We start from the raw sequence: 72089 nt of genomic DNA on the forward strand, positions 1-72089 counted from the left end.
ACGTTATTTTTCACTTGGGCCACCGAGTTGCGCAATTCTGGGCTCCAATTTTCGTCGTTGCCAGCCCGGACGGTGACTAACGTTCCGTCCTCAGCACCGCCCAAAACCACTACGCGAAAGGTGTTTGGCAGAGTTTTGTTGGAGCGCCAGTGTTTTGGCAATGGCGAAACGAGAACACAAGGACTTCCAGTGGCGACAAGCTCTCCTAACTCTATGCTGTTGGATAGCCCAAATCCGGAAAGATTGTAGTACGATTCCAAGGAGGAGTCGGGTGCTGGCAAACTGATGGACGAATGTTGAGATGAGATGCACGGAGCACGATTAGGTGACTTTTCGGGTGAGAGAGAACACTTATTAACAATCGGTGGGTTCTGAATGTTGAGAAGGGGCGACGGACGTTTGGGGAGTAGCTCCATTCCTTTTTCTTTTCTTTTCTTTTTTCTTTTTCAAATCGAAAATTCTTAAGTTTCAAGAATGGATATAGCTGGAAAAAGAACAAATATCTTTTTTTTTTTTTCGGAAGACTAACTGAAAAAACCGATCGATCAGGTGCCAAAGTTAAACAGCCAAGCGAGCGGACAGCTGAGTTGAACTGAGACAAGTGTCCTTCGGAATACTTGCCTTTTAAAGGCCCTCATCTCGAACGAAAGTTCTATTCCATTCGACCCTTAGTTACAAGCTGACCAATCATTTTGCGTAGACAGGGCCAACGTCTTTGAACCCACCAAAAAAAAGGAGGTTGGTCGGCGTGCTCCCTAACCTCTGTTGGACACTGAAGAGGATTCCAACCCTCCCAATTGTTTATCAGCCCATCCTTAGAGTCGTATCTTGTTAGAGGGGATATTGATATTTGGTTCTGTCCTGCTGGTGTCGCCGTCACCGACTCATAAACGAAAAAGACGGTTTGGTCTGTAATCAGTCAGCAGTATCGGTCGTTTACGCGCCCCAGCCATCCATTTTTATGACAGAGCGCAAGGTATATCTCCTTCTTCTTTGGAGACACTTTAATGGCTCGCTTTCCGCTTGTAAAAATCGGCCATCTAGTTCACAAAAAAAAACCTGCAGAATGGTAACCTTAGGGTTTCGTTTTTTTCGAATTTTGGGGACAGCACAATATAAGGATCAGAAAAAGGAAGACCGCCGCTTTCAAACCTAAGAAGAACAACTGGCAAAACTATAAATATCACAACTGCGCGTAGCCTACTGCAAGTGTCTATCATAAAAACCCGGAGCAGTATGAAATTTGAGAATTATGCTATAAAAGTGATGGTCAACTTTAATAGACAAAGAAATATTCCAAGAGTATGAATACAATAAAAATAACCTCATGCCTCAAAGTTCGGGTTATACGGACGTTTAAAATAACAAAACTAAGTGCGGGCCCAACCCGCCCAACCCCAATTTATATATATACAGAGAGTGCAGGATTTATACCTATATTCCAACTTCAATCCTCATTTGGAAATATGGGCTATTATCATCAATCCATAGAGATCCATGTCAGAGTCAGACCGAAATATATACAACAGCAAGCAATAGAAAATATAAACTGAACAGATGGACTGCGATATATTTTGTTAGTGGTATGGCCGGGTATGGCCCTTTTAAAAAAGACAGAAAAATTGAAAAAAGAAGGGAAAGGCAACTAAATTTTTTCTTGTGGTTTTATGCTTTTGATATAGTGAGACTTAAAAGAAATCGCGTAGTTTACAAAAAGGAGAACCGCGCTATAGCACCTCTTAGTTAGGGAAAATCAAACCATTGCAAAGAACATAGGCCCTACTGATCGAATATGAAAAGACACGACAGAAATAGAGATGCGGGACAAATATATAATATTTCCGCTGCGCGCTTCAAGCCTTCGACATTTCTACATACTTATATAAGTTACGTTATATTATTTGACGGCCAAAAGAATAAAACTAACCACCAGTGAAAATAAATGCAAATAGGAAAAGGGGGGAAAAAAATAAGTCAACAGGAAAAGACAGCCACAGATATGGTTATACTACTGTGGTCGTCACTAAAACCGTAAAAATATGTTACAAGCATCCAGATTATGCAGCACGTATTTTGATAGTCCAAGTATTATTAGAGGGTATAGCCCTCGGTAACTTTACAGTGTATAGCGAAGTAAATACTCTTCTTTTTTTTTTTTTTTTTTTTCCTAGCACATATCTCCTGAGCCTGCTGTTGGAATGGGAACAGAAAAAGTAATATTAGTTGGGAGCTTCAAAAAGACAGCCAGACTGATTTTTAAAAAGAGACGACAACAATAGAGGAAAAGTACGATCGTCAATTTGTGGTTCAACCCAGCCGGCGTTGGTCTTGGAAACTGGTCATCAAGAGAATAGTTATAACTGTGCGGACGGGCGACTTTGGCATGCAAGGTGGCCATAAGAAGTGTACAGTGGCGGCTAAGTATAGACCGCAGTGGGATTTCTCTCTCTTCCTAACGTGTCATTCCGCGTGTGTGTTTTGCAGTGACGACAAGGGCTGTCATTAGGGTAGCGGCTTTCGGCTCTCAACCCTTACATTAGGATTCAACACGCAAGACCCTGTAATGGTACACAGTAACAATAGCACCAAAGGCAGACACAATGAGTATGCACACAGACACAGACAGCTAAATCCAAAAATTGAAATATAATATGAAGATAAGTAGACAGCAGCAGCCTAGAAAAAGACGAGAATTTCCCACCAACAAAAACTCGGTCTATAACGCGAGGAAGTTGAAAATGTTTGTTTTATGACACGGCCCTTTTTGGGAGTTGTTTTCTTTTCAGAAAAAGTAGCCTAAGCCAAATACACGGAAAATCGACTAATTTGAACTATAGGCTATAATAAATTGTGACGTAACATTTTTTTAATCGATTCTGTTTATTCGTTATTTCATTCAGTAATTCAATCTGTTTTTTTAGAAATTAAATTCCCCCTTTTTATTCGTTGTGATTTATAAACAACTGTCGTTTTTATCTGATTTTGAGAACGAAAATTTCATATTAGTTTGCTCTTATATTTCCCATTCAAGCTTTTTTGAAAGGTTGAAAAAAAAACTACATAAATAAACGATTTTTCGAAAATAAGATTGTGTTGAGTTCACTGTGAAATTGTGAATGCTACTCTACGCCACAAAAGATCAAAATGACCCGAAAGTATTGTTATTACGCCAATAGCAGAAACACAGTTTACGTCTACCTCATTTTAGTCGTCGTCGTCGTCGTCGCGCTGTTTCCGTTCTTCCTCCTTCGTGCTGCTCTCGTTCGCTGTCTGTCTGCTGGTTACGCAGCTATTGGAGGACGTGAACTCCTGAGCGAGCAACGGAAGGTTGGTATATAACTAGTGTGCAGCTCGCGTATTATTACATATAGTATATAAGAGGCGCCAAGAGGCTACCGCAAAAAGATTCAATTAGCAGCCCGGCAAGTCTGCTCGAGACCATAACCCAGAACATAGGGGGGAGTGGTGGGGTGTTAGTCAAAGTTGAGGTTAAAACAAGTCTAAGTGTCTAACCGTCGTTGAGTGTCATAATGCCGTCGACAACATGCACCTCCGTCGCGCCAGCCCCAGCCAGAACCAACTTTTCTTCGCCGTCACGGCGACGGCTCTATTCAAGGGCGTTTCTTCGGTCGCCTGCGTCTGCTGAGCCCGGTGTTTTATTGTGGTTCATGAAGAGGAAACATCTCAATAGCGCAGACTATGGCGCAGCCGCTTTTCTTTCTCATGGCGATTATAGGAGACCCCGGCCGCGCGCACATTTAGAAAAGTTAACATGCACCGTCGCTCTGCATGCTTCTTCTTCTATCGGATGTAGTATGTCTAATGAGATTCTTTTCTTCGTAAAAATAAAATAAATTTTGGGGGGAATATTTGGAAAAAGTGGGGGAAATAAAGACCAAATTACTCGTACTTTGAACACGCACAAACACGCAGTTTTTCCCGAAAATATTTGCAGCTTATTTCTATAACGCGTGAATATCCTGGTCTATACAGGTACTGTATAGATGATCCATCTGGTTAGAATCTGCATTGTACACTCTTTAGGAATTTAAAAAAAAAAAAACTAAAAACTAAAACATCAATTTTCAAATTATATATTCAAGTAGTCATAAATGAAGAACTGAATGATTTTGGAATTTAATATTTGGGTGATGTGAATTTTCTACCAATTTTATTAGTATATTAGAATGTTCCGTAAAAAAGGACTTGATAAATTTTTAAATAAAAAGGAGAGGAATTTGGAATGCTTGAGAATTTGCTACCGCCCGCCGGTGATACAGGCTACTATAGCGGTGTGAAATGCGTTGCAATGACTTTTGGATCCGCAGATTTAAAGTTCAGGGTGACTTTTATCACGTTGCTAGCAAGGCACCTTGCCAGTCGAGAGATCTACCATAGCTAGATATATTGAAGATGGGCTAGAATCATTGAGCAGCATATAGACGAAGCAGACGAGCATTCAAGTTATATTTAGCACAGTAGATAAAACAAATGGGAAAAACAATGATTCGAACACGGGTCTTCTTGATGAGATGCGAAGGATGATGAACTGATGACCGTTGGACGGCAAGTGCTTTGTCTCGATGTGAATCTGATCGAGTCAGTATAATTCCCTTACTATTCCCGTTAAAAGAGCAGCGTGCTATCCCCAGAACAAATCATGGAGTAGATCCGCTGCAGCATCCCGTATTCCGCAACATATAACTAGGGCCTCAACGTCGGACACCCTTATAAATCATTGGGTGAATGAATATAACGCGCATCGAAATATTTACCTGATAAGTCAATTTTATTATAAGCGAATATATTTTAGAAATTTGAAGTTAACGCAGGAATGGCATGCTACAAGGTTTTAACATTATTGGTCGTTTTTCGTCCTTATATATGGTATTTATTAACTACACTCGCAAAACTTGCGCTGCTGAAAAGAATAAGGAGCCTAGAGAGGGGTTCTCTGAACCTCCAAAAAGCTGAAAAGAGGTAGGCGAAGCAAGGGGGACTCATTCAATGACAATAATAATAAAAAATCGGCTCAGTCTCGCCAGTTTGAACCAGGAGGACCTGTACGAGGACGATAACGGAAAGTGGGTCGTCACAAACAGGGCAGTTTACATTGACAATAGTAAATAAAGTCAACTTATTCCTTTTTTTTAATCAGCCAATTCTCGAAAAGACTCAATATTCTATACCCTTTCAAGCCCACGACAAAATTAATCTTCTTAGGGCGACATATTTAATAATATACGGTATCGTATTAATCAATATACAGGCCTACTTGAGAAGACAAATCCAGCAACAAATACTCAGTACTCCGAAACCTCTTGGTTTTGTTACGTACATCCAATTTTTTTTCTTTTTTTTAATAATAGATTGTATGCATATTTCCAAGAGCATTAAAATATTCAAAAATATATCCAACTGACTTAATATTGACCCTTGGGTGTAACGGACATTGGCTTTTAAAATTACTGTAAAGGGAACAGACAAAAGCTGAAAAGAACTCATCGCGCTTCGAAATGTCTTGCTTCCGCTGGGAACGAAGAAATGGGCATACAAGGCGCATACAGGGCTTAGAAATAAGTATGCAGCTAAGTTGACTGTTAAAAAAAAGCTGACGATGCAACGGAAACTAAAAATACAATAGTCTATTTTGTTGAACAAATAAAATTTTGGTCTACTGAAACACGGCGAGAGGAGTGAAAACACATTCTTGATTTTACAAACAGAATTGAATTAAATCTCTCAACACAAAATTTTCAATTCTTAATAATCTTATACCCACAAAATAGCGAAATTCATCGCACACCAAATGTTAGAAAATCCACTAATCAACTCATTGATATGGTCCTTTAATGCTGATCAGATGTCAACGAAATTTTAAATTTTAAATAAGACAAGAAATTAAAAATTAAATTCCGGCCTAACATTGATTTCTATAAACTATGTGAGCTCATTCTTTGGCGATATAGGACTGGACCTCGTAAATCGCCGCTATCTTCACTCAAATCAGGGTTGGATCTACGGTCGTTATACTTTTGAAATATGCCGCCTGTTCAGCATTTAACCGGTATTTTCTTTTGAAAACGCAAGTATTTAAGAATATACGTATGTGGAAAATATACAACTATAACATTTTTCTCGACAACATTCACCCAAATGTGTATAGAATGTTTGGACATGGGAACGATTCGTTTTTTTTAAATTATTATTCATTCATTTCGTGTTCAAGAAAAAGACGACCTGTTTTCTTTCAATTCGTCGTATATAGTTTAAAGAACAAGAAACCATTCAGTGGCCATCTTTAGTCATCGAAGCAGTAAAAAACCTATCACTGCTCCGGGGGGTTCCAAAACTTGTACTTTGCTGGACCAAAAACTAAACAAAAAAATCTCTTAATCTCAACGGCCCACACACAAACCGAGCGTCTTTAATTGTTCATGGGAATAAGCTGACTATATAGCCTATATTGTACTTACTAAGTACCCACTAAATCCTTCCATCTGTCCCCCTGTAAATGGGTTATTGCCAATTTGAGCATGGAAAATGGGAGACAACGGTGATCGACGATCGCTAGCAAATGGCTGTTTCATCTTTGCTGGTTTTATGTTTGTCAACAGTAAAACATCTGCATCCTTTCATCGCGAGAAACTAGGAGCGACCAAAATGCGTTTTCAATTACTTGCTGCCGTCTAGAATTTTCTGTATGGAATAGCCAATAATGTGCAAGCTTCCGCTTCCTTCCTTAATGGTTTTATTAGTTTCATTGGTTATTTCTCAGTTGGCCAAAATAGAAAATGTGGTGTCATTAACTCATTATTGCAGCTATAGTGTGCAGAGTTAAACCATTAAAAAATTATTAATCAGCAAAATAAAATACTAAAAAGTTTATGGGCTTTACGTTTTAAAAAAGATCCCCAACATTATAAGTGGAGAAAACAATAGGAAGTATCGAAAGGGTGGGAAGCGGCCGGGAAGAGATGAAAGGGGGTTAAAATCGGAAGGTAAAATGGAAATTTTTTTCCACTAGTGAAATTCGCTTTACCACCAACCCTATTGCCACTCCAGTGCCTCACACATTTTCACTACCGGCGCTTCTAACCCTTTACCACTCGCCGCGACTTTAGTTTTAAGTAGTTCACAGCAATTTAGCTACCGAAAAGCTTTCAATTTCCCAGAAAAGGTTTCGGTTGAACGAGCCTTTCACCAATCGTCCGTTTTCAATTTGTGGTGATTTGCATATGAATGCTGCAGCCAACAGACATGAATGAAGCAGCACAGGTGTGGTTACGGACCATTTCATCTGGTGCGCGGGTTTTAGGCAGGTGATGAAGGAGACGACTCAAATTTCCAATGAGAAGCGGAAGGCTTTCGAAAGGAAAAGAAGGGCTTCTTTTAATTAGAAATTTCCTAATTTCTAGTCAAACAAGAGGTGAACTTGTATCGATATTTGTCGATGTACTTATACAGTATAGATTTCTAACGAACAGCTGAACTTCTTTTTTGTGGGCCGACATTTAGGGGACAGTTGGGATATGTTCGCACTGTGGCATATGGACGCACCTTATTTTTTGGCAGGTTGCAATAATTAGTGAAAAATTTGAAAACATTTGGAGTTACTGGCGGTAAATTCGCGCATCTTTGAAAAAATTCGTAGAACTAGATCAAATGCTGTATAGCAATCTCGACAACAATTCAAATAAATCGTTTTCGGGTCTAGAATAAATTCTTTTGTCATTCGCACCCTGTCAGATTTTTAATACCACGACTTAGAATTGAACTTCAAATTTTAGTATTTTACAAAAAATGAAATTCTAAAAGAAAATTCTTTTCTTTTTTGTAAAAGATATTTTTATTTACTTTTATTTACCACACAAGTAATTGAACATAATTATATCAACGACACCTTTGGTCGGGGTCAGGGCAAGTTGGCGTGCACCGTGCGGGGGCAATTTAAAGGGGCTAGAAATACGTAGTACATGATGCTCTCACCAGGCGTATTGCTACATTGCCTACATAATAAGAGGCCTATCTAATATCCCCCCATAGCGTGAGTACCGTAACAGCATACCCCTACCACCGGGGCAAACTTGCTCTTAATTTTCAAAACGTTTTTTACTATCGACTAACGGAGATTTTATACAAAAAGGCGCAACACAGTAGAGCTGCCAAGTTTTTATCAGCTCTGATTTTTCCAGACTAGCGGGAGAGTCTATAAAATATTTTTAAATAAAGAAATATAGTATACCGGCAGCTAGAGTCTAGAAAACGAAAAGTGCGCCAACTAACACAATGTATAATAACTCCCCCTAGTTAAAACTGACTATATCCAATGTATAGTACGACTATATCCACGCAAGTAGCCTCTTGCGTGTATCTGCCCGCCCCCAATATTTGAGTAGAATGGCGGCTGCTGTGTGATACGGGTTAATTGGACCCCTGAGTCTATACAGAATGATGATAGCCTATGCATTATAGGGTAAATGGAACCCGCTGGATTTTGTGAAAGTTTCCGCGAAGAAGGTGATGCAATAAAATGACCAGCTCCAGCTACAATAATGAAAGCTTATTGCAAAAGGGATGACTAAAAGGTTTTATGAGACGCTACATCCTAAAAGTCAAATGTGTCATCACGATGAGCCGGAATTACTATACGAATAATTCAATTTAAGAGTACTTAACAAGCGAGTAGTTTTGAAAGCAATTCCGGCAAAACTAATTATACTTGATACTATTTTGGTATCCGAGATATTAACAGATTTTTTTAAATTTCAACTGCACTGAAATTTTTTATCACTTAAATCTTAGCAGTTTTTCTGGAAAGAGAAATTGTTATTAAAAATGATAATTGTGAAAAAGATTTAATCACAATTTTGATCACTTTCTGTTCAAATCGAAAATGATTTTGAAAATATACTGCGGTAATAAATCCTACGAGGCATAATGTTACTAAGTGAATTTCTATAACCTTTTCTCTTTTGGGGTGTGCGAACGTATCACCTTTGTTGGTGAAATGAGCAAGTATGGCAAAGGAATAGAAAAAGGGAAACAAGTAAAATGGGTAGTAAAACGGGTGGCTAAAAGGGTGGTGGTGGGATATAGAATCAAAGCTCCACCGAAAACCGTACATGGGTAAAATGATTGTAATCCAATGCAAGGAAAAAAAAGATCAATCAATCCCTTGCACAGGCAGAAAATATCATTTATCATGTGTCTCATCATCTGATAAGAAATTTTTTCCCAACTTGTCAGTTGTCCCTAAATTTATTTAACTTTGATTTGACTACTTTAACTGGCCTCCGGATTTCTTGCGGAATATTGTCCATAGCCTATATAGCCTATATAGACACGAGTAGTATATCCTTTTAGATTGTCTTATATCTCTCGACTAACTCGAACAACGGAGCAGGCAATATCTGTAGCCTAGTGGGAAAGGAGGGGTGGGAGTAATCGAATTGGGTCTACCAAAATTGGTTGAAAGCATCACAGCCGAGTCTAAGGGAGTTTTCATACACAAGGAGATGTGTGTAAGGAAGGAGCTTTAGGTCTCGACGGCTCTCAGCAGTGTGACTCGATCAAATGTCTTTTTTGGCCCTTTACGATGGTCTTTTTTAGAGCTCCTTTCAATTTCCAAGTGATAACAGCCCAGATAATACATTGCTCGCAGGGAGAGCAGTCGACATCCCTACTGGGAGTGTAAACGGTAAATATTACAAGGAATCGCGGCTGGATCCTGCTGATGTAGAGCCATCCGAAAAACATCACTTTTTAGTATAGCCATTAAATCATTCATGTCTTATTTTAAAATGCATATATATAGGCTTAGGATGCATGTTTTTATTAGTGATCATAATATCCCAATAAACGAACCTATCAAAATATTAACCTACGAAACCGCATAAATTTATTTTCAAATGAGCAAACATGTTGAAGGGATTTGTAACGTCCGCGTAATAAGCCACTGAATTTGTTTTATTAAAAAGTGAACATTTCCCAATACTATACAGCAAATCTAGTAAGGTGGATTTTTCGAATCGAATTTTCTGGTCGTGACCAAACCGCTCATGGCCATCGATGATTTGTTGTATGCGACGGAAAAAGACTGCGGAGAAACAAAAAAAAATAAGAAAAATTTTCTCGGGTTGTTAGGGGGGTTTGTAACGGCGTCCTGTTTTTATTTGAGCTTCTTCTTATTCTCTTCTTCCTAAAATGAGAAACAGGCACTGTAATAAATGGCCTTTCAGACTGGAGGAAAAAAATTTCGTTTATGACGTGGAGGAGAGATGGGACCCGCGATCAGACACGGGCCAAAACAACTTTTGAAAAAAAAAAATCTTATGTTTATCAAAGAAAAACCCCGAAAAACAGTCGAATAGATTTTATGGGCATCAACATATAGAAGACGAGAGAAGAGAAAGAATATATATATTTTTAAGATTTACAGAGTTGTATATACCGTAGAGGACACACGGATGTGTATATAGACGCTACAAATCAGAGTATGGTATTTCAGATAGACGGGAAACAACAACAAACCTTCGTCTATTAAAACGAATGATGACCAAAAAACCAAAACTTTGACGGTCATTAAATCTATACGAGTTCTGGTCAGAAAATGATATATCCACTATTCGATTGCCGTTATTAAAAAAAATCATTTGCAAATATTCTTAAAGAAGAAGAAGAAAACATTTAATAGAAATCAAATAGTTTCCTTGAACGAAAAACTAGACACAAGGCTATCTATATTTTGCTTATATTCTCTTTGATTCCTTCGCCGGTGTCACACCGACGAATTCTTGAATATTTTTTGTATTTTTCTAAATATGCTTTCCCAAAGGGTTTTATGGTTAAGCATTCTGAAAATTCCAGGTCTTTTCTTGTGTGCATAAAAGTAAAAAAAAAAAAACTTGAGGAATTACAGCGACCCCCGAATTTTTTCCTTCGGAAAAAAAAGAAAGAAAAAGAGGCAGGTGAATCTGCCCCCTCGACATAAAACAGTTATGCCAGTTGTATCGGCAGCGCGATCATATTCTCCAAGTGATAGGTTTACACAGCACCTCCAGCAGTTAAAAATATATATGTATATAGTATAACCAGCAGGTAGTGGTAGCCGCTGGTAGGTAGCCTCCGCCTACTGCTGTATATGTGGTGCCACGGGGTTTAGACCTTTGGTTCAAGTCTCCAGCAGAGAAGCCCCCCAAAAAAGTCTGTGCTTCTCTTTTTCTTTTCTTTCTATTAGTACAACTCGAACACGTGCCATAAAAAAAAAGAAAGAAAAATCAACAATGGAGCTGGAAATTCTTTCCAAGATGCGTATATATACAAGAGAGGCAGCCTGATGGAAAACGTAACCATAGTTATAAAAGCATCCGGTCAGCTTATTTCTTGCCAACCGCTGGATAGATGTATATTATACAGTTGTCGACCCTTATTTAGACTCACTCCTCCCTCTTCTGCTGCTGCATTCGATACGACTCTAATGTCTAGTTTAGTATATTCATTTGCTTTGATTACTTTTCTATTAAATCTTATATTATTCCTATATTATTATTCTTATGTTGCCTGATAAGGAACCTTATCAATTTCTCGCTGTCAGCACATGGCCAACGCTTACGGATTGATATACGTCTTGATAGGACCAGCGTGCGAGAGACGGAAAGGCTAGACGGAATCGGCAGCCATCTTCCAACTCTTATATATTTTATCCAAAACTATTAGATGCCAGCCCACATCTATCTAGCACCCGGTTAATAGGCCAACATATAAAAACAACGGCAATAATTTCCGGCTCAATTACATATATCTTTAGCAGAGTCCGGCAAGGTCTATAGCCAGTTTTTCTGTGTTAGGCCTAATAGGTCTAAATTATTATTATACGAATAAATAAATAAATAGAAAAATAAAGGTTATTACTCGCTGTCTAAACTACACCAATCCGACTAGACACTTTTCCAAAACCGTGACATTTGGGCAGTAGATATAATATATAGCGAGTTGGGTTCGGCGTGAAACGAACACCGTGCTGACAAATGATCTGCAAGGAATTTGGCGCAACCCTTACCGAGATAGAAGTTTGACCATCCTCTGTGTCATTCTCGTTCAGACATCAAACGAAGTGGCGAAAGCAACAAAAAAAAATGTTCTTTTTAGTCTGCATGTCCCTCAGATATATACGAAGATGAAGAGCTTTTCTTTTTCTTTTCTTTTCCCGCGGATTGAGTTGAATCATCGTCGTCCGCGGAATGCGCGCGTTCACGGAAACGCGATGGAATTCGGTTCCTATTTGCTGGTTGCTGTATACATATACGTCCTCTATCTTTTCTTGTGTATCTATAGCAGTTTTTTTTTTCCCTTGAGCTCGGCCTGGCCGCTTTGTAGTCGATGGGCAAATAAACCAACCGTGAAACGCGATAGAAGAGACGAACCCGAGAGAGAGAAAAAAAAATCTCTCCGTACAGGCAAAAGAGTCTAAGAGGTCAGCATCAGTGACACAAAAGAAAACTAGGGAGCTTTGAAGAAGAAGAAGAAGAGCTAGTCTGTGTGATGGGCTTTGACGGAAATGAGAAGTAACCACCACCGCGCCCGAGTGCTATAGCTGCCCAGCAGTGCTGGCTATATCAAAGATCTCAAGAGAAATGTCGATAAGAAAGGAAATAGTTTGGTTGTGTTAGATTCGGTGTGCTGTGTGTGTTATGGGGTCAATGTGTGTAGATGTATAGCCACTGGAAATCAGAAGAAGAAGAATGAAAAAAAGGCCCGGTGCGTGTGCGCTAGCTACCACTATACCTATTGAAAGCGAAAAAAGCTTGGCCATCAGTTGAGAGGAACCCAAAGACCCAATACAAGCCACACGTGACAATGGCCTATATGCCCAGCCGCGTCTCCCCTGTATAAGTATAAATCTATCGAGCCAAAATAGCATCTTTTATTAGAGAAAAAAAATTGGTAGCTATATAGGGTCATTTTTTCTATTCGGCATATTTCGAACAAGCCTCGATTTTGTTGTATTTGATAGTCGATGGGGTTTTTGGTTTCCTTTTTTTGGGTGGGTAGGGGGGTTTGCTCTTATAGGCTCCTGAATAGTCACGTTCAACCACGCGGCAAGTTTATCGATGAAAAGCGGGGGGCGATGATGGGATGGCAGCAGCAGCAACGGCGGATGGGGGGATCTGTACGGAATTGTGTTGTTAGACTCTCGTCGGCGGGCTGCTGAATAGAGTCGCGCGGATGTGTGTGTGTTGGCTTGTGACTGTTGTGTGCGCCCCCCCTAAAAAGATATAGGGCCGCTCATCTAGAAGGTCCGGACCCCATGTACACATATAAGAGAGAGAGAGGATCTCACAATGGTCGTCGTCCAATGTCGCCGCATCCCCTCATAGCTCTCTCGTCTCCCTCCTTATAGTACGTTTATGTAGAATTATAGATATCTAACAAATAAGGGAGGCATCAGGAGGAGAGAGTGGGAGTGCGCGGATGAACACAAGAGGCGCGGGCTTGCTGGGGAGGAAAAGACGGGCAGGGTGGGGTGGGGGATATAGCATGTGTATATATACTACACTATACTATGTGTCTGAAAAAACAGCCCCCCCCCCTCCTCCTCTCACCACCCATCTCCCCCATCCGGCACTCCAGCTGTCAAGACCTTAGCCGTCACAGCCTTTTGGTCTATATGGATGTATAACAAAACCCAGCAGCCAGCAGCCAACGCTGGGTTCTTCTTCTGCTCTCTCTCTACTGCTCTAGAATCTCGTTTCTCGATGGTTCGCCCAGCACACCACTTGGAATCTCACTCCTCTATTTCTCGCTATATATATATATATATCTATCCAGCAGCTATACTGCTGTATGTATTTACTCGATTGTGTGTGTGTAGAGAGTATCTCTCTCTGCTGTGCGCTTATAGGCTATATAGTATACTCGCCCTCGGCCTGCCCTCGGCCGATGATTTATCGACATCTAAATTGGCTTTGGCGAGATGTGAGCTGAGCGCTGCGCCCTCCTTCTAATCCACTGGCGCTGTAGCTGCTCTGATTTATGTACGAACGATAGGGAAACAGCTGAGCTGACCTATGGGCTTTTATAGAAAAGAGGGTCACTGTTATTGTTTCTTCTCTCGTCTAGGCCTATACACAGATCATCTTTCAATTAGGACTCGGATGAAACGTATCTCCGATTGATATCCTCAATAAAGAGACTCTCTCGATTAACGCCAATTTGGTTCTACAGACATGTCGTCAATTGTTTTTGTCGGCCGAACTTTGGTAACGTTCATCATTTGGGTATTTTTGTTGTTTCGCCTTGTACAAAGAAAACGAGACGAAAGATCAAAAGAGCTAGGAGAGAACTAGCCCCCCAAAAAAGTGGATGGGGGGAATGATGGAATAAGCGGAGCGGTTGGACGTCACGATGAAAAGACCTCGATGAAAGATGATGATGTCACGACTTGCCGCTGGCTCCTCCCTCTCGATGGCCAGCGCCGACCAATCACTTGAGACTTGTAAGGATGGTGTTGAGAGCCCCAGCAGCAGCAGCAGCCGACGGAGCCGAAGCCGAAAAAGAAAAAAAGACTCAAACTGGCGCTCTGCTAAAGAAGAAGAACTCTCCTCTCTACGTATGTGTGCACGCAGCAGCTGCGGCAGTTGGCATGGCGAGGGGGAAATAAGAGAGAGAGAGAGAGAGCTTCTTTAATCTCCCTGTCATGAGTCTCTCTATTCCATCCTCCCACAGCACCCCACCCAGTTGTTGTATGCGCCCAGCCCTTTTCCCATCATCGCGCCCCCTCTCTTCTCCCTCCCTCCCTGCGTGCTGTGTGTACGACCGCGATTTCTGGGGTCGTCCACTGTGGTTGGTATGGTTGACTTTCTCGCTGCTCTCTCTACCACCACCACACCAGCGCTTCTGCTGCTGCTGCTGCTGCTCTTAGCGCCCCTCCTCCCCCACCCGCGAAACTGCCACTGGTAAACGCCGCCAACGCCCTTCTCTTCCTCCTCCTCCTTCTTCTTCTTCTTCTTCTTCTGCTGGGTAGAAAGAGAGAGAAACCCCGGCCCCCTCAGCCAACCGCCATCCAACCCAGTCCAGTCCTCCGGCTCTCGTTCGTACCTCCCTGTGTGCTGTGTCAACCACTTTGGCTTGTCGCTTGTGTGCTGTCAGCAGCTCGGCTGCAAGGACGCGTCGCAACAGCAGCAGCAAAAATCTGTTTTTTCTCATCATCGTTCAACTTTATTAACGGCGTTCGGATTAAATAAACAAAACGACCCCTATAAATAGTGCCCATCTTATTCGACCATCAGTGAAACAGTTGACCCACCAACATTTTCCCTATTTTATTACCAGAAGGTTTTATTTGGACAGTTGACACAAGTGACCGAGTCTATTTATCTCATTAGTGCCGGGCCTACAAAAATACAAAATAAAATTCGTCGGCCCGTCCCATTTTGATATTGCGCTGGACACCAGCATCCCCTCACCGTTATTTGTTCTTCTTTTCTTGTGGAGTTGAAGAGAGTGAAGTGAACTAGAGAGCACGACGGACCTTGATATCTTTTTTTGGTCAGTTGCGTCTGCCCAGCCAGCCTCTTTTCAGAAAGAAGAAGAAGAAAAAAAGAGAACTTGCTACCCAGTTGTGATTTCCTCATCGATCTGTGTGCTGCGTCGGAGTTTTTTACGACTAGACATTTCGGGTGGGGAGAAGAAGAAGAAGAAGAAGAGGGGAAGGGGGTTATATACTTCCTCCGTTTCGGTTCGATAGAAAAGGAGTATCTTCCGTCGAACAAGTCGAGTGGGCGACCACCACTACATCTGGACCAGTGCCAACAACTTACCAAAAAAAAAGAAAAGAAAAAAGAAGAAGAACTAGCAAATATAATAGCCTGAAAACAAAAAATTCAACCAACTAATAAAGAAAAAAGAAGAAGTGAGAAACGACTTAAAAGCTCTACCAGGAAATAGACGGAAGAAAGAAAAAAATAATACATAACACGAGTGAAAAAAAATATCCGCAGCGGCGACGATAGAGTGTCACCGGAGAGAGCAGAGTTGCCCTGCTGCTGTGGCTATTCGCATTTGGATTGGTCAAACTGTTATTTTTTCCTCTCTTCTCTCTCTAGTGTGTTTGCACTGCTGCATCCATTCTCATCCATCTCCCCCCCCCCTCCTTGAACTCGCCTCTATCCCTCATCTTCTCCCACCTCCTAACCCCCCTCCCTTTCCTCCATCTCCTCCTCCTTCACTCCTTTTCTTATATATTCGGTTAGCCATTTGGTCGGGGCCCATTCCGATCGATTCGGTCGCCGGATGTCAACTAAAGTTCTGATGCCGGAACGCTCGCAGCACCCGTCGTCGTCGTCGTCGTCGTCGGCATTCGACACGATGGTCGACCACCAAGGCGAGCTCATCCAGACGGGCAGCCCTTACTTCCTCTGCACGGCCCTGCCGACGCACTGGCGCTCCAACAAATCGCTGCCCGTCGCCTTCCGCGTCGTGGCCCTGGGCGAGATCGCCGACGGAACGGTCGTCGTCATCCGGGCCGGCAACGACGAGAACTACTGCTGCGAGCTGCGCAACCACACGGCCGTCATGAAGAACCAAGTGGCCAAATTCAGCGACCTCCGCTTTGTTGGCAGATCGGGAAGAGGTACAATGCATAATGATCTAATAGATTTAGGCCGTCATCAGCCTGAAAATAAAATAAATAAAAAATGATCCATTCCAAGTGGATGGCAATATTGGACATTCCGGAATAGGATTAGATTCCAACCAACTTTTTGGCCAATTGAATGACAATTATGTTATAGTTTCGACCAGGGCATTCTCGAGAGTTTCTCGTTGCCGATTTGCGCTGTTTCCATATGCAAATTTCGATGACCATAGTATAGTCAACGGAATATAGACAATAGGCAACTATTCAAACTATTTGAGCGTTGCCATTTGGGACATTACTACTATACGGGCGGATATATAGTTATACGGTTGCCGATATGTGAATAGGCCTTAACATTATTTTCAATTTTTTCTTGGCATAGGTAAAAGTTTCACGCTGTCAATCATCGTGAGCTCGTCGCCAGTTCAAGTGACCACTTACAACAAAGCCATCAAAGTGACGGTGGACGGGCCACGAGAACCGCGCACCAAATCACGTAAGTTTATCCGTTTGGCTATTTTTTTTTTCTTTCTACCCCTGCGCATTCTCGCTAAAATCAACCACGTTTGACCACACCGAACCATTCTGCAACCCCGGGGTCTGCATCAAAGCTTTCATCCGAATTGCCTAGTGGCGAAAGAACCAAATATAAACGCCAACATCCACAGCACACACACAAAGGGGCCGAAGGAAATGATGAGCGTCAAGAAAAACAAATGCCCAATCAGCAAGCGAGACAACCAATAGGAAAACCCAGGGCTGGCTGGTATATAGTCTCCCAGCCAAAATAAATAAAGACAAAATTTCGCCACCGCCACTGTAACCCGAATGGCGAGCGCTCCGACATGCGATTGGTTTTGTTTGGTGTACCGCCGGAAATACGACGCAGCTGTCGGAAACTGCCCAAAACATATCGCCGTTTATATGTAAAACCCGGCCAGCAGTATAGCCATCCAACTCAACGACTCTACACACTATAGCCCATAATAGATATATAGATTTCTTCTCCATCCAAGCGCTTATATATGTAGTACGTCTAAATATTCTTTCTTCAAGACCCGAAACTTCCTTTTTATTTTTTTTTACTTTTTTACTTTCCTGGCGGGGCTTTCCGTCCTACATTCAACACGTTTTAACTCGTCGGCCGTCCCTTTTAATCTCTTTCGCCTCTTTTTTAACGAGCTCTCGGTTTTTGGGCTGTTGTAAATCGACAGCCTGGCTCATGTACACGTCACGAATAGACTTTAGCTTCGTTTTGGGTTGTTGATGCTGCTTGCCCCTCTGCTGCGTCTTTTCTCTCTGGTCGGGGCCGAAGACAAAAAAAAGATTGGCCGTCGTCTGCGATCGCGGGCAGAGTTTATTTATCCAACAAGGAGGGTTGGGGGGTTGGGGGGACGTAGGTTAAGCCTCAAAGGGAAGCCGAAGCCGACAACAAAGATGCAGCTTCATTCCACCACCACCCCAACAACTAACATACAACCACCCTAAACTATCCTCCTCCTCCCCCTTTCTTGATCTTGGCGGACATGTACCTCCGCGGCCTCCCCCCCTCCGACCGACACACACCCAACCACACCGACACACACCCGCACACGCAACAAAAAAATCACGCTGGAAAAAACAACAACACACAAAAAATAAAAAATCGAGTGAAGAAGAACAGGAGGACCGGCTTCTAACGAGAATATGTACATACACACAACCCGGCGTCCTCTTTTATATTTTTTGTCTATTGAGCTCCGACTTTGTAGACGATTATTTGCTTTAGGATGAGAGAGATGAACATGGAAACTCTCATCTCTTTGGTCAAAACAAACACGTTTCTTTTCATATACATAAGGAGCCTATACTGTAATACACAGGGCAGCTGCTTTTGAGTCGAATGATTTCATCCATTCAGACCAACAGCTGAGCCTACCCGCACATTTGTCAGCTGTTCGTCAACAACAAATTGAAAGCCAAACGGCATGTGCTGAGATTCAGGCTTTGATTTTTTCGGCAATTTATGCAGCAGTTGAGCGCTCTCATTATTTAATCAGCGTCAACTTTTTACCAAATGGCACACACGTCTGTTCAAAACGAACTGGAAAAAAAGCTTGGCTCATCAAAGACAAGCCCAGAAATAAAATTTAAATGAAAAGCTATACACAATTGTGAATATTATATTTTATAACAATTTTTAAATGTGTGGGAAATATGCATAGAAATGTTCACTAATTTTTCCGTTTCTTTCTTATAAAAATGGCATTTCCAGCTGGTCATCCGTCACCATTTGGACCCTTTTCTTTGCTTCAAGCGCCTTGGCTCGACCCGGCCTACTTCAACCTTTCCAACTTGACCCAGTTCGGTCAATTTGGCACCAGCATGGGCAACTTTGCCAATCTACCCTGTCCGCCACCTTGGGATCACCACCACATGAGGAGAGTGACAGACCCTCTCGCACTCATTAAAGGTATTTTTTCGTTTTATTTTATTTTTATTTTATTTTAAATTTTCAAGTGTCATTGGATTTTTCTTTGGGGGGCTGCGTTTCTCAATTTCCCTCTTTTGGTTGGGGAAATATTTCACTTCAGACAAAACAAGGTTGATCGACATTTTAGCGGTCGTCATTTATGACCTTTGTAGTTTTATTTCCTCTCGAGAACTACGGGTTACGGGTTTGGTCAGAATTCTAATTCAACATTGTAAAAACAAATCGATCTGACTTTTAACGCATCTCTGTCATCATTTTATTATTTTACCAACTTGGTCGAATAAGATCAAATTTGATTAGACATTTTTTTTTCTTATGTGGTTAATATTTTTCCTAGAAGATGGCATTTAATTCCCACCTATCAAAATCTCTACTTTTTCTGATAAAATTCTATCCCATTCCTAATTGAATTGCTGGTAAAATATTATTCTTTGCTTCAATTGACGTTTTGTTTATTTTCGATAAAGGAGTGAGCAACCCGTCGTCGGTAGGCGAGAGACCCGAGCTGAGCTGGCCTTCCAACGCGCCATCGATTCCCAACGCGTCACATCCGCCGCACGGTTTAGTGACTTCCTTGGCCGGCTATCCGCCTCCAGGTTCCGGTCTGCCGACCCCTCCGCCAAATCTCCTGCCCTCCCTCCCAGTTTCGGCGGGTGTCAACGGTCTCAACCCCAATTTCAATTTGAGTTTGAACATCAATCCGCGGCTGCTGGGCCAGGCCCACATGGCCCATCCGCTGACGTCTCTCATCAACTCACTCCACGGCATCAACAGCAAATGCTCGCCGACAGCCCTGAGTGTGGCACCCGTGACAGCCCAGCAGCCACAGCCGCAGCAGCAGCAGCAGCAGACGCCGCAGACTCAGCAACAGCAGCAGCAGCAGCAGCAGCACGAAAGCATCAGCAGCAGCAACGGCAACCATAAGAATAACAAGCATCAGCAACCGGATTTGGATCGGAAACCGGTGCTGCTGGTGGGCGCCGGACTGAAAGAGAAACTCGTCGAGCCGATTTGTGTGGCCAAATCGGCATTCCACCAGGTGACTCCGGCATTGACGTTAGAGGAAACCAGTAAAAGTGACTCGAGTTGCTCGCCGTCGTTGACGAATAATAGCCTCTCTCCATCTATTAACCCCGCCCAAACCAACACGGACAAAATCTCCAGCACAACAACACCAGTCTCAATCACCACGGCCATTGTCAATCAGACCAAAACGGTTTGGAGACCTTACTAAAAACAAAACAAACAAGAACATTTTCGAGAGAACAAAAAAAGAACAAAAATAATGAAAAGACTAATTATTAGTAACAATAATATGAACTGTAAATTTGGTTTCAAAGTGAATCTCAGTAAGATGAATCTCCAATTCGAAATTTTATATTGGCAAATCATAGCGCAAAACACCTTTTTCTTCACTTTCGTGCGTATCAGATGACGTAAATCTAATTTGAAATTTTTTTTTAATCACCCCCATTGCTAATAATTTCGACCACCAGCCCTTGTAAAAACAAAATGTCTAACGTCAGCAGTACACAAATATATTAGTAATTTCTGCTTTTTTACATCATGTTCAATGCATTCAATGTTCGGTTTAGAATTAGTGAATAACTAATGTTTTTTTTTCCTATTTTAAAGTATCCTGCTAAAATATCGCGGAAGCCAGTTAAATGTGAAATAAATAGAGGCACATAACTTTATGAATTGATTAATTTCGCGCAATTTCATTTATTTCATCTTCATTTGCGTTTCATCAAATCTGTGACGTATAGGCCTATAATATCTGCTGACCCATTTCTTTCTTTGGCAATTTAAAAGTTTAATTAGGTAATAAGCCTAATAAGAATAATAGGTAATAACAATTTAATACTTGTTGTATTTTATCGCTATCGGAGAAATATCGGAGAAATATTGAGTAGATTGACAAGGTATAATTATTTTTACTCCCCATATTTTCGAAAGAGAAGTAACTGCCGCAGGCTATTATTATATGTTATGCTGTGTTGAACATTTTATGTCCCCCAAATTCAATAAGAGTTTCAAATGAAGGAATAACGCTCAAGGCTTCAATTCAATGGCGGGGTATTTTTATTTTTTGAATCCCAGCCAACCTAACTTCTCATTATGCGAATCCTTCTCGCAGACAGGCAGACAGGGGTGTGTCAATATTGGATGCAATAAAGGGTAATGTAGTGGGGGTAATATAGTGGGGAAAAGTGTGACTCATTATTAAAAATCGGTTAAAAATACAACAGGCGTTACTTCTCCAAGCTACTTAATTACTTGAACGTTTGTTCTTGAACAGGAATCTAACCCAGTCTGCGCATCCAACGCGGCCAATAATATTTAGCAGCATGCGTGAACCCGTGAACAAAGCATGATTTATTTATGTCCCGAATGAATAGCCAGACCAATTAATGTTTTATGTCACATACCGATTAATTTTTAAAATTATTTTCTACTTTTATCAACGTATTATTTACAGTATGTTATCAGTGGTATCGTCTGTGATTGTGGCGAAGTCTCTTACTCGCCGATTATTCCCTGGGGCAAGTGTTTGTGTTAAATCAAACGACTAATCATTTTATTAAGTGCGGTAGGCCTTTGGCTGGTGACTAGTCTCTGTCTCATTATAAGCCAAACTTCTAAAAGAACCTTTTCTGCTTCGAATAGAGATGGGGGCGGCGAACACATAGCGAACTTCCACCTTGTGGGTGAAATGAGGAAGTCTGGCAACTCAAGAAAACCGACCGACGTGCAGGAGATATCAACAAGAACCAATCAATCGACTTGACTGAAACCGAAAGGGATTTCAGTTCCAAAGATAAAAACAAAAACAAAAAACAAAAGAAAGCTTACTGTATATATATATAGCCATCCGGCAGTTTCGCAGATTTATGGCTCGGGTGCGGGTTTGTCGCAACATACCAGCCCAAAAATAACAATAAAAGGAAATTATATACACTGACCTTCAATGTATTGTTTAAATAGCATATATTGTATCGTCCTTTATTTAGATAAAGAAATGGATTAGTTTATCCTGCTTTTGAATCTAAAGAAAATGCAGTGAAACTGCGAAGTTGGAAGTTGGCCATTCGGACTTGGGTTTCACGAGTTCCACATGCAACGGATGATCCAACTGACAACATACACCGCCGCACTTCTCCTTTCTCCGCGGATATACCCGACACTGGCCGGCGTGTAGTTCACATTCAGCAACCGAAGAATGCGTTTAGTTTCTATATCAGATCTATATACAGCGCGGATGCCATTCCTCGTTTCAATCGTTGCTGTGCATCTCAGTCATTTAAAGAATTTATGAATAAGAACCGTCGGCTACATATACGTGACAGTATACAGCCAACGGTAGCCATTCCGCGGGTCTCTCATCCAACTCCTTTCTAACGAACCCCGCAGCAGACACAAACGGAAATTTCAGTTCAAAACAACACAACTACACTAACGACGAATGCACCTGATGCATATCATTTATTTTTTTTAAAAAAAGAAAAATACCCGAACACAAGTTTTTCTAATGTTTTTTTTTTTTTTTTCTGGAGCAAAGTGTATGATGGTAAGACAGACAAGAGACACACGTACTCAATAACACTCTCGGACAAAGTCAACGACTTAATTAAAAATCATAATTGAAAGTGAACTTGTGAAATTGACCAATTAATTCCAATTTAAAAAAATGGAGAAGAAAAACAGTTGTGTTTATCGTGCTATCAATTTCGTTTTGACGACATGTAACTTAAGCCATTCATAATACATAACAATTTTGACCTTAGATTCGATTCTACACAATATCTGCTTTCCATTGAATGTTGGCCTGATGTAAATCATAGGCCTATCTTTGAAAACCGTCTTGACTTTAAACCAAACGAACATTTCTTTGCCTAACAACGAATCGCATTCTTTGAGAATGGATTGTTTCTTAACAGTTATACGAGATGATGCGCTGACACTAGAAAGACCGAGCAGAACATTACAACGGCAGCTCTCACGCCGCCAGCCCAAAGTAAGGTAATAAGTAAGTCAACAGCAGTCGCTTACTACATCAAACACGAAACTTTTGTTTGAAACGTGTATAGGCGGCGCCTCTTGATTGCGCAACGAGTCGGCGCTCAAACGGCTCCCCAGCGAACAACAGCGGAGATCCGCAGCAACAGCACAAATTCACAGCGAAATCCAATGATCAGGAAAAAGTTTCTTTTTTTTTCGGGATAAAACCCCAAAAAGTTTAACAATCTGGCGGTCATCACGAATAAAAAAGAAAAGCAACATTTTTCTGTCAGCTTTTTGTATTATATGAGCGCGAACCTATTGTGAAAATACGGCAGTCCTCTTAAAAGTCTACCTAGCTTTAATGTTACGATAAGTCTGTGACAGCTTTTTAAACACCAGAAAATCTAGAGTGAGCTGGATGTGTAGTAGTACAACATTAGTAGTTGTCATTGGTGTACAAGGAACGACCAGGGTAGTATGTATAGTAGCCAAGACACACAACCGGACAGTTCAAAATAAAAAGCCAATGCCGTTTGACATTTTTTTTCTTCTCTTTTCATTCCAAGAGAGAGAGAGAAAACCAAAAGGACGGGCAAGGATCTATAGCTGAGGAGCCGCCAGTCAAACACTGTCAAGCGATGACATGATGAAAAATGGAGCGAGCCATTGGCGGGAGCAACAAATCTGTGACTATTCCCTTTTTTCTTCTTTTCTTTTCTTTTTTTTTTCTTTTTGGCTTGATCCTTTTAGCTGTCTCATTCTTTCCTTCTTTCTTAACTAAATGCATGTGCCGTGTGTGTGTGTACAGGCGTGCTTGCGTGCGTGTGTGTGTGCCCTCTGCGTCTTGGCACAGCCATCGGACGTGACTCGACTGACCAAAGCTGATTTTTTTGAAAGACTATTCCCCCCTGCTCAAAAACCCTTCGATCCTAGACGCAAGTTCAAACGCCATGCCAGCCGGAGAGACCATTGGTTATGCGGTGAAAACGACGCAGGGGCCAAAGAAAAAGAAAAAAAAGAAAAAAAGAGAGAGAGAGACGAGGGATACATATATATATATGTATAAGATGGTTATCGTTAAATATATTCCGATATGTATTATTCTTTGTGTGCTGTGATCGAATTTTCGGTCAACTTTGATCGCTATTTCTTTATTTGGTTTGGGTTGATTTGTTATAACTGTGAATGGTGATGATGTGATGTTAAATCAAAAATAAATAAATTGATCATTTGGCTTTGATATTACAACATTTAAATATGAATTGAATCACCAGAGCACTTATTTTTTTCCCTCTAAAAATATCATTAATCGGAATACACGCGGGATGACCAAAATGCGTTGGCTGATGATCTCCCCCCACGATGGGAATATAAAGAAGAAAAAAAAATCAGAGTAGCTGAGGTTGCGTATATATACGTAATAGGGCGCTGCAAAGTTGGAACTGTATATATGTACAGGCCTATATACCCTGTGTGTGTGTTTTTTTACCCAGTCTAAATGTCGGAAAGAGCGAGAGAGAGAGAGAGAGAAAAAAGTAGTAAGGAATACGATACTCTGTCACTGTATGTTCGTTTAAATGCTGGATGCGTCTATAAAGGCCGTAGAGAGAAGAAGAAGAAGAATAAGGGGACGAGATTGAGCGACTGATACAGTTCTATAAGGAATCCGGAGGGGGACGACCGACGGTTTGGGGCTTGGGGTTTTGTGGAGCTCCGCGCTTCGATCGTTATTTTCTTTTTTCTTTTTTTTCTTTTTCCAAAGAAAATAATAGTAAAAAAAAAAGGAGACCTCGAAAAGAAACATAAAAATCGAGTGGGGGCAGTTCTGTATAGCTCTATAGGCGAGAGGGATGGAACGAGACAGCTAGGAGAGAAAGGAAAAGCTAAGGGGAAGTGGGATATAGTAAACTATATGCTACACGGTTGCGAGGAGGGGGGTTTCAATAGCCCAGGCCAGCAGAGAAGGGGGGGGGGAGAAATCGGGGGTCGAAAGAGGAGATGGAAGAGGAGAGGAGAGAGCGACAAAGATGAAGAGGAACTCAGGAACATGGTGAATATATAACAGGGGGGATTGCGGAGCAACACGGGTCTCTGGATTTTTCCTTTTTTTCCCCCTCTCTTTAATTCCATCTCTCGAATTCCCTATACTTCCCTCAGCTATTATTATAGTATATATAGACGACGCGCATATATGTGGATGGATTTGCTATACGTTGCTGCCCTCGTTGAATTGATTCTCCCAGCCCGCCCAACCCCTCCCGCGAGTCCTATATGGTCTTTCATAATCCATGACTCAGAGTGTAGGGAGAAGATTGTCAAACCTAAGCCGGCATGGCTAATGCCCGATCATAAGAGCGGCGTCGGCGTCGTCAGTCGTCAGTCGTCCTCTGAGCAGAGTGGCGTACGATAATGAAAACGAATTAGCCCAGCGCAGAGTTGATTACCCCACACCAGCAGAAGTAGCTCAGTAGCTCAGTAGCAGTAGCAAATGTATTAGCCACTTGACACAGGAGGAGTGCTGATTGCTATAGCTGAACGCTCTACAACTCTAAACGCTGGAGACGCTGTGGAGACGGCCCGATCTATATAGGTGACGTAATGCCAGAGAGATCAAGTCGAGAGAGAGAAGCCAGTTTAACCCGCGTGTCGGTTTTGTATATATAAACAAAAGGGACTGGCGGAACAAAAGTCCGCCAAATCTATTCAAATGCTTCAAAAGGATTTGCGTCTCTTTCAAATCTAGAAAGCGGCGACAGCAGCTCTACTGGCCAGCAGCTCATTCCTGTTTTAATGGATCTTTTAATGTCGACCATCGCGAGAATGTTACATTCATGGCGATTTCATTATGTAATAGTCACCACCCCATATACTATATGGTTTGGCGAAATGTGACTCTCAGCTAGACATTATTTCGGCACATTCGTCACAACAGTCGGTCCATTTGGTTATTGAGAGCTGTCTCCTAATTGGTTCCTTGGCGCTCAATTAGCTACTAAAAGCCTTGGTTAACATAAATTAGAGGGGAAATTCGAGAGGGGCTATGTAGCTCGAACGAGTGACGTGTGTTGCACTGCGAAAATTCAAGCGCTCAATTGCTATTAATTTATTCCAATCACCACACTCAACAGAAAAGAGAGACCTCTATCTGAACACATTCAAATTTCCCGCTAAACAATGTTTTGCTTCCAAGAATTGTAGTTAAAGAAAAGCCATTTCGCAAGCCCAATTCGCCTCTTTTTGGGTTGTTCAAATTGTCAAGCTCAAATTACAGCTAACTGCTACTGTTTTTTTTTCATTAATTTTTTCTTTCGGTCATTTCCTTAAACGACTCAAATCTTTTAACGATGCCTCTCCTCTCCATCTGTATTTGAAAATAGCACGTAGACGCTAATGAAAAAGCTAAGAAATGAAATGTAAGATATAGATTCGTGTTACTAATAATGCTGAAGCACACAATTAGTACATCACATTCAATTATCTGTGTTAAATTCAGAAGTCTCGAAAAAAAAATTGCTCATTTAAAAACTTCAAGTCAAAGTTTCTGGTTACCGGTACGACTACGGATCCAGCATCCCGAAATTCCCAATGAATTAGCTAGCCATTGTTCCGTTTCTATCGTGATGAAAATGAGCCTATCAGAGGGAGATCGTGATGAAGAATGCCGAAAAGGGAAAAACTTTGAAATTTTCCCATCTTTTTAAACCAATAGCAGTCCGAGACCTAGAAATTCTTAGCGGAACAAAAAATCACTCGTCAAGTTTCTCGAGCAAGGATTAAATCAAAACTAAAACTTGTTTCAGTGTCTATTTTGACGGATTATATAATAATAACAAAGTGCCCCGCCTCTTTTTCGCGAATAAATAAGAAGAATTCGAGAAAAATAACAACAATTCGAGAATGAACATTATTATATTACTTTTTTTTGCGAGTTTTTATTTATTCATTAATTTTATTCCACTATAGTCTCTCTCCGAGCTGATTCGGAAGACGGGAGAGAAAAGTGGACGTGGACTAATGAGGGAACCCGAACAACCGAGAACAAAAAGAGAAGCCAGTTGGTTTTCGTCCAATCAGATATATCTCTCTCTCCTCAGTTTCATCGCCGTCTATACCCCATTGTCATGCATCATTGTATCTGATATGGGAAGCAGAAAGTGGGAGTCAGCCGACCACGGGTCATTAGTTCCAGTTTCGTCCATGAGGAGAAGCACAAGGTGATAGAATGTACACGAGTCGTTTTATTTTGTTTTGTTTTTTTCCCTTGAAAGCGGTTTGTGAAACTTTCCTCAGAGTTTTTGTTTTATCAACTCCCAACTTTGCATTTACCAAAAAAAAAAAAAAAAAAACATTACGACAAAGCTTTGAACAACATTCACGAAAAATCCTCCCGTTCATTTGGGAACATAGAAAATAATATTCAAACGAAAGAAGTGAAAACCTTTTTGTTCCGTTCGTTTCTTTCATATCGAAATTATTTGTACTTGCTTGCATAAGCATTCCCATCGTTCCAGTCTCTGTAGTAGGACTGTAGGAGGTAGGATATAGAAGGTAGAATGGGTCGACTTCTTCTGTCGCAGCTAAGAGGGATTGAGCTGTCCGTCACAAGAAAAATAAATGAGCGTTTCGTTTAATAATTTACCGACGGCTTTTGGGGGGCGAAAGAGGTCAATAAGAAAATTTCCGTCGGGTTTTTGTAACATTTGTGACTTGAGTCATGGGAGATGGTTACAATTTTAGATTATTTTTATATGGAAGTACTTGTTTAAATATTTCTTAATCACAATTGTTAGCGCACGTGTGAATAGTAGAACTGGTGTTGTAAAATAATAAAACTATTCTTCTTATTCTCTTATCTTATTTCGTTTTTTTTTAATTACATCAAAAAATAATTGTAAATAAATAAAATTGATGTAGTCGAATCTAGTTTCTCATACGTAAATAAGCTGCTGGGTTTATCATGGACGGAAAGGTTATAGAGTCCATTTACTCAACCCTCTATTTGTTGAAATTAATTTACACTCACGAACAAGACAACAATCAAGGAAGAAGGAAAGCAAAATTGGCAGAAAGTCCGAGATGCCTCAATCCGACTTGAATTAAAAAAAAACAAAACAAAAAAACTTGTAGTTAATTCCCTGAATTCAGATTTCGATTATTTGGTATGTGCGAGGAGAGGACGAATTTGGTTAGTCTTTCTGTCGAAGAATCAACACGTGAGATGGGGTTCTCTAAAAACCACTAAAATAAAAAAGAAAACAAAAGAATGAGGAGCACAGTAGAGGAGTCGAATGAATAAATATAAATAAATTTACTTATTGTATTATTATTATAACGTATAAAGGAGAGAGTAGAAAGAAAAATGGGATGTGGATAGACGGCATTGATGTTGACGATTAGTAATTAGTATTCAAGGTATGACTCTTCCCTTTTCAGCTAACCAAGGTTATCCATCCCCGATGCCATAGCAGCAACAACAGTTTGATGTTTATCTTTCTATTTATTTATTTATTTTTCCATTTTATGACCAAAATGTTTTACAAGTGGAAAAATAATATCAAATGATTATTAAAAAAAAAACTATCGGTGAAACAGAGAAGAAGAAAAGATGCATATTATAAAGGGTAGCACTGTGCTTAGCACATGCTATCGCCTTCGTACCTCAGTGAACGGAAACGAATCCGTTCCTCACCACTTGGGGGGTTCCGTTTTTCAGAACGCAGGAAAAGTTTTCATGCGTTTCCGTTCACTGGTCACTGGTGAAGATTGCAACGCCACAAAGCATCTAGCGTTAGAATTTTGAAACATTTCAAGCAAAAGATTGGACCAAAAATAAGGGCGTCTGCCAAGTTTGTTGAGTTTGACTTTTCAGTGCATTGTTGTTGATGACATCCGTTTCTGGGTAATAACACAAGCGTTGGTTGATTGCCATTAAAGTAAACAACGTCTGCTTATTACTTAATTTCAAAATCTATTCAATCAGTGACTTGGGTTATGCTACAACATGGCTACCGAGAAAGTTACACTCGCCGATGCGTTATCTAACGTTGAAGTGCTAGATGAATTGCCACTTCCAGATCAACAACCATGTATCGAAGCTCAGGCTTGTTCAGTTATTTATCAAGCAAACTTTGATACCAATTTTGAAGATCGAACTGCCTTTGTAACAGGAGTTGCGAAATACATAGAAGAGGCAACTGTTCACGCAAGCCTGGTAAGCAATAGCTACAATGAGAATGACTAAACTTTGTGTTTCAAATATTAATTTTGTAATACTTTGTTTTAGAATGATATGCTTCAAGAAGGTCAAGAGCATGCTGTAATGCTGTACACTTGGAGATGCTGTTCAAGAGCAATTCCGCAGCCTAAGTCAAATGAACAACCCAACAGAGTTGAGATATACGAAAAAACAGTTCAGGTCCTGGCTCCAGAAGTCAACAAGCTGTTAAATTTCATGTATTTTCAAGTAAGTATAATATACTCAATGAATTTAAATTGTTTGTATGTTTTTTCAGTTAACTGACAAAGGTTGAATTACTTAATTTCAGAGAAAAGCAATCGAGCGCTTCAGTGCAGAAGTGAAACGACTTTCCCATACGGAAAAGCGTAAAGATTTTGTTTCTGAAGCTTATCTTCTCACTCTGGGAAAATTCATTAATATGTTTGCTGTTCTGGATGAATTGAAAAACATGAAGTCTAGTGTAAAAAACGATTACTCTGCATACCGCAGGTAAGTCAAATATTATTCTCTCCACCATTAAAAAATAAATAAAGATACCTATTGATGTATTCTATTAGAGCTGCCCAGTTCCTTAAGGTGATGACAGATCAGCAAGCGTTACAAGAATCCCAAAATCTGTCGATGTTTCTAGCTACCCAAAACAAAATTCGCGATTCACTTAAAGAAGCTCTCGAAAAAATTCCATCGTAATGCGGCTTTATTTTTATGAAACTGATAACGACTAATTAATAACATTTTTAAAAATGCTTCATTTAGTTATGAGGAGTTGCTTGCCGATGTAATCAACTTGGCCGTTCATATGCTGGAAACTCGCATGTACCTTCTTCCGGAAGAAAAACATATGCTGGTCAAAGTTCTCGGTTTTGGATTGTTTCTCATGGATTCTGAAATATGTCAGATAAACATTTCCAAACTAGATCACAAAAAGCGAATTAGACTCGACAAAATCGACAAAATTTTTAAAGTTTGTTGGCTCTTTTGATTTTATTTCATAGACTATTATTAAACCTTTTGTTTATTTTTACAGAATCTGGAGGTTGTCCCTCTGTTTGGTGACATGCAAATTGCTCCATTTAATTATATCAAGCGGTCAAAAACCTACGATGCTTCACGATGGCCCTTGTGTGGTGCAACTCTACCTTCACCTCAGGCTGATTTAATGGTTCATTTGCCACAAATCCGTGAAGATCACGTTAAATTTACGAGCGAACTGGCACGCTATAGCAACGAAGTAAACTAATGTCATAGAGGAAATAATGCGTAATGGTCTTAAAAATAATTTTTGTAAAACAGGTCACAACTACTTATAAAGAAACGCGCTCCCCGGAGGAGATGAAAGAAATGATGGAGCTTGCTCTTCGTGGGCTACAGCTGCTGTCTGAATGGACCAGCATAGTTACTGAACTTTATTCTGTAAGACTTGTAGTTATTTTTTTTTTTTTTAATTAATTTCAACTAAGAAATTCATTTGTGTAATTAGTGGAAACTCCTGCATCCTACAGACCATCACCAGAATAAAGACTGCCCCGCAGAAGCAGAAGAATATGAACGCGTAAGGCTTGTTAACATGTTATTTAAAATTGAATTTGTTTTTAAATAAGCCCATTTACGGATAGGCTACCCGATACAATTACACCGAAGAGGAGAAATTTGCTCTCATTGAAATCATTGCCATGATAAAGGGATTACAAGTTCTCATGGCCAGAATGGAAACGGTATTTGCGGACGCTATACGTCGACATGTCTACGCTGAATTACAAGATTTTGTTCAGCTTAGTTTGCGTGAGCCCCTAAGAAAGGCAATCAAAAATAAGAAAGACTTAATTCGCAGGTAAGAGACAGAGAGTTGAAAGATCTGCAGTGTAAACTGGGACTGTTAGTAACTGAGGTTGTTTTAGCATTATCGTCTCAGTCCGAGAAACCTGTGCGGATTGGATTAGAGGCACTGAGCCACAGGACGACCCAGCTACTAAAGGGAAAAAAGATCCTGATAATGGGTTTGATATTCAAGTTCCACGACGAAATGTTGGTATGTCAAAAAATCAAACAAAAGACGCTTCTTCTTTACGGACATTCTGCCTTTATTTTACAGGACCTTCTTCGACCCAACTTTACATGGTTCGCACTATGCTAGAGTCGTTAATAGCTGACAAATCTGGTGGAAAGCGAACGCTACGTAAAGACATTGATGGATCATACCTTATGGCAATCGACCAATTTCATAAAAATTCTTTTTTCTGGAACTATTTGCTCAATTTCAACGGTATTTTATATTCAACCTTCGATTTTTACTGAACATACTTTTTCCTAACATTTGTTTTTCTTTTCTCGCAGAAACACTGCAACAATCGTGCGACCTTTCACAACTTTGGTATCGAGAATTTTATCTTGAGATGACAATGGGCAAAAGGATTCAGGTAAGAATATGAAGCTGTTTCTGATCTGGATTTCTGTCAGTGCGAAATTCGGTGGCTGGGAAAGGCTTGGCTCTTTGGTTTATGGAAAAATGGCAATGCAAGCACTTGCCAGTCTACTTTACTTTACCTGAAAGAGGTTGTAAGTAGTATGGCGTGTGCTAAATTTTATTATTCTTTTTCTCTGTCGCGTCTTTCTTTCCTTCGCTTTAAATATCGGTCATTGTCATGTCGAAAATTCAGAAATGTTGCGTGAAACATCAACACAACGAGGAGTGCAAAGACGTGGTCACACTGGAGAAAAGGATTCAGGTATAAGCTGTCACCTTGTTGAGAAACTTCCTCAGCATGATGTCGTATGCTTCTGACTTGAGTAGATATATGCTTGAATTAAACTAAGGTCCCAGCATGGCCTGCATGTACGCAAAATCGCTTGTTATTTAACAGTTAAATTTGTAGTCTTGTAGTTAAATTAAAAAAAATTTCAACATGATTTTACTACATGTTTTTTCGTCTCTTTCTTTTTAGTTTCCTATCGACATGTCGATGCCCTGGATCCTGACTGATCATATTTTGCGTACGAAGGAGCCTTCTATGATGGAGTGAGTTCAAACTCTAAATGCGATTTTTCTGTTAAATTTAAAGTTTGATGTTTGATTTGTGTTTACCAGGTGCGTACTTTTCCCCCTTGATCTCTATAACGATTCGGCTCATTATGCGCTGACCGTTTTCCGCAAACAGTTTTTGTACGACGAAGTTGAAGCTGAAGTCAATCTGTGTTTCGATCAGTTCGTCTATAAGCTGAGCGAACAAATTTTCGCCTACTACAAACACCTTGCTGGCAGGTAAGCATTGCACATTGATTGCTAAACATTGCTAACTTTTCGTTAATAACGTGCGTCCTAACATCCTTAGCATCATGCTGGACAAACGATTTCGTGCTGAGTGTGCCGCATTAGGTACGCGCTTTACCTACCCTCCTGCCAATCGTTACGAAACTCTGATGAAACAACGCCACGTTCAGTTGTTGGGACGTTCAATTGATTTAAATCGATTAATATCTCAAAGAGTTAACGCTGCACTTCTTAAGGCACTCGAGCTATCGGTTGCACGTTTTGAAGGTGGAGATATCACCGGTGTAGTAGTAAGTAATTAAAATGAGCAACTTTGTCCAATTGGATGTAACACAGTCTCAATGACAGGAATTAAGCGGTCTCCTAGACGTGAACCGATTAACTCACAAATTGTTGAGCAGTAACCTTGCGATGGATGATTTCGACGCTATGTGGAGAGAAGCCAATCATAACGTTCTGGCACCCTATGGCCGAGTGACGCTACACGTCTTCTGGGAACTCAACTACGATTTCTTACCCACTTATTGCTATAATGCCGCAACAGGGCGCTTCATCAAGTGCCGAGACCTACTTTTCAGTCAGCCTGTTCACCGAGATAAACCACCTCAAACGCCTTACCATTATCTTTGGGGCAGTAAGGCGCTCAACATCGCGAATGGAAACATCTTCAATCAATATTCCGGATTTGTGGGTGCACCACATTTTAAGGCTATTTCAAATCTTCTGGGTTACCAGGGCATCGCCGTAGTCATGGAAGAGATCCTCAAGATAATCAAATCGTTAGTACAGGGAAACATTTTACAATTCACCAAAACCCTAATGCAGGCGATGCCAAAACAGTGCAAAATGCCTCGTTACGATTACGGATCAACTGGTGTCTTAGGATATTATCAGGTAGAATTTAAATAGCTTCTCCTAACCGAGAAACAATTATTAATTATGTATTTTTTCTTATCTTTACAGGCCCAACTGAATGACATTGTTCAATACCCTGATGCGAGGACGGAATTATTTCATAATTTCCGAGAATTCGGGAACGCGCTGATATTTTGTCTTCTGATTGAACAAGCAATGTCACAGGAGGAAGTTTGCGATCTACTTCAGGCAGCGCCTTTTCAAAATATTCTTCCAAGGTATGTATTATTTTTCCTTTCCATCATTTATAGTAGCTTTAGCTCCCCCTAACGATTCCTTTCGTTTAATGGTTTTGATTGAAACGTACAGACCGTTCGTTAAAGAGGGCGAAAAATTGGAAGCCAAGCAGAAAAAACTGGAGAACAAGTATGCGGCATTGCAAATTGTCGCCAACATAGAAAAGCTGGGCACCGCCAAGCAAACCTTGATTGCACGGGAGGGAGATCTTTTAACCAGAGAACGTCTTTGCTGTGGTCTTTCTGTCTTCGAAATGGTGCTCAATCGCATCCGCACCTTTTTAGACGATCCAATTTGGACGGGTCCTGTTCCTGTCAATGGCGTCCTAACGGTCGACGAGTGTACAGAATTTCACCGACTATGGTCAGCTTTGCAGTTTGTGTATTGCATTCCTGTTGGCGAAAACGAATTTACCGTTGAACAGCTTTTCGGCGAAGGACTTCACTGGGCTGGATGCACTATGATTGCCTTGCTTGGACAACAACGAAGGTTTTGATCTTACTTTTTCAAAAATAATTTTTAAAACAGGGCTGCCTAATTGATTTTCCGTTCTGTCGTTAGATTCGAGGCACTGGATTTCTGTTATCATATTTTGCGCGTACAACGCGTCGATAACAAAGACGAAACTGTGAAGGGTATTCAACTAAAGCGATTGGTTGATCGAATTCGCCGCTTTCAAGTCTTGAATTCACAAGTCTTCGCTACGCTAAACAAATATTTAAAAACGAGCTCGGGTGATGTAGATTCTCAACCGGTGGAGCATGTGCGTTGTTTTCAGCCTCCCATACATCACTCTCTTGCAGTGAATCAGGGTCATTATTATCGACCTGACCAACTACTTCGTCAGTCCATGAATGTAGCCAACACTTCTGGGATAATTGCAAACTTGACGCTAGAACAGCACTGAGCATTTTAATTCGTCTATACATTACTTGTTTTGTCTTATCTAATTTCATTCAGGTTACGAAATATTATGAAATCATTTCCCAATCACTTTACATCCTTTAAAGAAACCTTCATTGCAACGATGTTTTCACCATAATTTCTATATGCCTTAGATCAGTTAGACGTTGCCCGTTGCGATTGTATTAGTCCCGACTTCTTGAATACACCATTCACGTAAAGATGTTAAAATGTAGGTTATTCATCATTGTCTGAACTTACTTCCGACTCTGCTTCAGAAGCAGATTCAGCGTCAGAATCAGATGCTGCATCAGAATCAGATTCGGCTTCAGGTTCGGCAGCTTCGGCAGGTCCAGGCTCAGGTTCGGCAAGTCCCGCGAAAAAATCTCCTTTGTTCCGTCTCTTAGAAGACGGTAGCTGAAATCCTAATTTCTCTTTGCGTAACGAACGTTTTTTGTTGCGGACAGATTTCTTCGTGGTCGACTCCATCAACTTTAAATTGGGATCCTCAAAGTAGGAAATATTCCAAAACCGCACGCGTCCGTCGTGGGATGTAGATGCTATGTAGTGACCACACGTTGAAATGTCTAAACGCTCAATAGGAAATTTGTGGTGACCTACTACCCCCAAGAACCTATGTGGGAATAGACTAATGGCACGGATTTTCCCATCATCACAACCAGTAATAACGATGTTGTCCATGATGGGAATCATGCAGTTGATCGCTGATGGATGATCCCCAAATGCGTCACTGTGGTATCCAAATGCTTTCCAATCAAAGATGTACATGTTCCCGTTACCAAGGCCAGCAATGACCTTTGTTTCTTGTCGAATGAGACCCACACAGTTCATTTCTGATGGGTAGACTTCAGACTAAAAATTAAAAAAAAATAAAAAAATAAAAATAAAAACACTACATATCAGCTGAAAATGTATAATTTTTATTTTTATCTACCTGCCCTTCCATTTTCTTGGCTCTTGTATTAAATGCAGTCAAAGTTCCTTCTCCGCTAGTACATACTAAGAGCCGTGATCCTGAATCAGTAATCATTGAACTGACGAATTCATCCATCTCTTTATACTCTGCAACAGGCTTCTGGATAGCGCGACGCTTATCCCACACTTTAGTTTCAAAGAGGGACACGAATTGAACACATTAATTCAATCTATTACAAACTGAAACAAATAGAATATACCTTTCACTACACCATCATCATCCCCGGATGCCCAAATGTTTGCATCCATACAAAGTAAGCTGTAGATTGGAGAACTAAAAAAAAAAAAAAAAAAAAAAAAATTAATAGACTAAATTGGGAAGTTGAATTATAAATAAATTATTACTCATGAGCTTTGCGGAAAGATTGCGTAACTGTCATAGTTTCAGTATCGGTAATTACAACACTTTTATCCTTGGAAGCAGAAAACAGAAGAGCTCCATCATGATTAAATGACAACACACGGCAAGATTTCTTGTGGTGATTAAGTGTGTGCAACAATTCATTTTCTTCATTTCCATATTTATAGCTATAAAATAAGGGGAAAAAATCATGACAGTGGTGAAGCAATAAACTTAATATTTGAAAGACCAATAAATTTGTTGTTGCTTAATATGTACCATGTAATTTCTCCTTCAATGTTAGACATTGCAATGAGTTCTTTGCTTGGATGAAAGCTTATGTCCGTCACCATACAATTCACAGAGCTTCTTAAATCAGGAGGTTTGATTTTCTCTTGCGGTTTGGCAGCATTACAGATTGCAATGATAATATCAGCATCTTCTTTCTCTTCTCTTCCAGCAGCAAGTTGCTCAATGCTCTCTTCCATTTTCTCCATCTCTTCTTCTTGTTCTTCTTCACTAACTTCTTCTTGAACTTGTTCACTTGTTTCCTCATTACTCAATTGACTTTCATCGTCTGTGAAGTTTTCATCATCGTCATCTTCATCAGAATTTACTTTATCAGGCATATTTTCTGGAAATTGGGGAATAATGACTGGTTTCCTCTGTTGAGAGAACACTTCTTTGGCTACTCAAAAAATTAATAATTACTACAATAAAATTTATGATATAACAACATGACCAAACCTTGTTGAAGAAAAAGGCTCTCTTCATCTTCATCACTAGAAGAATTTTCGCTCATATCCTCCAATTTTCTCTTTCCAGTAAGAGTTGTTTTATCGTTTAGATTTGACTGGCTCATTTTGCAGTTTATTTTTTATGGAATCGTCACAATTCTTGTACAAACTTGAAACTACACAATTTCAACAAAATGTTTACACTAACACGTGTGTTCTTGTCGTCTGCTTCTGCTGTGAATATCCATGGACTACTTTAACCATAGCCTACTTTATTATAGGAAGCCCAAAGGAAGGATATCTCTCGCGTGTTGGAAAAGTGAAGCCTACTTTGCTCACCTTTCCTCCGATTTAGCATCCTCCAAGTGGACCCAGGGGGGCCATCTGGTGAGCGAAATAATGACACCTCCTACTTCTCTCTCTCCTACTTTCTAATATGGGGATTACTTCTCAAACGAACTTGCTACAGAACCGGGGTGAAAACAAAACAAAACAAACTCACAAACACCTCCATCTTTCAATCTGATTCCATTCCTTCGCAAATGAAATCATATCGATAGAAACGTAAACAAATCCGTGTTTTCAAATATCGCCACTAGACGATAAATTGGCTCCCGTGGGTCCACTTAGGGCGGAGCCAAATAAGAGGAAGGGAACCCAAATTGGCTTCCAAAAAAAGCCCAAACCGTTGGGCTTCCTATAATAAAGTAGGCTATGCTTTAACTAAAGGACGGGACTCTTCGCCTATCTCGCCGTGTTAAAGCTAGTCGGGTGGGGTTTGTTCAGGAGATAATTAATGGAAAACATCAATAAATGCAGTTTTTTTAGCTGATTCCAACTGTGTTTATAAATCTTAGTAAAAAAACTAATTAATAAGGTATTCTAATTTTACTTTCAGGAGTAGGGGTAAAATTAAAAAGACAAAACACCGGTGCCATCTAGCAGCCAAGCACCCTAAGCTCTCAAGAATATATGCCACAAGGTAAAAGAGAGTTAGGCAGCTATGTGAAAGCAATAGAGATAAGAGAGTGGTGTCTCTTTCTCTTGGTATGCACGAATGGGCATCTGCTTGCAGACTTCCAAGAGCTTAGGAGGTTTGGTTCCTAGATGGCACAGGTGTTTTGTCTTTTTTCCAATTTTCCGTAAAGTAATTTGCAATATCTCTATAACCGTACATTTTAGGTATAGGGACATTAGGTAACACAATACATATTTTTAAATTTTGATTCCGATTCTCCCGGAAAAATTTTTACATGCCCGACATAGGAAAGGCCGAAGAGTCCCGTCCTTTAGTTAAAGTAGTCCATGGAATATCCAAGTATCCAACATTTTCAAATATATTATTAAGAAATGTTTGATTTTATTAAAATCATGATTTTATTAAAATAAAACATAATAAGAATAAGATAAGAATAAGAAATGTTTGATTTTATTAAAATCATGATTTTATTAAAATAAAACATAATAAGAATAAGATAAGAATAAGAAATGTTTGATTTTATTAAAATTAAAAAAAAATGTTTGATTTTGATTTTATCACAGACTAAGAGGGTAAAGACTACGATCGGGGATAGGGCTGAGAGGAATGCTTGAAGCTATGCTCGTCCTATGCCGTATGGTGGCGCATCGAGCACACTCTACCAAAGCCATTATTTTTCCTCTTTCCCTACTGTTATGAGTCTTCACACACCGTAAATTTGTAAGTAAACCATTAACATTTCAATAGTGAATTTTTGTGTAAATATAGCTTAGTATCCCCCATGTTGTGTGAATTTTTTTAAATTTATATGTGATCTCTAGACACAATCTATAAATTCCTTTATTAAACCCCCTTTTTGCCCATTTTCAGGCCCAGGAAACAGCGTTTCAAGATTTTCTGAAATGGGCCTGAAAATCGTGAAACGCTTGAGGACGAGCATAGCTTCAAGGGGTTTATAGCCGTTCGTAGTCTTTACCCTCTTAGTCTGTGATTTTATTAAAATCAAACATTTCTTGAAATAGTAATCGAATTAATTACTCCATAAAATTTCCATCGTTATGATGACATTATAGTAAATTATATTAATACCTATAAATTTAATCATTGAATAATAACTAGTTAACACTCTACCAGTAGCAGAGCTATAGGGCTCTTCGGGATCTATTTTCTTTAGCCGTTTTATCTGGCAACGCAGCATGGCTCTAGACTTTTTTAGCGCGAGAACGGGGAGAAGAGGGAGAATGGGACGAATGGGAGGGAAGAGGGCGTACGAAACAAAGGGACCCACGTTTCCTCTTCTATTCGTCCCATTCTCCCTTTTCTCCCCGTTCTTGCGCAAAAAAAGTCTAGAGCCATGCTGCGTTGCCAGATAAAACGGCTAAAGAAAACAGATCCCGAAGAGCCCTATAGCTCTGCTACAACAGCTTAATGCTACTCATAATGGGTACGGCCAAAAAAAATTTCGTCGCGATCCGACAAAAATCGTATTTTTCTGATCGCAGAGAAAAAAAGCCAAACTCCAAAAGGTTCTCTCTCTCACGCGCGCGCGTTCCCAAACTTCGGGTAGGTACTGTACGTACCTACACTAGTAGACATTATAAAAGAAAGTTAACAGCTAAGACAATTTTCAACGGAGAGGCATCATACTTACTGTCTTGATTCATTTGGTGAATAATTTATTGAAATTCATTACTTGGATGTTTATACTTTCCGAAGGCTAGATAGATATCTATATGATATCTTATCGTTTGTTTATTAGATTTATAATCACCGAAAAGAGAAATTTATTCAACCATCAATCCTAGACTCAAGTAGACCGAAATCATGGCACGGCTTTTCATATCTAAATCCGGAAAAGGACTTAAAATAAAAAAAAATATATATATTCCTGTTAGTCTTTGCACGCCGGATTTGCCTGTGTTTGCAGAAAGACAAAATTTCCACCCGTTTAGGAGATATTTAGCTTTAAAGTTTGGGTTTTTCTAATTTTATCAGAAATTGGGGGGAATTTCGCACCGCTTTTCTGAAAAGCGGGGGAGCTATAGGAAAAACTAATTTTCTAAAAAGGTACATCGCTATCCCAACCACCAAAATTCAAAAGGAATTTTCTTTCCGGATTTGATTGGGTGAGATATCATCAATTTACTGAGAGGCTCATTTATCCATTTTCCCTCGCTGCCTAGTAGCCATTTTTATGTACTCTCCGCCGCGCTCCTTGTGGAAGCCAGCAGAAACTCTTATGTTTTTAGACCTATAGAAATATGGTTTCACTAAATATGAAGGCCGGTATAATTTTCATTGGTCTACAATGAAGGCCAATAGATGAGAGCTTCTTGTTGTTGTTCCAATTGAACAGATAACATCGGTCAAGATGCGCATTAAAAGAAAACTATGAGTAGAAAACAATAAAATTTTGTGGTAAAAGTAAAAGTACATATTTATTACTTATTATAAGAAATTAACAAATGACCAGATTGGTGAATTTTTTTTAACTTTGACTTCATTTTGTGTAACTTATTTAGAAACTTTCTGCTTGCTTCGGTGAACATTAAATTTCTGAACGATTTTCTTCTCTTGGTCTCAACCGAGATTTGCGTAAAATCTTTAATGGTTCAATAACCCATTCTGGGGGGGGGACGTAGTTGCGTTTGGACAGTGGGGAAGTACTCGAAGCTGACACTGAAAGAGAAACAAGAAGTGTTGGTTAATATTCGATCTAGTCCGGTGAACCAGGTTGAAGGACCATGTTATATCTAGGCATGAACGGGCCTAATCCAGAACCGGATTTCTCTTAGATGGTTCAAAAGCAGCCTTACCGTACTTAAATTTACCGTTTTATAAGCAGGATAGGATCTGGAAAGGATAGGATCTGGTAAGGATAGGATCTGGTAAGGATAGGATCTAGTGAGGACAGGATCTGGTAAGGATAGAATTCTCGTAAGCAGGATAGGATTGGAATTATATTGTTACGCGCCGGGAAGAGAGGACGATTGGAAGGTACCCTGGGATGTATGGATCCGACGAAGGAGGCTACGCAACTCAATCGTGGAGAGAAAAACGTTAAGAAGACGAGAGGGGAGTGAAGAGAAAAGAAGTGTCAGGTGGAGACGAGGAAGTAGGACGGACGTGTATCCAGAGGGAAGGCGGAGGGCAACCCGGAATATCACGAAGAGTTATCTACACGTAAATATTAAATCAAATGTACCGTTTATGTATCTGTTCTTTGTCGTGTATGAACAATATAATCCAGGTTAGCTCTCTTACTCTAACAATATATTTTTGGTTAGTGGACTTACCGTAGAACGGTGATCGACCGGTTGTAAATTATGGAAGAGCGGGTTGTACATTATGATTGGAAGGGATACTTCTAAACTTAAGTGAAGTCTCATTTTGCATCGAATCAGTCAATGCAACAGTCATGAAATGGGAAATGGTCTCGGTCGTTGATACATACGCTTTGGACGCTGACCCCATTACAATGACGAATAATCTTCAGTGGTATCAGATATGTTAAGCCTAAATGAAAATTGATTATTTTAACAACTAGTGAATTGTAACAAAACCAAGCTTTACTTCAGACGCCATCGATCCATTATGAATACATTGCCATACGTCTAAAATGTCAAGCAACTTAATTGATACGATTACCCAGGATAAAACTATTTCCATCTCTCTAAAATTGTGACCAACGATAAACAAATATTGGTTGGTTTAACCAATAACAAGCAACTAACCACCTTAACAATACGATTCGATAAAATGAAGTAGAGACAACTTAAATTACACTTACAAAGTTCAAAGCAAATTCTTAAAAACAGTAAAACCGGAAAAAAACAAAAGTACTCTCCTACTAATTATTTTTGTTATTGTATCATTAAAAAACAGTGAAACCAATAAAATTTCCAGTTGTGACAAAATATATTCTCGCCAGCAAAAGATAATGTTCAAATTCCAAATTTAAATCTACGCTTTCTTTTTTTATTGTTATCCAGAAAGGAGAAATAGTCATAGAAACAACCATTAAACGCTTAAAATTTCGAAACAAAATCAATTAAAATTACTCCCATTCATTAATAGCTTCATTGCATTTGGCATTAACAGCAATATGAATTTTCTCGATAATGGTTTCAGCTCCTATATTCGAACACTCACCAACAGCATGAAATCTTTTATGAGTCACTATCTGATTATATAAAACAACAAAGGAATGAAATGGATGGAATGAAACACACACAAACAATATTACCTTAAATCTTTCTGTAACAGTAGAAGTAAAAATAACTTCGAAATCGTTGCATCCATAAAGCAATTCACTATTAATGAAAACAAAAATTAATTTCCACCGAAGTGGTAAACAAAATAGAATTCGAAAATCACCAATTAAATAGTTTATATTTTATACTGAGTAGTAGGAGCGAGCTAACTCATTCTTATATTCATAACTCAAATGTAACCAAATACTTCTGCAAACGAATCTCCTATCATCCACAGGTGTTTCATGTGGATATAAATTTTGGTTTCCAAAAATATTTGTTTTTTTGAAAAATGTATTTAGGAGGAGAAAAGGAAAAAAAAATACACGAGAAAAGAACTTATGCTGTTAAACTGCAGTAGCATTCAGAATACTTTTCAGGTAAAAAGTCCCCTCAGTCACCATCAAAATAGGAAGGACAAAAAAGGAGAGACCTTCCACTGTTGACCGCCCGAATTCAGCTTTAAGCAAAGATTAAACTTGCGCAATTGATTGAATTATTGAGCATAGGAACGCGGATGCGTTATCACGTTTTACGTAGGAGGATTCTACAGTGACTGTGTACCTGCTACCAGCATAGAAAATGTTACAGCCATAGTTTTTTGAACAACAAAAGGGCCGAGGACATCAAGGAAGCTACAAAACCAGACCCCGTCTTGCAAGAAGTATGGGATGGAGTACGAAATGGTTGGGCGTGTTTCAGATAAAAAATAACTTCTAATTACCGATGTGGTTGGGGTTGTCTAAGGAATTGACTTTAATGTAAGAAAAAACAAGTCAATACACTTATCATCAAACCTAACAGCTCTAAAATATATTAAAATAATTCAACCCTTTTTTCAACATTCAAGTATACACCGCCGTTATTTTTACAGAAAAGATAAATCTAACAACAAGCCGCAATGAATATAAGTTTAAGTTTAAAATTCTATAATTTACATTCGACATAATATAAATTTTGTTAGTTATCGACTTTTCAAGATGAGTAGAGTAAAACACAGTCTTGTCTGGGACTATTTAAAATTAATAAATAGGTCTCAGAAAGCTACTGTGATTTCACAGTCTCTCATCGTGAAATACAACTATAACCTCATAATTCATCTACGAATTTATTTCCCGCCAATTCATTCAGATGCAAGAGGATATTAGATGAAATGGTGGACAGTTACTCGGCTGATGGTTTCTGTAAGGCGCATTAATGTTATGCTTCACTTGTCATCAATGATTTTGTTGTTGTGTAAATGACAAATCTAGTTTTTCTCATCTATTTGTCATCAATCCTGTCTTTGTTTTGTCTGTGATGTGAAGCAACCGTAAATTCTAGATGCCATTTGAATGCTTGTTAACCGTGACGTATTCAAAACGGAAAGTAAGAAAGAAAACGTACACTCATGGATGCCTTTAAATTTATTTTTCTTGGTCTTTTAGCACTTCACAGCGGTAAGGTAATCTAAGGGACAAAAATGAAAGCATGCAATGTTCAGTTCTTTATTGTCCATCAGTTGAAAATACCAAGGTAATACAAATTCCTCAAAGGAAAAGAAAACCAGGTTTAATGTTTATCGATAAATGTGAAAATTTTTACGAAATTCAATTTCAAAGAAAAGAAAAACTACCATTCTTGGATTTCTCAGAGAAAAAAATGCGAAACGCGTGAATACAAAACCATCAGGCCAAATAAACAGATAGGAAAACCATTCAATTTACTTTCAACCGGGATACAATTTTTAGATCTGAAGGGCTAAGATTGAGAGTAATTAATCAATTGATTATAAAATTGTTCTACCCTTTCACAAGCCAACATTGACAATTTTAATTGCTTCATTATGATCACCGATATTGATTCCTTTCTGATTGGCCCAAAAAGACCTTAGATCTGTTTTGCATTTAATATAACTTATTTTTCATTTTATAATTTTTATTTGTAAATATTTGCAATATAAATTATTTTTCGAAACATGCTCACACGGAGGAAAACTCGCATCTTCTTGTCGAACTGTTTTAATGCAATTGGAAGGAACAATTATCTTCTGGAACAGATTACAAATGCTGTCATTGTTTAATTTTATCCACCTGTCCCCGGCAACATTTGCCGTAATCATATCTATATTTTAAAGTTTAAAAATAATGGTAAAATTGAATGCATAGACACAAAAAATACAACAAAATACACCTTATTCTTCAAATGGCAATTTTTCTTGGAGTATTGAATTGTTACTAGAATAAATATACTCACGGCATCGTCTGGTGTATGTCGTGTCGATTATCACATCGATCGATGAGCCATTGAGCAATTGATTGCGTGTAAATCACTAAAAGTGGCAAGCCCACGAATTCTTTCTACAGCTTCATCGTCTTCGTTAAGCACTTGCTAAACTCTCTTGACCGGAAAAATCTGTACATTCCATTCGGCCTAAAAATTTGGGATTGGAAGATCGTCACGTATACCAATATTCGGCTCTTCAATACCAAGTTAATCCCTTTCAATGTTAAGCTAAACAAACATTTCGTTCATATTATTGGATTGGGCAAAGGGAATCTGCTTGACGAGAATTTCCTCATTTCTTTGACAAGATTATTTTCATTTACAAACGGATCGTCTTTGATATTAAATGGAGATATTTACAATAGAATCAATAATTTAACTACGAATGCAGCTTATCTTGCGACTCACAATTATGAATTATGTATAATAATAATAAATAACAATGTATCTAACAAAGAAACTTTAAACCTTCAACGACAATGCTTGGTACGAAATTTATGAAGAGTGATTCGAATAATACCGAATCCTTTTTTAAGGCTCATAGAACACACATCTCCAAAGAGATGATTTCATCATTACAACGTTTAGATTTAGTCTACCGAAAAATAACGGTTCCCTCTCAACGTCACTGCATCTCACACGTTGCGTACCGAATCATCCTCAACCTAATTGGAGTAAATCTATTTAACTTAAGGATGGTTCAACCATCCAACGTATCTATTCAAGGCAGGGTGATGTATTGACGCTTTGAATGCAACTTGACACACGAAGGGTCGTTGGTTGCCACTTCCCAGCTCCTTAAAATATCTGTAACATAAAAAAATAATTGTAACTTTTATTGCTAGAAATCACCAAATTCTTTACGTAGAGGTACAGAAGTAGGTAACACAAAACATATACTTTTCAAATAAACCTCAGCGTACAGCGATCTTGAAATAGGTCTTCAAGACCTAGTTGGGCGCCCTGGGAAGGGATGAGACCAACGTCACGCATCAAAGGTAATCAAACAAAAACACTTGGTAATCCTCTATATAATAAAGTTCGCGAAGGCGAATTTCCATTAAATTTCACCGGTGACATCGATTACTTTGTGAACAAAGAACAAGACAAAGAACAAATAAATATGATTTTGTTATATCTAATACTCAAATGGAAACACCCACCAGTCACATTCATAAATACTGTGATCTTGGCTAATAGACCTGGTGAATGCTTTGTCTAATGCATGCATTTTTATTATAAAAGAAATTCCCGCAAGACAGAACTCAGTAGTTTTCTCACGAACAGTTATATTACCAAATTTTGAAGGCTGGTGACACGTACACATGACATATGTGGCATGATTGAATCCAAAAGTAACGGTTTCATTTTTGATTTCGCAAGAAGTGACAATTTAAAAATAATAGATTTCTTTTCCTTGATAGAAGATCTCAAATGTCAGTTCCTCTTAAGCAAGAAGTAAAGAGGATGTATAAAAAACCCACTATCCAACACCGTGGTTGTGATCGCAATTGTATTACCAAAGCTATAAATGCTTATTATGGATCGCTGAAAGTTTTCTTGCACAAAATTGGCTAACGTTTTCATCTTTTCATCTAAAGAAATACTCATGACGCTTCACCACTTTTCATTTGTTCCATCGCCCCTCCTCCCTTCTCTTACCCTCCCCAGTGATTTCCGGTGGAAAACGTTATTCGATCGAACATTCTTGCACTTGGCCTTCGTCTCTAGGATTGAGAGCTCACGGATTGTGATTTTACTGGCCATTCTGACCACACATCTGTTAATTACTCTTCGTCATTTGACGAAGAATAGAAGTATAGAATAGAAGTATAGTTTGTCTATTTAAATAATTCGATCACCACCCCCAATGTGTATGTCTCAATGGTTGTTGAAAGACTTGTTAAAAAATCAGTGGATGAATTCTTTTACACGTGTTTGGGTTTGTGTTGCTGACGAAATGCTTCTCATATCATCCAATCGAATCTCAATTTTTCTGTAGCACCCGTGTATTGCAATTTCTTTTCAATATTTTCAGCTTGATGACACGCTTGCTCACATCTTCCACGACTAACCAGATGTATTTTTTCATCCATGATGCTACATCTCTTTCTTTCTTCCTAAAACAATCAAAGCTGACACGTGTATGTCAACACCTTCATGTCAGTGAACAACACCGGACCAGGATGGGAGGATGAGGCGGAAAATGACGACATTCAAGCCTTTACACGGCACATGACGATGAGGCGTGTAGCAGCCATCACAACCACTCACTCGGAGGACGGCAATAAACCAGTTCCGTTGCCTGACACTCCGTCTGAACGAAAGGATATTGTGATCGACAGCCCACGCGAGGTAGCAGCAACTGACGCGTCATACTTGGCCCTCATTGCCGCCGTCGAATCTGGATTTTCTACGCGCCATGAGCTGACCGCCCCATCCGTGCGACAGTATAGGGTAATTTGGCATAAATTATCCATTGACGACCGTTTGGTGCTTTTCGGAAAGTGCATCGTCAACAAAGCAACAACGCCGCCCATCGGAAGATCGTCAGAATGAAACGGCAAGATCGTCAGACGGTGATATACTGGACCGGCTTAAACTATGATATCGTCTCGATGGTCGAGCATTGCTAGGCTTTCCAGGATTGGCTTCCGTCTAAAAAACGAGAACCCCTCCTCCGGGAAGTCATTCCGGAGCGTTTATTCGAAGAGGTAACGGCGGATCTGTTAAAATTCGGCAGCCTGCAATCGATGCATAAATCGGAGCAGCTTATCAGATTGTTCCAGCAATTATCCACCGCCACTGATTACATCGTTGCACCCTGTTCTACACCAGGCATTGATTCGTCCGTTTCCAGCCTTCCTGTGGGTTCTCTGCAGCCCTCATCGGTTGCTCCCGTCTGACATTGGCCTCCGCCATCTGATTCGTCTTTTCCAGCCTTCGAATGGTTCTCTCTGCTTTCTCATCGATCGTGCTCGTTCAATATTGGCATCCGCCATTGATTCGTCTGCTCCAGCCTTCCTGCTGGTGCCTTAACAACCTTATCTTTCGTATCATTCAGACATCTCTATTGCACCGTGACTACTCTCGACGGCCCAGAAAATGGGGCCACGAACGCCAAGCGATTCCAGGAAGAAATTACGTCGTGGAAGAAAAGGAGAACCAAAGTCCGAAAACAAATCACAAATGCTCGGAATGTAATCGACGTGGTTTTGTCCAGTCGAGGCTCACGAGGTGCAAAGGATTGGTTGAACAACTCCAACAGCTGCACCAACTCCAGAGGCCAGCAATCTGTGTGAAAATTGTAAATTTAAATACTACAGGTATCTGTACATGGTTAATAGGATTCATGGGACACCGGAAAAAAGGATAACTTCATCATTGGATGCCCAAACCTTGCAACTTCACTAACAGTTTTTAGCATTATACGGCAGCAGTTTGCTTTATCAGCCACAGGTAACTTGTTTATTTAATATGTTTAGTCTTATTTTTTTACTAACTTATTCTACATTTCAGGCAAATCTAACAACAAGCGAACGCATTTAGCAGGCGTTGGTGACATTGATAAGACTTACCTTCTTGAAGAATGGTACACCTCTTGAAAGGTAGCAATACTTTTCCACGGCTCATGCTCATTACCTTGCTGGTTGTTATACACAAAGATAAGTTATTATCAAACATTTCAGTTTCTTGACCTCTTGTCATTGTTAGCCCTACCCTGTTCACTATATATATGTTAATTTTGATACTAGAACCACTAGAATCTTTAATTGAACTACTTCTCAGAGTGTCAAAAATGACATTTATGGGGGTGTAACTCTTAACACCGTTTCCCGTCCGTTGGCTGCTCAAATAATTGTGGATAGTAGTGTAGAAGCACGATTATTTCAGTATCGTGATAAAAACAGTGTTTATTTTTCAATTTATAGCTCCCCAACATAATGCTTACTCTTCAAAAAGGAACTCGGTCCACCATGAATGGAACTTCTCATGTACCATACTGGTTCATACAGGGAATCAAGCAGAGGACACTTGTTACCTGCTTTACTGTGCATTAGGTAATTAGTCTTCTAATAAATTTAAACACGATAATAATGACCTACTCTTTTTGTTATTTAACAGGCATAGATTTGTTTGAAAACTCCATTGTTTGTGATGTGCCATTTAATATATTGTTATCGTTCTGTGGACTTTATACAATTTGATTAGTACTTGGTAGTACTGTCAGTTGTCGATTTTACGCATCCAACAAAAAAACGTGCCCAAAATGGGCACTTTGATCTCCTCCAATGTATTTGATTTTTCTGATATCACAAGGGAAATGTGGACACAATAATAACCTTTTTTATTTACTTTTTACTAGGGACAATAGTTTAGCCTTCGGTAGCTGTTCTCTTCATCCTAAAGTTTGAAATCAACTTAAATAAATCTGAGTTAAGAATTTTCAAAATTTTTGAACTTTTCAAGATTTACACGTCAATTAAACACGCCAACATGATTCTTTAAAAAAAACTGTTGATGAAGAAGTAACACAAATTTTTTTATCTAATTATTTTATTTTAGAAAAAACACAGAAACACATTAGTGAAAACAACTTGAACTTCACTAATGTGTTTTCTTTAATGGAATCGCTATGCAAAGGAATCAAGATTTCACCATAGTTTTTTTTACCTGGAAGTTTGGAATCCAAATTAATTTTCAGATTGTACAAGTTGGGCACATTGATAGGTAAAATTCACATCCGCCAGGCACCATGTCTATCCAGATTTCGTACAAAAGCTAGGTGATTTCTGTTACAGATCTTCCAAGGAATTTGGCTCTTCTGTTGACAAGGTGTGTTTGACTTAAATTACTCGCCTTTTTATCTATATATTAAGGTTAAATTTCACAATTAACTTTATTTATTTATAGACCATGGCTGGAGTCTTTGTTCTTTTTCCAATGCTGCACCCACAATTCCAACCTGTGGTTCCAAGTATGACTGACCATGTGGATATCTGGACAACAGCAGCTAATGATGGATGTTGATGAGGTCGGGATCACCATGTTTAAAGCGTCTGGTAATAAAATTACTGATTGGATCCTGGTTTTTCTGAAGATGAAAAAGATTTTGAAACGCGCAAGAATTTGCCACAATCTGTGACGAATAACGAGTTCTTTGGTCGTGTTATTTATCACCACATGATGAAAACTTTACTTAGATTGAGTCTGTTATGCAAATCAACCAGAGCAAACTCGCATTTACTCTGGAATCTCAATAACAACTTTTCTCTAACAGTTGTGTGATTCCAATTTGAAATGATTCATTTTTTGTTACTTACGTTTTTTTTTTTACTGAATTACACAAATCTTTTTCGATGTTGCATTAATAAACGATGCTACAACGATGTTTGAACTAATTTATGATTTTGTTTTATATATTTTTCAATTTTGGAGGAATTAGTCTTTACTTCCACTTGTGATTTGGAAAGAATTTGAATTTTAGTTATAAGTTTAATTTGAATGATTGCTTGACGCATAGTTGTGGATGAAGATGAAATTGCTGAATTAGAAACAGTAGAATTGACATAAACACATCTCGATTGATTATATTTCATAGATTTATACTGTTTCCTGAAATATGTGGTTTTTGACACATTAACTGAGTTACAGTAAAATCTTTGTTTATTGAAAGTGTTTATTCAATAAAGATTCAAAAAAACTGCAGTTTTTGTGCAGACCTTTGGATTCTGTTGCTCAAAAGTTTCAGGAAGTAACTTGTCAACTCCAATGAAATTATAATTTATTACTAACCTGACCTATCTTAGGTATTAGATCTAGTCTTTGAAGACCGCAGATGGGAAGACGAGTTTGGACTACCACCAACTACCACATCTTCAACTGATGATATTACAGAATCATCCATTGATATTCTATTTCCAATATATTTTTAAAAAAATTTCACAAATCAATTTTAATGAAAAATATTGCTTGACAACAGATGAATCAGCCACTATCCTCATTTTCGACAGTTGAATTTGTTACTGCAATTACCGACATCTTCAGAAGTGAAAGATTCCCTATTAGCAGTATTTAATAACCAGACATAAAGTGAATCGTAGAGTGTCATTTTCTTAGCCACAGTTCTCTAAGACTGTAGAAATAAAAAAAAAGAATCTTAAAATGGATGTTAACATCACAATGTAGTCACGAAACATTTCATTAAAATTATTTTACTTTAGCCTTCTCAGTTTTCCCGAATATGGTATTACAAGTCGACATTTGTATAACGCAATTTGTGTGGTTAATTCGGCAGCCTTTTGCAAAACTCTTCACGAATAAATCTGCAACGGCACGTTTAACAGCGAGCTCGACGAATACAGTATTTTTTCTTTCATTACACGTTACTCTCTCAATGTGATTGACTGGTCCACATTGAGATCAAAAGTCAGCTAAATGAGCATCACTCACATTAATACTGACACTGTAAAATCATACGACAGAGATAGCAGTCTACAAAAATTGCAATTATTATTTAACTTCAATTGTACTATTGAAAAAATTTATAAAATTACGAGGGTGTTAGACACATTTCTGTTTGGCTGGGCTACTTCAGACTACATAGAAGTAGAAGGAGTAGTTTGATCGATGACACACGTTGACGTTGACGGAATAACAGCCACTGTTTCAAGATTATTTTCTTGTACAATATTTGAAACAAAACTACCTGAAATTTTAAGTAATATTTAAATTAATCAATTAGGTAATTAAAATAAAAAAAAAAATGGTGCAGGAAAAGTTGAATATGGCATTGTTTATTTCACAACAATCTTTCCAGGAAATCTCAGGGATCGTCGTTCCATGGCCTTTATAAGATTGTGACATTTTTCAATTGGTCCAAAAAAACGACTCCATTAGCGACTAGAATATCGCTTTTTTGAAATTGATGAATGCTCACAGCGTTGACGAAACCCAAAAACTTTTCCATACCTTTATGAATTTCAATTGAGCAGCGATCACTTAAAAGAATGTCAAACACAACCTCAGTGACGTCTATTCTGTTAACAAGAGCTGCCATTCTGTAAATAAAACAAAAAATGACAAAAAATACCATTCTTTGTTGGACAAGTTGGATTCTTTCTGCGCTTGGTGATTTATTGCTGGTTTGGAAAACTTTCTTTACTAACAACTGCTTCTTCACTAATCGATCTTGTGAACGATAACTTATTTAATATTTAAAAGAAATATTACATAAAAAAAATTACGGTTTGTTAGGGTATTTAGTGGAAGAAACATTGTCAATTGTAAATTGATCATGATATCCAGTTATTTCATGACCAAATTGCTCAAAAGCTCTAATTTTCGGTTCCCAGTTGTCCCAAAAAATCAACTCTGTTAAGAAAATATTTGTTATTTACGGGAAATAGCAAACAACAATAGTATACGGTTCGTTTTCGGGGTATTTGATGCGTTATCTCCAAGACTGCATCGTCGCTTGGTACACCTCCATTTTCTTCCATTACATCATCCCCAAAGATCTATTAAAGAAATATTTGTTACATGTAAGTATCTAAACAAATTTCATTAGCTTGATTTACATTTCTTTGTTGGTAAATGTTTGTTCTATTATTACAATTTCCGAATCGTAATCCTGTTCGGAACTTCAAAGACTCTGTAAGTAACAATATTTGTTATTTAGAGAATGAATAGCAAATATAACATACATAACAAACAGTTCATTGCTTTTTGCTTCTAGTGCTCGATGACAAAGTACATTATGATTGTCAAAGGAGATTTTGTTTTCGGCATAAAGGTCACACATTTTACATGAATAACTAATTGTTGGATGTTGAGTCCGTTCGTGAGCCGATCGATTACCACTTGTAGATAACGTTGTCAAGCACCGTGGTATTCTACATATCATATTTGGCTTCACGATTTCTGGTTCTGCGTAAAGGAATCAATTCACATTTCCATCAATGGCCTTGGATGAAAATTAATGGATATTTCCAGTGTCTTTCTTGAAAAATTTTGTTTCAACAAGTTTCTGCTGCCGATCTCTGTGAATTGCTGACAACTTTAGAGATTTTGAGAGACAAAACTCTTTTATCTTACCTGAACATAACTAAACCAAAAATAAAATGAAATTGTAGAACATAAATGATAATTTAAATTTTGAAGTAATTGGAATTACAATTACATAATGTTACCTCCCACTTTTCATATAAGAAGTCATTTAAATCTTTTCTATTTGTATTATAACCACGTTGAATGATTTAAATAAAAAATTGATGAATATAATTGGTGAAATTTTCAGTGAAACTATATCTTGCAATTTCTGTTTTGCTCGAGAAAGCATATCGAGTTTGTTTTCAGAATCTTCCAAATTAAGCACTACCTCACCAACTATAGGGTACTAATTGTAATATACAACAACACTTATTATAATTACTTAAATAAATGTAATATCAAGAGGAAAAAATTAAATCTCTTTTATTTTTTTTTTACCAAAGGAATCCCATTTGATTTTTTACACACTCCAAAATTAGACTAGAATACCATATGAATTACTAGAACTTTGCAAAAGTATGAACCTACTAGTTATACACGAGGTGTTGAGGAATAAAACAATCGGAAAATTGGTAAATCGCTTGTTATATCGTTGTAACCGGGTTAATGCTCACAGCATTTCATTCCAGTAAGACATCATTGTCCGTATAGGCGTTCATTGATACTAAAAATGCTAAAAACAAGTGTGACAGTTGACAAAAAAGTATCGATACTGTTGAATAAACTTGGGGATGACGATGTTTATAACGAGTTTCTGAATATAGCCAATGGTAGTTTTTTTTTATTTTGCTTGCCAAAGAGAAATTCATATGTTGTTAGAATATATGATGAAATATGAAAATAATGATGAATTAATGAGATTGCATTGAGCCATGTGAATTGGTTTTCTCATCTTAAATATTTGTTTTTTTAAATGATCACCCTTCCCACGTCATTTCAAGCCAGAAGACCTTCCTTTTTCGAAAGTGATTTCTACGAACTACCCACAAGCATTAGGTGCCCAAAGTGCTACGATACATGCTAGACAATGAAATATAAAGGAAAAAAGGGTGTGTTTTAGCTCTGCACGTCGACAAATTCCCATAAGCAAACCAGGATAAAAAACATTAATAAATTTATTCATCGTGCCACCTAAGACCTCGTCACCCATCAACTTTATCGTTACTATACAACGGATGTCAGGAAAGAATAATATTGGAGCAGACGATTTACAATTACTTCGTGATTTCCTATCAACCTGTCAGTAAGGAAAACTATCTATCACACAAAATAGAAATTTATGAATTAATTTCCACAAAAACTATTAAAAAATTTCAATTTTACTATTTCTAATTAAAATTTAAAACAATTTCATAATTATCTGATTAATATTTAAAAAAAAATTTCCTAATTATACTTTTAATTGAAATTTCATGGGAATTTCAATTACATTTTCTGTAATTGAATTTTAAATAACTATTTGAGAACAACATTTAAAAGGACATTGCCGTATTTGCATGGCCAAGTACAATTCGTCATGCCACCTTTTGGATCCGTTGGTAGCGGTTTAGCAAGCTATCGCGACATGACCAACGTTTTGAGAGATAAAAAGGGAATCAAATATTCACCAATTTGTGACCTTACATATATACTGACCGCAGACAATAGAAACAATTACGACAAAGTCACGATAGTTGCTTCAAATATATCGTCCATCACTTGCAAGCAATCGAATTTGGTAATTTTTTCCAATAACAATTAGTAATTGCATAATTCATTATTAATTGTATAAAATTAGGTTGAATTGCTTGAAGATTGCTTGAAGATTAAGTTATAGATGTTTTAATAAAATTTTATTTATTTTTAGGTTTGCCCCATCCCGATTAATCTGGCCGTAAATGCCATTGCGGTTGGGTACGCTTTAAAAGCATTAGAGCCCGCCACGCGCCTATTCTATGATTTTGGTGCCAGCAATTTGAGCCCCAGTGGTTACGCTCTGGCAGCCATGATCTTCACATTCATGATCATACAAATTGTATTGGCTGCAATCCTCGTGCGTCTTAATCTGGAGAATTTCGTTAACAATGGACGGTTCAAATTTCTTTCTTTCGTGATCACCCTTGTAGCCAGTATTTCACTTATCTTATTGTCTACCAAAACTTTGATGCAAGAGGGTGAGCGTTATTATTTGGAATGAATTTTCAACATTTGAACTCAATTATTCATTTGTAAACCTTTAACCACTTTTGTCACTCTACGTACAATTTGTCCTAAACTTGTCTTCAACTTGTCTACGTAATAAAAATTGTTTAAACATAGCAGTACAAACTGGACTCAACCAAGCAACAAAAATTATTTATATTTAATATTTTTAATTATCAATAAATATCCATAAACATAAAATTAGAATTCATTCAGAACCAAGATTTCAGCTTGAAGGCACGCAGCCGCTTCTAAAGCTTCTTGGACTTCGCTCGTAGGTAAAACAGTACACAATTCGTCGATGACCGAAACGTAAACTCTATGCAGTTTCATGCAACTGGTGATCTGTTCTGTTCTAATAGGCCGGCAACGGCACAAGTGACGGACGGCTGAATCGTAGCGCTTCAAAGAGTTGTCAACAGTAAAACGACGTTCGTTTTCATCGGCCATGGCTTTCCGTTCATTCAAAAATGCCAGATACTCTTTGGGATCCTATCACAACACCATAATTAAAGTTGAAATAAATTGGTTACAAAACAGGTTGACGATACCTTTTGGCTCCGATGTGCTACCATCAAAGTTAATTGTAAGTCGTAGGTAGCCAATGCTTCTTTGTAAAGTTGATCTCCGTCAACCAAAACGGCCATGTATTTGAGTGCCTGATCTTTCAATGATTCCTCTATAATAATCGATAGTATCATTAGAAGTAAAACTGTGTGAATAAAAATCTACCGAATAAAACATTAAAAATTACCCGCAAGGACTAGGACCCTCTTTAAGGCTGCGTCAACCATTCCTTGTTTGATGTATGAAGTTACTACTGGGAGAAGGTATTTCTGGCTGTCTGATTCAAACATAACCTAAGAAATCAATAATAAAATTAATGGTAATGGTAATGGTGGTTATAATAATTAATAAAATTAATTAATAAATTAATTTTCCGTAATTGAATTTTAAATAACTATTTGAGAACAACATTTAAAAGGACATTGCCGTATTTGCATGGCCAAGTACAATTCGTCATGCCACCTTTTGGATCCGTTGGTAGCGGTTTAGCAAGCTATCGCGACATGACCAACGTTTTGAGAGATAAAAAGGAAATCAAATATTCACCAATTTGTGACCTTAAATATATGCTGACCGCAGAAAATAGAAACAATTACGACAAAGTCATGATAGTTGCTTCAAATATATCGTCCATCACTTGCAAGCAATCGAATTTGGTAATTTTTTCCAATAACAATTAGTAATTGCATAATTCATTATTAATTGTATAAAATTAGGTTGAATTGCTTGAAGATTTCCGAAGATCTTAATTCCACCGAATGACATTTCATTCCTTCTGGGTGGTTTCGAAAGCAAAAATGGCAAACTTTTCCCAAGGGTGAAAGACTTAAAAAAGGGATGTTAAATTTGTTTGGGTGCAGAAATTTGGCCATTACTGTTGGTAAATTGCTAAGTGAAAGACTTTCTATCCGTTCCATCAATCAAGATCAGCAAAAAAGATTCTTAATTTGGAACCCAACCCTTCGATGGTATTGCGTGCCAGTTTCAATAATTCTGATGGCTCTTCCATCATACATTATTACAAAACATATATAAATCAATGCGGGCAAGATACATTCTCACTTGGCAACATTGCCTATGCAGCGCGGGCTCCACTGTTAAGCCGCGAGGATCCAGCACTCCTCTCGCGGCCACGAAAGTGCTCCTCTGGGGCCATTTTTTGCTTGACGGATATGGCAGGCAAAGGGTATCAAGAGGAATCAAGCATGCAAAATTATTTTGGTTCGGCTATCAACCACAGTGGTGCCAATTAGCGTAAGCTGCGCTACACGTTTGGCTTATTGACTACTTTTAGTTTTAGTTGGACCCTACAGTCAGTCATCCTTAATGCCCCTCTGCCACTGGTGTACTTCTTCCGTACTTCATGCTAGTGACCCGTCACTAAACCCGCCAATAGAAAATTCTGTTTAACTCACTAAAGAAAATTTATTTTTTGCCTTTGAAAAAAAGGGTGTCAATAGGAAAAAGGTTAGATAAAAATTAACAGCATATGGTTTATTTATGACGTAAAAAATCTCCCATGTCGTTTCATTTTCCAAAAATTAAAAAAAATTAAGGTTAATACCTGAAAAACGAGTTTGTTTTTTGCTCACAAGGTGCGACAAACAAAGAGTACTAGGAAGTAAGCCACATGAGTCTAGGAGACAGTATGGAAAATGGGCAGTGGCATACAGAAAAAAGGCGACAAAAAGAAAAAAAATTACTGTGTCGAATCGTTGGGGGAAACAAACCGGCGACACAATTTTGCAAAGTGGTTGGGGAACCGCACTTGCCACAGTTTTTTCCGTGTGCTGGGCAGGATTGATATAGATACATAGAAAAAATAAAAAATAATTTCTGAGTGCTTCTTTATTTAAATGAAAACAGATCAATTTATAAAAAAAATTTAAAATTAATAGACACAGAAATCGACATCAAATAATAATTTGAAGAAAAAAAATTTTGAAGAAAAAAAATACAGAACATACAAACAACAATTTTAAATTTTTTTCTTCGTATAACCTGATACAAACATTAGTTAAAATTAAAAAAAAAATCGCAATCAATAAGATAAGCGAAATTTATTCATGCTTCTTTAAATGATATCATTGTAATCATCCTTGATTTTCTTCCAAACTAGATCCAGGCACGCAGTCGCGTATTTCGAACTGTCTCCGGAATTCAAAGAAAATATATATGTAAACATAGAAACTAAATGATAAATAAAGAAATACCGATGTGTTTGATATTCCTGTTAAAAAAGACACGGCATAATTTCCGTAGCGTCTTTGTGTTGGCCATTTCTGTGATTTGTTGAAACATATGGCTAATGTCCACTACTTTGTCGTGAATAAACTAAAAAGAAATGTAATAAAAAAAGAATTAAATGACAAATGTACATCGTAAAAGGCATCAATTATTACCCGCAAAACTCGTAAAGTGTTGCAGAGACCATGTCCGATCAAAATGGTCTTGCTCGAAAACATTTTCAGGAGAACTTCTTGGACGTCGCTGTGAAGAAGAAATGCGAATGTTTTCATATTAACATAATGATTTCCAACTACAAAATACATTACAGCTCTTATATATATACTGTGCATATTCTACAGAAATATGAAGTAAAAATATAAAAAATTAACCTGATGGTTGTTTGTACGTTCAGCAAATCCATCTCGTTGATTCCAGTGAATCCCATGTTCAGATGTTTGATGAGATTACCCGGCCTGATGAGTGTTTGATAAGCAATAAAGTTATCCCATCTCACTACGGTGACTCGAACTGCTTCAGGGCCTTCCGAGATGAGACACATGTCGCAATCTAACGCAAAGACGTCGTGAATTCCGTCGAGTGGAGGTAGTTTCGGTATTGTCTGGACAAATCCATCTAATGGTATGTGCTGCTGTTGACGTAGATGCTTGGAAAACCAAGAATACTGTAGGCTGGGATTTACTACGGCTGAGCCACAACCATCTGCAGCCGGACGTGGAAATAACAGCACCTCAAGTTCAGCACAAGTTAGCAGATACCACCCCATTTCTTTGTGAAGTGTTGCGCCTATATAATAAAAATGTTGTATTAGTGAAAAGAAATAATCGTGTTGTTTTTAATAAAAACAATTTTGTACCTTGTATGTCAAACTGGATGCTCTAGATGCAGTTCGCAATGTAGTCAAGGTACTTACGCTCCATCTGTCGATACGAGAACAAATCTAGAGAACTCTCTGGTTGAAATTCCCATAACAACATGTTATCAGCAGAAATCTCTTCTTCAACGGCTCTGTTGTATGCATCTTCCCTCTCTGAGTATAAGATGATCGACTCTTTAAACAGTTTGTCCAGTTGTTGTTGACGGACGTTCCGCGACACCCAGTTTCCCAGTTTAAATGAAATTTTTGGGTGATCTGGTATCTATGTAGTCTTGGAAGATCCTGAACCGCTCCATCATCAACTTGGGAAAAGATAGTGAGCGATATGGTCGGATTGTCGACGTTTTTCCGTTGCTGTTAGCCTATATAAAGTTAAAGTCAAGTAATACATATGCCAATTTTACTTACACAGATAGAACTCTCACCTTGCATTCCAGTGCAGACTCTTCCGAATCTCTTTCGACGACAGCTTTTTCCCACGGTCTAAAAAACCTGAGCATACGGCAAATCAACCTGTAAACTAGTCACTTTGACCAAAGACAGCTTTTGCTGAATTGCTAAAGACCCAGGACTTCCGGCACTAAGATCCAATGGTGTAGTTGTAAGATCCAGGGGTTGTGGACTAGGAAAAGGTACGTCTTTTGATGTTTCACTGCCCAAGACGACATCACCGTTTTCATATACAAAATTGTCAAAAATTTAAATGCGTACAAGTTAAAAAAAAAAAATTATCTTACCTTGAATTTTTCTAATGCCTCGTCCCTGGTCAACAAAGAGTCTGCCTTCATTTCAACATCGTTTTCGGTAGATGAAGAGCTAACTGTTGGGTTAGAGATGGGAACGTACCACGTATAGTCATCCTCTAATGCAAGACTTCCGGTCGTGGTGCTGTAGCTTGTGGCATGTTGTCGTACGGTGATGTCGTCATGGAGCTGGGAGAATACTCCCAGTCCCCACACTACTGGAAATCCAACATATGGCACACAAGAAAATGTTTTGACATTAAAACCGGTGCGTTCACTAAAATTTATCGACTTGCAAAATTTGTGAACAGGAGATGGACGACACAAAAGATGTACATGTTAAAAGAATCCATATATATATGAGAAAACGTATTATATATATGAGAGGTTGGCTACTCTTAACTTGGGTGTACGAAGATTTCGGATTCTAGAGAGATTCTACAAGCTTTTGTAAGAGGAGAGATAGGGAGATTCTGGCCAGGGCTGACCAGTGTATACGAAGATTCTGAGAGTTCCATCCCCCGTGTATATATATACAATTCATGTATATATAGCATGTATATCTTCAAGAGGAAACAATTGCCAATTGCCAGAATATGTATAGATATATCGTATATAGATTTACGTACATTGCAGCAGGTTGACATTCGCTGGACCTTTCCGTAAAAAGAGTCAATTCAGCAGAGGCCCCGTTGACTGATGAACGCGGAACATCCTCGGTTGTTGGTTCGACGACGACGGCTTAGGCATTGCAACCGTTTGTAAGTTGTGGCGCGAACCAAGACCAAGCGCAACAGTCGCTTGCGTAGCAGTATCCGGATTGGTCGGGGGCTCACCAATTCTTTTGCTTTCTGGACATGTGTGTTTCTCTTCTTTATTGCTTCAATGTATGCATCAGCTGCAAGATATCGTTTAGTGCCACAAGCGCTGGTCTTGTCTGCTACTGCCGTGATCGTCCTGGATCCCGGCATATCAATTTTAGAGAGGAATAAAATTAGGAAAAGAATTTGTTACGAGAAATCTTCGTTATCCATTTTTAAACCTTAAAAACTAGGAATTATTGGTGACTTCGCATTTGTGATTGATACAAGACAAACTAGATCCAGAGTGACATTTCACAAATGATGGACGGCAGATATCACTCGCGTACATCAAAACGCGTAGGGTGGGGGATTCTTCCATAGCCAACTTCCTCAACATTTCTTAATCCACATCTTGCTGCTGAACAAGTTCCATTGAATTTCAAATTTGGTAGAGTTCACAAACCGTGGAGCCTGGGTTATTGGCAACAAAGTCTAAAATAATTTGCCATTGATTTGGACCTATATCATTCTCTTATTACTTACATTCGGGCACTTTGGAGCCGCTTGTGGTGGTGCCTGGCTCGTTGAGGCCGATGGATGAGGCTGGAGCTGAGAAATTACCGGTTATCTCGGCTTACCCAGTTTGACAAATCTTCCTGTTGCAATGTACGCGAACAGTAGTTGCCAAATGCCATTAGACAGAATCGGGTTTTCGGCTTGCGGGTTGGTTAATCCTGCACTCATTGCTACCCTGTTAGACTAAAAGTATGGCTGCTAGGTTTAACCCTTCGCTTCAAACTCCAGAAGAGAAAGGGGAAATTAAAAAGGAGAGCGTTGTCGCACCTAGCATTCGTGATAAACTCAATTGATGCGTTCCCCGGAGTTTTTTTTTTAATGTTTTCTGTATAATATCAATAGGTAAATTTTACGTAAAAAAACATCCTTCCACAAAAAATTTCAATGTTGAATCTTGCTTCCATAAGTTCAACAGATATTATTGATTGATTTATCACAATTTAAACTAATCTTTTTCGAAAAGAGATTTGGTGGCCCATCCAGATTCTGTATTCTTGCTTAAGCTCAGGGTCTAACAATTCCGCATTAATTAATATATTAATCTATCTATTGTTTGAGATTTGAGGTATGGATATATAATCCCATCCGGGGTCGTTTAAGATTATCTTCAGTACCTTAAATAGGTTTGTCTTTTTTCAATGAATGGGCTGAGCTGGGCTAAAATGTGCTGCAGACTACTCCCTGCTTTAGGAAAACTCAAATTGCATTAGGAAATTCAATTGAAAATAAGAAAAAAGGTGTTGCGTTAACGATTTTAAATTTTTTGTGTTCGAGTGCTTGTACGCTTAACAATGGATTACATATATTTCTAATCAAGTTATAGTAACAAATATTTATATTACAAATTTTAATGAATGGCGCATGCATTAAAAAATTACATCAATTTAGATAAGCCCAAAGGCGAAAATTCGAGAGAGTCTCTCGGTCAGTTTGTGTTGTTCCTTTTTCGTTTCATTCGTTGCTGACCATTTTAGGGAGAGTTAACTTTCAATTTTTTTTTTCATTCCGAGTCCTGTAAGCTACTCCTAAATAATTTTTTTTGCTTATTTTAGTAAAAGTCGTGTAGACTTTCTGGATTTGTAGGCAAGACTATGTCTTTGCTCTTGTAGCTCATTAAGTTTGAAACTTTGATAAATTCTAGAATACACACAAAATGCAGTTTTTAAAAATGGTTTAAAATTCAATTACTTTTAAAGCAGGAAGTAAATCTAATGAACGCAATACGCAAATTGTAGCTCACAACGGTATAGATGACATTTATTGTAGCCCAAATTTCAGGCAGCAACGGGTGATAGACATGGCAGGAAAACAATTAACCTGCCAGACCAACAAGGGAGTCCATACCAAAATCAAGTTGAAACCACGAGTCAACGTAAAAAAATTTCTTCTACATCCAACAAACATACATCATACATCCTGGCACTGCGCCTTTTATGATCGCTTTTCGTTCAGCTTTAGTGTTTAGAGATAAAAAACAATTTAAGAAAAATAGGTTTTTAGTCTTTAGCGTTAACGATTGATTGCTGATTCAGTGATGCTGTTGATGTCTTGCCGTACATTTGTGCAAACCGGGGCTGGCGTTTTCATTTAGTTTTCTTGTTCTGACATGTGCTGACCAATGGCCACGGATTAAATTGCTTACAAATCAAGTATTTGCTAACACTTCTTTTAAATTAAGATTAATGTGGGCTTCGACTGAAATAAAATGTTAGTTTTGATGGCACAACGCTATCGTTGGTGTGAATTTGACTTGAATCGCTTCAAGGTGATTGGGACATACCAATGCAGCCGAAAAGAAGATGCTCAAATAACAGTCATGACTGTGGTTGGAATATAATGTATGTAATGTAATTTATCCAATTTACATAGCGCCTTTTCCATTAATCATCATAAGAGTTAACGGTTTTTATTTTTTCATCAATGTGATGGAACGCTCTTCATCATGGATTAAATTCATTTCAAATCACATAAGTAACAGACATTTCTTTAAAAAATTGTGATGAATGAGGCACGCCCAAGTAACACCGTTGTTTGGGCCGATATCAACCGAATGGCTTTTTTGGTACGCCACGTCGGCCAACTTGGCATGTTGCAACATGTTACCAACTTTAACTGATTTAGCTTGGTGAGGTATATCGGACGGTGACATCGGAACCATATCATTACCCGACATTAGCTAGTTTTCACATTCGAGAGAATTTGGGAGGGCCACTCTTTAGTTGGTGTTTTACTGTAATTTCTTTTTTATACAAAGCTGACCATTTTGGGGGAGGGCTAAAAGAATCTCCTTCCAGTTGTAATGTTGCTGAGAGCTGTGTTTCACCTAAATCAAAATTTTTGTTTCATATTAGTTTAAGATTCATACATACAGTTTAAGATATTTTAGCTTTATCTTACAAATTTGACAAGAACGAAACATTCTTCCATAGAAATTGTAATGTCAACGCTTGCTTTGAGTACTCCATCAGTTATTGTGGCTTTAGATATCTCCAACTCGGCGAAACTTCTACGCGAAGAAGAAATGATATTTTTCCCGGTTCCACATATCCACGTTTCAGGAGGCGCAACTACTCCGACGTCTGCCAGCGACGAGTCACAATTGCCCAAGTCCACTGACACCGACGTCTTGTTATTACCATCATCGTCGACTTACCTCAACCAATTGAACGACATTCAAGGGTTACCGTTCCCGAATTTGTCTGCTAATCAACGATGATAAAGCTGGCCAAAGGAGGAAGAAGAAAAATTTGCAGTCCGTTTGCACAGGTTCTTTCCGCTGTCTGCATCCTGTGATCACACTTTTTTCGATTGATTCTGGTGCTGGTGGTGTTGTTGGTAGGTGGGGGGGGAGCAATAAATTTATGGAAATAAAACAAAATAAATAATTTTTTTGGCGCTGGCGATAGGACGTAACATATTATTGTTACGGGAATGGTGAGATGTGATCACTGATGACGAATATGGTAAGTCGATGAGTGGCCAAGAAGTGCAGCAACTTTGAGCTTGACATCCTTCGCGACAGAGGATGTGTTGCTCGTGCATCTCGCTTTCTCATCAGCTCATCGAACTCGGCACGTGCCTAGCTGATAGTCTAACACTAGATTCGCAGCGTCTTTTAGCTCCACTTCCTTTACGAACGAGAAATTGTTCGTGAAATGCTCGTACTTCCACCCTATTCAACGAGGTGGAAGTGCCTAGGTGCTGCTGCTGCCGGGAAGAAAAAGGATGAGGTGGAGAAGGACATTCACGAATCTCTACGCACGCGCATTCACGAAAATTACTAAAAAGGCGTAGGAGTTTCAACGCTGCGTAGATTTTAAATTTCTTCCTCGTAAAATTAAAAAGATTCACGCAGAATAAAAGAGCCGTGAAATTCATGTAAAAAAACCACTTTATTTAAACAAGGACGGGTTACAACACACGGCAGATAAGGTATGTCAGTCCTCCGCGGAAATAAATTTAGAAAAACACGAGAAGTTTCGGTTATTAGCGCGATTGTGGGATATAAATTCGCAGCGGCGGGTCGATTTCAATCCGGCCAAATTCAAAGACTTGGAAAAAAGCCGCGACGTGCATTCCTGAATTCAAGTAAAAGAAGGAACGTTGACTTTGTTTTTGTTTTGGAGCTCGTTTTTTCTCGGCTGAGTCACGCCAAGGCCGTTGGCTAAGTTGGTTGACGGCGGTTATCATGTCAGTCGCGGTGTACATCAATACTGCCCCCATCGTGATTGGATGCGTGAAGAGCACCGTAAAACAGCAGACAGCGGCCAAAATAAAATTCAAATTCGTAAATCAGTTATTGTCGAGCTGCTCATCTATTCGTTCTACTGAGCACACAGCCGACAAGGCCGACGACAAAGTAGATATATATACCCAATTACGCTCAGTTACGGTCCACCCTGAGACTCTTGGTTGAACTAGGACAGAAATCTTTGGACATTCACGACGCCACCGCCGTAGCAGCACAATTCCTTGGAATTTTCCCTGGATTTCAACAGCTGCCGTGGAAATTACATGAGGTAAAAGAGCATTCGGCATATTTACCAGTTGTAAGTGGAATTGAAAAGAAGAGGATATTCCGGATGTGTGGTGGGTTCATCTCCGACTAGCAAGAAAATGATTGGAACAAGCGCGTCACAGTCAGATAGTAATAACACATGTAATTGTGGGTTTTGATTTTTATCCTTACACGGAAAATGGCGGAAACGGAGATATGGAAATCATTTTCTATAAGATGTTACCTCAATTTATCTAGATCAGCAAATTCGCTGGAATATCATAAAATAAAAAAGGGAAATAAAAAAACACAAATGAAACTGTGTACAACAGATTTTTTTTTCGGTACACATTTGTGTGATTGAAATTATATATTTTTTTGTTCCGAAGAAAAGAAGAAAAAAAACAAAGCAATTTTAAATAAATCAAATGGCGTGTCCTTTTTGTCGTGTGGGTGTACACATCAAGACACAAGTCAAATTTGTTTCCATAGGATCCGCCGATTTTATTATGGTGGAGCGGCACGCACAATCCCAACTCCACAGTGAAAAGCTGAACGAAATTCCCACCCACCCTGAAATCTGGGCAGTGGCCTAGAGTAGCACGGAATCTCTAATCTTTCTAAAAACAATAGAGTCCGCTGCTTTTACGAATAACTCACGCGATTTCGTATTTTTTTAGTCTTTAAAACAAGGTCGCATACTCTTTTAATGATTTGAAGTACAACCCGAGTTTCTTATTCCCAAAACGTGTTTAGTATACAAGGATTGCCATTATTTTGATTCGGCTGGATCTTCTTCACGACGATGATGGAAAAAATGGAGCACCGGATGCAACATATTATATTATTATATTGACTACACACGTTCTCGTTTTTCGCTTTCAATATTCACAACTAAAAAAACCAACTAGTTCAAAGAAAATAAACCTTGCAGGAGCAAAGAACGTAATTAATATATATTACTTACAATTCTTTAAAATATACCTTTAATATAACATACTAGTGATGTTACATTTAACGTAACGTGTAACGTAAAACTTCCGTTATCGGTCTTTTTCGGTTGCCGTTAATTTAAAGCATCAACGTCAACGTAATATTTTGTTGTTGTTAATCTTTATGTTATTTACAAAACATACAGCGCCGCTTTTTTTTAATTCCTATAGGTTTTCCACTAAATGAATGGGCATTACTGTAATACACAACTAGCTTAACCACAATCACTAGTTTTAGTCTGCTATTTTTTTCAAAAAATTTCAAACGGATAAAGTAGAAAAAAGGCAAATTTTTATTTTGTGGACTACGAATAAAAATTACGCAATAAGAAATCAGAAATATTAGCATTGTAATGAATTCGGATAACTCTAATGATTCAGAGAAGTCAAATGAAGCCGAGTCATTTTTTTCTGGTCAGTCTAAATAAACGCAGCCCTATACATAATTATTTCATCTAAAACAAACAAACAAATAAAAGTGTGCACAGAAAAAAATGCAGCAGCAAAACAAATAGTTAAAGCAAGAAAACTTCAATAAAAAATGAACACATCTTCCATTGCAACGCGAAATCTTATCAAACTGGCTGCAAAAAAACTACTGAGTGACGTGAGTACTAGTTTGTCATCAAATTATCTCTTGATGGATGATATGTACAATCTACGAAAACCCATTAACGATGTGTGTGAAATATTGGGATGGAATGCACGTTCCGATACCGACTGGACTTTACTAAAGCACAGAATTGATCTCCTTGAACCATTCACCTCGTATACGCACATCTGATGAGCAGTGACAAGTATATTATGTTTTCATCAGCTGTTCCATGCATTAAGATCTCTCGATGGATGATATGTAAACTCTACGAAAACCCATTAACGATGTGTGTGAAATATTGGGATGGAATGCACGTTCCGATACCGACTGGACTTTACTAAAGCACAGAATTGATCTCCTTGAACCATTCACCTCGTATACGCATCTGATGAGCAGTGACAAGTATGTTATGTTTACATCAGCTGTCTAATGCATTAAGGAACTAAAACTACATTGAGAAAAGTGAAACTACTTGAGGAAAGTGCTTAAGTTACTGGATTAAAAATGGTGTCAACGGCGGTGCTTGATGATTTAAAAAGAAGACAAGATTTCATCACTGACGAGAATCACCCTGAATTTGACAGCATCTATTTGATGACGACTTCTCTCAACATCAACCGTAGAATTTTTCTTCTTTGAGATCCATATGTACATGATTTACTTATGAGGAGTGTCGTTAAGGTTGCACAACAAACGGGGCTAGAATATAATTCAATTCTAGTTGACGGAATTCTACATCGCGACGCTCGCATTGAAGCGCAATCACCACCAGAAGATGATACCCGGAAAAATTTAAATACGTCTTCTTTTCGTTATCTATCTAAGAAGTTGGCACAAAGAATATCTACTGAAACTTCCCGTTCGTTGGGCCATGATCTTCACTCTCAAGAACGTCTGACGTGGATGAAACTGATACTCCTCATCTACTTGCGACTATTGAGTCTGAACTACTGGTTAATTTAAAACTCGCAACTAATGAGATATAGAAGAATCAGAAGTCAAGTAATTTAGATACCCCATGAAAAGTTGCGATCCTTTATTTGAAAGATAATGCTGCTCGTTTTTCATATTTGACTAAGATGGAATTTAGTCTTTTAGCTATTCCAGCTTCTTTTGCGTCAGCAGAACGAGAATTTTCAGCTGCTGGACGGCATTCTTTAGGGAGCAAGAATAGAACCACTCAAGTTGCTTTGGGTTACAAAGTATTTTTAACATGCAACAAAGGTATTTTGCTACCAATGTTTTTTTAGCTTCCTTTCTTTTAATTTTCATTTACCAAGAAGTAAGACAGTCAACGAGTGTTCCACTGTTGTTTCTTTTAACAAGTAATGGGAAGTCGTACAGACGTACACTACACTCTGTATAGTCATAATCAAGCCGGTATTGTTATATATACAGTAGGCACCAAAAGTGTCCGGACACCTGAGAGAACCTTATGGGAAACCGCTGTTTTCGCAAGGCGAAAAAGTGGTCAAATTTTCATTCGATTTGAATAAAAATATTTCAGTAGGTTCTCTCGGGTGCCAGGAGCAATCCTAATTTTTTGTTTGAATTTTAAAATAATGGGAAGGGTAGGTTTTTGGCGAACCTAAAAGTGTCCGGACAGTAGAGAGGCCCATATGTAAATGGGCTTACTTAAGCTTCCAATTGTGACTCAATGGGAAATGCTAGAGAAACGCAAACGGTCTTTAAAAAAAAATCTGCGTTTTTTCTATGGCATTCGTGAGTACCCTAACAATTATCTTCTTGTAGCTTCAATGTAAATATGACTTAAAATGGCAGAACATGTCAACTGCAGCAACAGTCGTTAATTTGTCTTAACATTTTATAACATGAAGTATTGTAAATTAATTTTTCCCATTAAGGTAACGAATTTGTTGCAAATTACTGCTGGTTTGATCGAAATAAGAGCCAGCGTCGCTGTGCAACATTGTATCTTAATCATCTTCTTAGCATTGGCGCAATGTCACTCGAATACTAGACTGGTTCAATGATTGTAACGTACAGAATCATGATCCTGGCAAAGAAATATCCGAAAATATATCTGGCAAATAAATATAAAAATATCAAGCTTTTGAAAAACCTGTTAATCGTTACAACCAGATTTGGGTCTTGTGGTTTTAAGATGCTGGTATTGGCATCTTTTCCCAAGTATCGAAGCATCAGGTTATTGAGCAGTTCAAGCCAAGGAAGGGACATAATAGCTTTCTTGGGTGTCGGCGCTATTATTAGAAGATTTCAACTTCACCACTTGAGGGCGACGGTCTTGCCCTGCTATTCGTAGGATACTGACCCGTATCTGATCTTCCTGGCGTCGCAAAATATGTCGCTTGGCTACTTAGCATCTATTCCCGTCCAAAAGGGAATCCGAATAAGCTGCAGGTCTTCGAGACCTGCAATAAAGGCTTCCAAATTTTTTTGATACAGTCATTAATTATCTGAAAAAATATTTAACCATCTTGCCTCTATTCGCCCTTTAAAATTTACTCCCATCTCATTAGAAATAATATTTTTTAAATTGGAAGAGATAGTTTTTTGATCGATATCCCTTTTCCCGTTATCAAGCCGGGATATTGTCCCGTTTCTTGACAATATGATCGGGTTTACAACGCCCAAAGGATCGTAGAGCGTCTGTGCTAAGCTGAATAGTTGCCTCTTGGTCAACCCTTCTCCGAGTCTTCGAGTTTAAGCTATAATATGATCAGCGTTGAACATGAACTCGTCGGTCTTTGGGTACCAAAGAATCCCTAGTGCCTTCTTGTCCGTTAGCTCGAACATCTCATCGATTGCCAGAGCCGATGGTTGGGAGAAGAATTCTAACTCTCTCTCATCTTCGTTAGTTCGGTCGAGTTAATTGACCATTTGTAGAGGTTCATTTTTATTTCTCCTAAGATCCTAAGGATCAGCCGTATGTCTTCGGCGGCTTGTTGATGAGTTTTTGCTCCCCCAATCCAGTCATCTAAATAGATCTGACCCAGGGACTTGGTAGTGATGTCTGGATGTTCGGCTTCATACATGAAAGATGGTGCCATGTCAAAACGGCCATAAGTATGAACGGACCAGAGGTGAGTCCAACGTTAGTAGTTTCCATCGATAAGCGACTACCTTTGAGATGTATACATATGGATCGTCTACCCAAAGAAATCTCAAGATTTAACCGTGATCTTCGTGGATTTTTATCTTTAAGAATGCCTTCTGGATGTCGGCCGTTCATGCAATGGGATCCCTTCGAAATCTCATGTGTATTTCCATGACATCAAGGTTCAAGTTTGGTCCGACCTCAAGATTGGCATTAAAGCTTCGCCGATTTTTTTGGTTGACCGATCCGTCGAAGACTGGTCAAATCTTCGTGGTCTCTGCATCATGCTGGAAACCGGCCTGTGACGCACAGATTTCCCTTATTTTCCAGTGGACTGTTCCGTTTGAGAAGGTCCTCTTTATCATACCCATAACAACGACGTATCCCGTTTGGAAGAGCTGTCGGCCATTGAAAGCGTGACTGCTGGTCGTTTGGCTGGAATCGTCGGTTTTTTTCCATCTCTTTCCTGATTTCGGCCATTTCTTGAGATTGTTTTTCTATACGGGCTTCTAGCTGGGCTAGTTTTTGATCTGGTGCTCGGTAGCTATTTTTTTCAAGAAGTTCATAGCTTTGGATGAACGTGGTAATGGTAGGAGGGAGGTTCTATAGGAGAACTGTGTGAAATTGAAGATGTTTGATTTCTTGGATGAGATACGGAATAAAATCTGTCTCCGTCATTGGGTACGGGCAGTGTCGACACAATTTTGCTTTCGTCAGTGCGTATTGCGGTGCAGTTTCGTCCTTAAGCTCAACTCGGCTTGTCGCCATGTTTTCCCACAAACTTATAGCGCTTTCGAAACGCCGTGCAAAGAGCTGTTTACAACCTGATCCAATCCTGTGAAACTTCTGCATCGTGTAACCAACGCCATTTGACAACAATTTCCCGCAGCGCACCTTTAGCCAGACAGATCTTCTGTTCTCCAGGCCACTGGCCTGCGATCGCCTCCCAATTGACCATTTCTACAAAGTCAAGCACGTCTTCTTCTCGTTTTCCACTAAAGGTTGGGAGGAACGGGCTGCATTAAGAGACTCGTTGTTGATTTTGTGCCAAAATTTGTTGTTGTACCTCGTTTTGGTTTTAGACAATCTCCAGCAAGACAGCAAAGTGGTTCTCCGCCATTTTTTTTCTCTTTGGGAGAGTTTAAGATGAATTCAGAAATTCTATACAAAAACGAATTCTTTTTTAAACAAAACACCAAAATAAAAAAAACCAAAGACGACACGAAGAAAATAGGAACACGGAAAACAAGACCAAGAGGGCACAAATACAGACAGAGAATATGAGCAGATCAACAGGTATAGCTGGCAGGGCGTTCAGGCGGTCGGGCGAATCCAACCATTAAAAGGTCTGAATCCCACTTCTGACACCATGTTAAGAGGAGGTTGGGCCATGTAAAGAAAGATAGGCAGGTGTTGAAACAAAAGTTTGGTCTATTTCTTCCTTATTATTACAGTTAAACACACAAGAACAATTCGGCCCATGCATCTTGCATGGCCGCCGGTGTTCATCTCACTACAGCACACCACGGACTGTCTTCTAACCAAAACCGCTTGGACCTGGCCATACACGTAGTATTCTAGCACCAGCACAAAAAACACAAAACTGGCCATGCACAAAGCATTTCAGTTCCAACACGTAAGACATAACAAGACAAGTGACATACAAAAAACAAGAACGAGAGGGTGGGAAAGGGCTTTAGTTGCTATTGACTTGGTTAGTATCGTCGACCGGAATCAGGTAAGAAGGGGACCGGCTCTTTCCGTGTAAAGAGGTAGACTGATTCAACAAAATGAGAGAGAAAGGAGAAAACTTGTAGAACAAAAGACGTCGGTACGTCGATTGACATTACAGATTGAACTTATGACGATGACCAGCTTTTGAGGAAAGAGAGAGAAAGAAATCAACCAGGTTGGCCAGGGGACGGAGACGATGGACTCACGTTACATTGGCAGATATGCCGTCTGACTTTCATCTAAGAAGGTCAGAGATTCTTTCGTCTAGATCAGCTTGGACCTCGATAAATATTTGTTCTAGGGTGAACGTTTTGCTCGCTAACATACCTTTGAGTCTTCTACATTGTCGTCAAGTACTAAGTCCTGACGGTCCTCTCGGAAGTGAAGCCGGATCACGACTCGTCCTTCTGAATCTGACTCAATGCTGTCAATGTAAGACTGGATGAAATTGGCATTTGTCTTCTCATCTTGATCGTGATGCCGAGGCCAGAGGCTCACGTGGCCCCAAAAGGCGGCAAAGTGCTGATACACTTTTCTGTTTTTTTTGCGGGGGGCTTCCATTGATAGAAACTCGTCCACGCGAATATTACCTATAAGGAGGATAACGCCGTATGATATCTTGTTTCGGCTAGGATTTTGTCGTCTCTGATCAATCTTTGACCTAGCTCTGTCTCAGTGTAAGGTGTTAACGTTGGGATAAAGTCCCGTAAAATGAACTAATCTGTCACCGTTTTTTATATTCATGCTATTGGGACTTTGATAATATCCTAGTGATTTTCAATGGGTGTGAGACCCAAATTTGGCTACTCTGATGTATTGTTTATCAACGATTTTAGTTTTTAGATTTCTTCCTATAGGTCGACTGTGATAAAGGAATTGCCGCAGCGATTTTCAAATATTCCTAATACTGAGAATGATTTCACGGACCGTTGTACTGATTTCTCGATTTTAGCTATCACCCAAAAGTTGAGCAGTACTCCCGCTGTTATTATGGTCCATGTTTCCGATATTTGCTTGAGCATCGAGTGGCCGTTCCTAGGGACGGTGTACTCAACCTTGCCGTGGATGCTGGTCACATTATCAGTTTTTCCGGACGTGGGCCGCTTGGCGATTTACGATTTGTTTTTACTGTAAGCATATACCTCTTACCTGACTCGTGTTCGAATAGGACCTTTGCATGAGATATGAAGAGTAGTACTGGTGCCCGTGTCTGAGTCATCTAAAACATCTGTCTGCTTACATTATGACTTGTCGTCAATTGGCTGATTTTCCCAATGTACAGGCAAATGATCGTTCGAGGCGCACGATCATATCACTTATAGCTTTTGCATATAACGCAGACAAGAGTCATTCTATCCTCCATCTCTCGATTATGGAACCAGGCATCGACAGCAGGAT

General features: G+C 38.9%; 4 protein-coding genes across 8 annotated transcripts in view; 2 read left to right on the top strand and 2 right to left on the bottom strand.

The window, feature by feature from the left end:
- The window catches only part of LOC124202512, a 2817-nt gene extending 2133 nt beyond the window's left edge, over positions 1-684 (bottom strand). For both annotated transcript variants that reach the window (XM_046598839.1, XM_046598838.1), the window contains exon 1: positions 1-684. This exon is cut by the window's left edge and continues 44 nt beyond it. In XM_046598839.1, coding sequence (XP_046454795.1) covers positions 1-416 — 416 coding nt within the window. In that variant the 5' untranslated portion in view covers positions 417-684.
- A 14177-nt stretch (positions 685-14861) lies between these two features.
- Positions 14862-20816, top strand: LOC124201863 (segmentation protein Runt-like). The gene is made up of 4 exons (XM_046598114.1): positions 14862-16633; positions 17022-17135; positions 18894-19091; positions 19580-20816. The coding sequence occupies exons 1-4, from the start codon at positions 16294-16296 to the stop codon at positions 20344-20346; spliced, it is 1419 nt and encodes a 472-aa protein (XP_046454070.1). The 5' UTR covers positions 14862-16293; the 3' UTR covers positions 20347-20816.
- Positions 20817-28904: 8088 nt separating this feature from the next.
- LOC124203278 (cytoplasmic FMR1-interacting protein-like) lies at positions 28905-34899 on the top strand. 4 transcript variants are annotated; one of them, XM_046599994.1, is made up of 21 exons: positions 28905-29016; positions 29098-29328; positions 29401-29580; positions 29663-29844; positions 29913-30041; positions 30112-30319; positions 30383-30586; positions 30649-30768; positions 30836-30907; positions 30972-31186; positions 31254-31384; positions 31448-31618; positions 31690-31772; positions 32013-32081; positions 32298-32371; positions 32441-32614; positions 32685-32913; positions 32972-33517; positions 33587-33756; positions 33848-34264; positions 34337-34899. In XM_046599994.1, exons 2-21 carry the CDS (start codon positions 29119-29121, stop codon positions 34680-34682), a joined length of 3930 nt encoding a protein of 1309 aa, XP_046455950.1. In that variant the 5' UTR covers positions 28905-29016; positions 29098-29118; the 3' UTR covers positions 34683-34899. The 4 variants fall into 4 exon arrangements, with proteins under 4 accessions (XP_046455950.1, XP_046455953.1, XP_046455952.1 ...); XM_046599995.1 differs by having other exon boundaries at positions 28946-29016; positions 29094-29328; XM_046599997.1 differs by lacking the exon at positions 32013-32081.
- On the bottom strand, positions 34839-37451 carry LOC124203279 (WD repeat-containing protein 55 homolog). Its single transcript, XM_046599998.1, has 6 exons — positions 36762-37451; positions 36294-36702; positions 36020-36202; positions 35875-35948; positions 35634-35800; positions 34839-35551 (listed from the first exon to the last, which is right to left on the bottom strand). The coding sequence occupies exons 1-6, from the start codon at positions 36874-36876 to the stop codon at positions 34916-34918; spliced, it is 1584 nt and encodes a 527-aa protein (XP_046455954.1). The 5' UTR covers positions 36877-37451; the 3' UTR covers positions 34839-34915.
- Positions 37452-72089: the final 34638 nt, after the last annotated feature.

Source organism: Daphnia pulex, chromosome 9 (assembly GCF_021134715.1).
Source record: "Daphnia pulex isolate KAP4 chromosome 9, ASM2113471v1".
Classification (NCBI taxonomy): domain Eukaryota; kingdom Metazoa; phylum Arthropoda; class Branchiopoda; order Diplostraca; family Daphniidae; genus Daphnia; species Daphnia pulex.

What these genes read in the sequence shown, in the direction of transcription:
- LOC124201863 (XM_046598114.1), top strand. Translation starts at nt 16,294, where the DNA reads ATGTCAACTAAAGTTCTGATGCCGGAACGCTCGCAGCACCCGTCGTCG. An exon ending in AGAACCGCGCACCAAATCAC is followed by an intron (nt 17,136 to 18,893) that starts GTAAGTTTATCC and finishes TGGCATTTCCAG; the next exon opens with CTGGTCATCCGTCACCATTT. An exon ending in CCCTCTCGCACTCATTAAAG is followed by an intron (nt 19,092 to 19,579) that starts GTATTTTTTCGT and finishes TTTTCGATAAAG; the next exon opens with GAGTGAGCAACCCGTCGTCG.
- LOC124203278 (XM_046599994.1), top strand. Translation starts at nt 29,119, where the DNA reads ATGGCTACCGAGAAAGTTACACTCGCCGATGCGTTATCTAACGTTGAA. An exon ending in AAGCAGAAGAATATGAACGC is followed by an intron (nt 30,908 to 30,971) that starts GTAAGGCTTGTT and finishes ATTTACGGATAG; the next exon opens with GCTACCCGATACAATTACAC. An exon ending in GAGATATCACCGGTGTAGTA is followed by an intron (nt 32,914 to 32,971) that starts GTAAGTAATTAA and finishes TCTCAATGACAG; the next exon opens with GAATTAAGCGGTCTCCTAGA.
- LOC124203279 (XM_046599998.1), bottom strand. Translation starts at nt 36,876, where the DNA reads ATGAGCCAGTCAAATCTAAACGATAAAACAACTCTTACTGGAAAGAGA. An exon ending in ATTGAAGGAGAAATTACATG is followed by an intron (nt 36,203 to 36,293) that starts GTACATATTAAG and finishes CTTATTTTATAG; the next exon opens with CTATAAATATGGAAATGAAG. An exon ending in TCTTTCCGCAAAGCTCATGA is followed by an intron (nt 35,949 to 36,019) that starts GTAATAATTTAT and finishes TTTTTTTTTTAG; the next exon opens with TTCTCCAATCTACAGCTTAC.